The 54,385-nt window shown below is 36.7% G+C and overlaps 1 protein-coding gene and 2 long non-coding RNA genes across 4 annotated transcripts; all 3 read left to right on the top strand.

Moving 5' to 3' along the window:
- Positions 1-31,428: 31,428 nt before the first annotated feature.
- LOC149002807 (uncharacterized) lies at positions 31,429-32,879 on the top strand. The gene is made up of 4 exons (XR_016170099.1): positions 31,429-31,645; positions 32,073-32,116; positions 32,287-32,593; positions 32,721-32,879. It is a non-coding gene; the product is annotated as an uncharacterized LOC149002807 (long non-coding RNA).
- Positions 32,880-32,886: 7 nt separating this feature from the next.
- On the top strand, positions 32,887-35,150 carry LOC149002806 (uncharacterized). 2 transcript variants are annotated; one of them, XR_016170101.1, is made up of 4 exons: positions 32,887-32,950; positions 33,036-33,125; positions 34,106-34,316; positions 34,410-35,150. It is a non-coding gene; the product is annotated as an uncharacterized LOC149002806 (long non-coding RNA). The 2 variants fall into 2 exon arrangements; XR_016170100.1 differs by having other exon boundaries at positions 34,106-35,150.
- A 13,670-nt stretch (positions 35,151-48,820) lies between these two features.
- On the top strand, positions 48,821-53,139 carry LOC149002805 (endoglucanase 11-like). Its single transcript, XM_089137143.1, is given in 6 exon segments — positions 48,821-49,278; positions 49,357-49,569; positions 49,662-49,862; positions 50,001-50,255; positions 52,388-52,510; positions 52,512-53,139. Coding segments are annotated over 6 exon segments (1,584 nt in total). The 5' UTR covers positions 48,821-49,044; the 3' UTR covers positions 53,070-53,139.
- Positions 53,140-54,385: the final 1,246 nt, after the last annotated feature.

Below are 54,385 nucleotides of genomic sequence, written 5' to 3'. Positions count from 1 at the left end.
AAAATGTAAGAAAATGATAGTGACCAAGTGAGAAAAGAGGGAAAAAGTAATGTTTTTATAAAAGAATGTGTATTGACTATTTTACCCTCATCTTAATTATAAAACTTTAAGTAAACTTGCATATAAATGAAGAGAATGAAATTCTCACCATAATCCATAATAGACAAAAAGTCTATTGTGGATTTTGGAGGGTTTTCTATCATTTTAAATAAAATTAAAATTGATAATAGATGCCAAACAATGTAAAATAATGAAAAATTCTCATAATTGAGAATGATAATTGATACCAAAAAGAGCCTTAGATAATGAATCCATTTAGATCAATGACAAACCTTAACCCTTGATCAAACTAGACCATGCAATCTAATATGAAGTCATCTCTTTGTAGAGAACTGTAGTTAAAATTTCAAAGGGTTTGTTCAGTTGGTAAAAACAATGTTTCATAGTATGAGATCAAGAATTCGAATCTCCTTTAAACTAGGGGTGCAAGTTTGGCCCTGGCGGCCCTGACCCGCCCTAAGCCCGCCCTGAGCCCGAATAGGGCTTGGGCTAAAGATTTTGGCCCTAAGGGCGGGTTAGGGCCAAAATATTCTGGCCCTGAACTAGGGCCAAGGGCGGGCCTGGGATTACTCTCTGGCCCGCCCAGCCCATCCCGGCCCGTCCCTGATTTTTAGCCCTAACCCAGGCCCTGATTTTGGCCCTGACCCAGGCCCTAATCCTAGCCCTAATTTTGGCCCTGATCCTGGCCCTGATTCTGGCCCTGATCTTGGCCCTGATTCTGGCCCTGATCTTGGCCCTGATTTTGGCCCTGATCCTGGCCCTGATCTTGGCCCTGATATTAGCCCTGATCCTGACCTTGATCCTGGCCCTGATTTGAGTCTAAAGACTCTGGACCCTCCACCCACATGGAGATGAATTAATTGTAACACATATGGGTGGATACTTGACACGTGTCAAATTTTAGAAACATGATCATGTTTTGTAGAAAATTAATAAAAATAAATTATAATCTCATTACCAATGTAATAAGCATCTATTGATTTTGGCCCTGATCCTGACCCTAATTTTGGCTCTAATCTTAATATTAATTTGACGATGATCATGTACTACAGTACTAGATTTTTACCACGATCTTCATACTAACATTGATATGAGTCTTGATTTTGACATTTAGTCACTTTGATCATATTAGACTATAAATTCACTTTTTATATTATTTTTAAGGTAATTTTTATTTTTCCAACAAAGTCATTTTTAGTTCAATAAAATATTGATTTTGTTTTTTGACTAAGGCGAGATAATATATTATAAATAATAAAAACTACTACATAAAGAATTAATATCTAACAAATCTATACCCCAACTTCTCATCATGAATATCTAACAAATCTACTGTGGTATTACAAAAAAAATTATTAAAAACATATAGCTATGTTTGTAACTAAAACATCATTTTCTTTAACTATGAAAAAAATACTTTTTTTTTTTTGTTGAATACTAAATTATCCTCAATTTACATGTTAACAAGGTTTTGAATATGAATTTTTTTGCATTGAATAAAGATATCAATTTATTGAATAGTTGTGAATGAAAACATACCTACCTATGGCTTAAGTTCTTGACTTTGAAGATAAAATTTTCATTTATCAGATTCCTTTTGAATTCTGAATCTCTGATGTTTCTAAGTTTACAAAAAGAGTTTGTGTGACATTCTCTATAATTGACTTGACTTTCAAATATGCCTAAATTTAATTACAATTCTTCTCTCTACTTATTCTATTTCATGAATAATTTTAACTCTTTCTCTCTGGAGAAAAACCAAAGGAAAAAACAAAATAAAAGAGAGAGAAACTTGGGGGAAAGACAAATTGGAAATTTGGAATGAAGTTTGACCATTGTCTTAGAAGTTAGAAATTAATTGAGAATTGAGATAAATCTTTTTCTTTTTCCCTTCGAGCTTTCATATAATAACCATAATTTTCATCGAATAGCAAATTAAAAAACCCTAGAAATTTGGATTTCTCTATTTCTCTGAAATCTAAATGGGTATAAATAGTTAAATACATATTGAATATAAGTTTTGGATTATTTGACATCTTTACTATTTTATTTCCAGGGCTGAGTTTGGAATTTAAGAATTTAATTACTTTAATATGTATTTTAATTACTACATATCTTACATTTGATATTTACGACCAAAGATATGGCCAATTAAAGCTAGGGACAAGGCCAATTAGGGCCTGGGCCAATCAGGGACAGGGCCAATCAGGGTCAGGGTCAATCAGGGCCAATCAGGGCGAGGGACAAGGCCAATCAGGGTCAGGGCCAATCAGGGCCAGGGACAGGGCCAATTAGGGCTAGGGACAGGGCCAATCAGGGCTAATCAGGGCCAATCAGGGCCAACCCATCCCGACCCGGCCCAATTAGGGCCAATTAGGGCGGGAATGAGCTTGGCTTGGCCCTGTAGGGCTTAGGACCAGGGACAATAATCATTGGCCCTGAACTAGGACCAGGGCGGGAATGGGCTCAAATTATACCATATAGGGCTGGGCTTGGGATTGGGCTTGGGATTGCAAAAGCCCGGCCCAGCCCGGCCCAGTTGCAGCCCTACTTTAAACCAGATATATGAAATGATCAAAATATGGTTATCTTAAATTAAAAGAAATAAAATTTACAGATGTACCTCCATACTATATTTTCTAAAATAGGTGGATGAAGGGATTCCTCTTTCACCCCTCTCCTTCCTTCATCATCGAAAACCAATCACAACCAGAAAAAGTTCTTCAATTTATATATTATTTATTTTGGTCCTATTTCTAGTTTATAGACAAGGGTTGGGATTTCTTATACAACTTTTTTTTGTTTAATTTACAATTAGAGCCTTAGGTTTATCTTAACATAAAAGAAAATTATTTTCAATTAAGTGCAAAGGTTCATTTTCTTTTATCACAGGTATACACATAAGGCCTTTAAAAGTGGTAAGAGATTTTCTCTCTCTAGGGTTATTTTTTGTGGTACTTCTGTTAGGGTTATGTAATATGATATTTTTCATAACATTTCTGGCATTGAGTATTTCTGTTATCTAAGATCTTCAGTTATATTATAATTTTGTAATATGATTTTTCAAATTTCTCACTTGTGATTTGTGTTGCAGTTATGTGACTTGTAGTGGTAAAACAATTCCACCCCATTCAGGTGGAGTATGACACTAAATTGTATTCTCTAATATTTTATAATAAAAATAATCCTGCTGTTTGTTTCAATTTCTTATTAAAGTTTTAAAGTATGACCCGTTCTCTCCCGGCTATTTTCTTTTCACATGGATTATCTCATGGACGTGCTCTTTTATGCGACTTGACCAATGGCGCTTCTTACAAATGAATTAAATGTTATTCAATTTCACACACAACAAAAGCAAAGGGGGCCACAATAGTGGATGCACATCTCAATGTTATTTTAGTTTATGAAAACAGGTTTGGTATCCAGTATAGGATAAGATAATTTAGATAGGACTTAAATGTTATTCAATTCCGCGCGCAACAAAAGAAGAGGGGGCCACAATAGTGGATGCTCATCTCAATGTTATCTTAGTTTATGAAGAAAGGTTTGGTATCCAGAATAAGATACAAAAGCAACTCGTTTCTTTTTCTTTTTACCAAAAAAAAGCATCTGGTGCCGCCAGCAAGGGAACGAGTGGTAAGGATTAAGGAACGGTGAGGGAGAGGTGGTCGTTGGTAGGAAGAGTGGTGGTTGCTGGCAGTGATGAGATTTCTAACGAGGTGTAAGAAGAAGGTGGGTAAGAATTGTATACATTGTGAGTGAGAGGGGTCATTTTGATCATATGAGTGGGATAGTTATGTCTTAAAGCATCAAAATTTAACGGTCAAAGTTAAAAAACTAACGTTGATTTTTTTTTGTAATATTTGAAGTTCATAAAATTAGGCCAACTAATATAAAAACTTAGTGGGGACTCTTGATGGCAAATTGCATACCAAATAGAAGGACAAGAGCAGGAAAGCTTGTAATGTAGAACATCACTCTCCACCTGCAAGCAAACTTGTGCAGTTTATTCATGGTTAAAACATCCATCCAAAAATGTCCAGATTCTATGCTTATACGGTCCATAAGAATAAGGGATGACTGAAACGTAATGGACATCAAATAAGCATCATCTTTGCCACATCACATGCGAGAGTCTTCTAAGCAAGTGCAGCATTAGTACAAAAAGATGAAACCTTGCACACTTACAAAGTGACATACTGATGCTTCTAATGCCCACCAGTCACCAGCAATACAACCTTGAGATGGACAAATGGTTTGCAAATAATCTCAAATGGAAGGACAAAGAGGAAAGAAATACAGCTTAGGATAGAAGAGACCCATTTTATTGCACCAGCAGTTGAAGTCAAAGCCAATTTGTTAATTAAGGCTTAGGTGACCCCTAGGTGCCTGGCCCTTCTTTGGGTCAAGGTGGCCTGGTGTCCCTTTGGTTTTCATTGCCCTCTATCGCCTCACCTTGAAAATAATTGAGTTAATTACCGACATCGATAATGGCATGTTGCGAGAACCCATTTGAAGTCCTACAAAGAAGAAAACACTCTGGGTTGCAAGGTTGCCTTGTGGCAATGAGAAAGCCAGAAATTGTACTGAAATCCAGTAGTACTAATGATCTTTCTAAAAATCCTGTTGCAACAATCAGAAGTTTGATAGCTCTACCTTTGCTTATGGTTAATTGGTTGAGTAACAGTGATAAATGACTATTCACCCTAAAGAATGAGTTCATTTAGGATTTTGAGAAAGGACTCCACTTCAGGAAATGAAATTGAACCCTCCAACTTTCTGGATTCAAAACATTCCCTTTCCATAGGATACCTGCATAGGCTTTACTCATTATTTTTCATAATTTCCAAGTGCATGCTCAAGAAAATACTATCGTTAAACTTAATTTCTTATTCATATCAATACTTTATACAACAACAACAATAAGCCTTGTCCCAACTAAATGGGGTCGGCTACATGGATTCTTGTCCTCCAATCAGTTCTGTTTGAGGCCATGCTAGATACAAGGCCTAAGTTATACATATCCTTTCTCACCACTTCTCCTAAGGTTATCTTAGGTCTACCCCTAGCTTTTTTAATTCCTTCAACATGGATTATATCACTTCTCCGAACAGGAGCATTTATAGGTCTCCGTTGAATGTGGCCGTGCCACCTCAAACGACTTTCTCTAAGCTTATCACTTATGGGAGCAACTCCCAGACCAACTCTAATATGATCGTTTCTTATCTTATCCATCCTAGTTTTGCCACTCATCATATCAATACTTTATAGACAACCTAATTTGAATAGGCTTCATAAATGATCCACCATTTCGAGCCATGTTAACAAGTAATGTAACAGCTCTCATAATGAGCAGAGAGAAGACATGATTTAGATAATCCATTTGTCCAGTTTCAGAACCTAATTTAATCAAATACCTCTCATGCATTGGCGTGTAAGTCCGTGCATGCCTATGGCCATAGATTTCAAAAGCTTTATTCTGGCACTCGGAGAACAACTATATATTGGGCTGAAAATTGGCTTGTCAGCAGCTAACCTTTAAATCTATGAGCAGCATTGAAGACATAATGCTCGAGGAAGACCAAAAAGCCAGCCTAGAGTGAACTAGTTTGTTTATTTCTTCCAATATTTGTTTCAAGTTGTTTTGCTTCGGACTGACTGAGACACAATTGAGTTTAACCTATGGGGTCGGTTTAATTCTGTGTTCTCTTTTATTGTTCTATGTGAGTTGATAACCCTTTTAACATCTTATATAGACTAGTTGGCTTCAAAATGGATAGTCAATATTTTGTCAGAGAAATGTTAGGACGAAAAGGAAAGTTATAATTTCAAAAGCCCAGGGGAGGAGAGGTAAGGTTGTCCGAACAACCCATGGCTGTCAGATGGACTTTCTAGCATAAGCTACAGGGAGACAGTTGCTTCTGTTCCTATTCTTCTTCGTCTTTTTCTTTTATTTTATCTTTTGGGTGAGGGGAGTTTATTTATCTCTTCATTTATTTCTATAGTCCTTTGCTCTTGTACATTTAGAAGAAAGAAATTCTTCTAGTACTTGAAATAATGTAACAGGGGTAGCAGGGGCAGTATGGTCATTTTATATGTAATAGGATAGTATATCTTATTACTTTGTTTTAAGGGCAAGGGGGTAATTGTACTTCTTATTAGAGGGTATGTAATTTGGGGGTTTGAGGTATTCGATTCATTCGCACGATATCACTCTCTCTCCTCTCGATTTTGCTCTCTGGTTTTGCTCTCGGTCTCTGCTGGTTCTTCATCTGCTGTTGAGGGTTTCGGTTGGCTCTGGTGTGTTCTTGGTGATGATTCTTTGCTCTTATACAAGGCTGGAACAGTATCTACTGTTGGTGCGTGGAAAGGCTTCGGTGGCTGATGCTCTTGGATTCATGCAGGAGAGATCTCAAGCTAGGATTTGCATCTTGTATCAGGTGTGGTTAATCCATTATATTTGTTGCTTGATCTCTAGTCTTGTATAGAGTTTATCACTGGTTTAGGGCTGTAATACCTTCTCTGTTATTTGAAGATTGCATATGCTTGGTGAGAGCATATCTCATCCTTGGATGTAGGTCTCGACCGAACCAAGTAAACCCCTGTGTTGTGTGTGTTTGATTGCTTCTATCTCTTCCATTTTATTGTGTATCCGCTGCGTTAGTATAGGTTTGCTTAATAGTACTCACACACGTTGGATAAATAAACCTTCTGCAGTGATTGATCAAAGGATATACAATTACTTCATGACCCTTTTTTCGGTGATTACCAAGAAAGATACAATAGCCGGTGGTGGAGCGCCTATAATCGGGACAACCTGCCTAGTCTGCATCAAAATAAGCACTGATAGTCATAAAAGATTTGCTAGAATAAAAAATTCCCATTGTAGAAGTTCCACAAAGATAACGCAAAATTCTTTTAACCGCACTCTAGTGAATATCAGTGGGTGAATGCATAAATTGTGTAACACAATTAACAAAAAATCCAATATCAGGGCGGGTATTAGAAAGATATTGTAAAGCACTAACAATCTTCCGATATTCTGTCCCATCAGAAGGAGGAGTCCCAAGCTCAAGAGATAATGAAGTACCCGAAGCCATTGGAGTAGAAACTGCCTTAGCCTCAGTCATTTTTGTTTAAGATAATAAATCAGTGATATATTTGTGTTGAGTGAGAAACAATCCATCAGAAGTTCGCTTGGCTTCCATCCAAAGAAATAATGCAAATTACCCATATCTTTAATGGCAAATGCAGTTGATAAGGTCTTCAAGAGGGAACTAATTGCTCCAAAATTGTTCCCAATAACAAGAATATCATCAACGTATATAAGGAAGTATAGCGTAATCGATGATGAATGATACAAAAATAGTGAATTATCTGTTTTGGAACCAACAAATCCTTGAGAGATCAAAAAAGAAGAGAGCTTATGATACCAAGCGTGAGGAGCTTGTTTCAACCCATAGAGAGATTTTTTAAGATGACACACATGCTTAGGTTTTGATGGATCCACAAAACCAGAGGTTGTTCCATATAAACGTCTTCAACCAAATCCCCATGAAGAAAAGCATTAGAGACATCCAACTGTCAAATATGCCAATTATTGGCAAGAGCAATAGACAAGACCACTTTTATAGTGATATGTTTAACAACCGGGCTAAAGGTATCTCCAAAATCAAAATCCGGACATTGATGGAGCCCTTTAACGACAATTGATGAAATGGTTGGCCTGGGGTGAATGAGTCATGTGAAACGTGTTTAATCTGCCCCACAGTGTATGAAGACATTTATGAAGCATAGCATGAAGATCTAATCAAATCGACTGAGAGTACATACTAAAGGCTATGAGGGGTCAAAACAAGATGTCAAGTTTCTGTAGGTTTGTCCCTTGCCAACTCAGAATATCCTCTCGAGATTCATGTCATTCAACGCAATAAAATTAACATGACTAGACCCAACTAACTTAGAGATACGGTTTTAGGTGAAATTAAAAATTTTAATTAGCGATAATCATAAAACTTTACTTTTTAAGGTTATTATTCCTTTGCTTTATTGTTTAAGTAAACGTACAATAAGCAATTGAAACTTGGACATATTTTGGGTTAACATATTTGTTTGGAGATTTAACGAAATGGGCCCCTAAACAATAATAATCCAGGTAATTAAACCGAGGATTTATACATATTTGACTATAGTTAACGCGTGGACACTTTGAAACTTGGGAAAATTACGTGTAGCTACTTTTAGGTTTTTCCTTACAAAAATAGCCACCCAATGTTTTACTTTATAAAACTAGCTAAAATTGAGTTTGCATTTACAAAATTAGTCAAAATAGTAGTTTTTTCACCCCTTTGGACATTTTTACTCCTAAAATTAACCATGCCAGCATCGGGGTGAAAATGTCCAAAGGGTATGAAAAAATAATGACTTTACCCTTTTGGACATAATAGTGATTTTCCCGCTTGATGTGATTAGTTTTAGAGGTAAAAAATGTCCAAAAAGGTGAAAAATCAATATTTTGGTTAGTTTTGTAAATGCAAACTCAGTTTTGGCTAATTTTGTAAAGTAAAACATTGAATGACTATTTTTGTAAGGAGAAACCTAAAAGCAGCTAATCACGTAATTTTCCCTTGAAACTTCTCGATTGGATTTTTTTTTTCTTTTTCAAATTAATGTGTGGGATATCTCTGGTACAGTCGTCAAATCATCACATTTAACATTTTAAACATTGAGCAAATTGCACTAGTACCCAAAAATAGAGGCCTTAAATCATTGACACCTTACTTTATGTTTGAAAAACACAGAGACTCTAAAATTTGATTTTCTTTGGATACATTAATCCAATTTGTCACTGAAAATCCACACGTAAAAAACTCAATTAGATATTAACAGTCCATTATGTCCTTCATCACTCATAAAAGGAGATAAATAGTGATATTAATTCTAATAAGGAGGTCATGAGTTTGAACTTCTACAACTCTCTCAAAAAAAAAATCCAATAATTAGAAAAACTTAAAACCCTAGGTAATTATTATAACGAGTTTGGATATTTTTAATATTTGGTCTAGATAGTGGTTTGGTCCAATTGGTTTGAGCTAGTAGGTTAGGATCGAACTAGTTCGAAATCAATTGGTTCTTTAACCTGTAGCTCATATGTAATAAGCCTCGATTTTATTCGATTTGGACCTTAACAAGCTACTTCGTTTGGATCCCAAAATTAACACCCTAAGTTCTAGACCATCTCCCTCCTGAGATCTGTGATAACCATCTCTATTTCTTTTAATCTTCTCTAGACTTCCTTAAAAAGGAATTGAGAAATTTAAAGAGAAAAATGGACCCTTTTCTATATTTGTAGAATGTGTAAATGCTATTATAAATACGCTGACAATATATTTGGTACTCGTCTTTTTTGTGGATGTTCGGATGGGTTTCTTTAACTGTAATTTAGTTGATGTGAAATATTTTGGATGTGGTTCTGATTATCAGTAGCAAGTTAGATGTAAACCAACGGTTAGCCATGTTGCATGCTTAGTTTATATCCTTTTGGGTTTTCCAAATTTTGGATTATCAGATTGTACAGGAGCAGAAAACGGGTGATCCTAGCTTGTGTCCACATTATGTTGGATTAGTTTATTTCTTTGGGAATGTGTTCTTCGTTTGCGATCCGAAATCCAAATTGGTGATTGGCACCCAGAGATTTTTTTTTTTTTTTTTGCCAAAGCATAAAATGGTTGGCCGGCCGGGTCATAAATGTCTTTTAAACACCATCTGTGGTATTAATGTTGGTTAAAGTATCATAGAATTTAATTTGCCAGTAATTTGTGTCTTTCAATTAAAGGTTTGCAGTAATTAAGAAAAAAGTTTTGTTAAGTCTTAATACTGAACCACAGAATGCTAAAAATACAAGTACAATAGTGGGTAGCTTAATTTCAGGATTGACAAAGTAGATACTGAACACTGGGAAACACAGAGACATTGTTAATTGTTCATACAAATCCATCAGATCCTTGTATTTCTTTAATTGTATCGCCATCATCATCATCTTTTTCTTCTTTCACTTTTTCATTGATTACTTCTGAAACATTGACTTGACCTTCTAAACCTTGCAAAAGAGCAACTACATGCTGACTGAAGTTTGAGTGGGCATCTTTTGCTTGACTCAAATTCTTTGGCCAATACCATTTGATTGTATCCTTCATCGACTGGAGTTGAGAAAAAATTTTCAGGCCCTCTTCAGTCTTGTCTCGTCTATTTCTGTGGCATAATCTGCGGTGATCTCCTTCAGTATGGCCGACGGAAGCATTACAAGCATATAACAGACCATCCTTACAAAACGCCAGAGATCCTTATCCGGTCCAAAATTCTCACTTCCTAATATGAAGTTCCAGAGAAACGAAATTTCAACAGCCATAAGATGCATTTGTGGGCACCTCTAATTTCTAATATTAGAAAATTTTGAGCTGGTGGGCCTTACATGGGTTTCTCAAGTTTCAGCCATTTCATCTGGGGCTTTTAAAATGTCAATTTTAGCATTCAAAAACATAAATTTTTTTTTATTATTAATTTTTTTTTAATTTTAAGGGTAGGATTCAAAAACATAAATCAAAGGGTTACTTTTATTTTTCATTTTCTTTGAGAGTGAACCTAAAGAGTTTGAGATCAAGAAGTGCTGGGAGAGAGCCGAGAGGAAAAGGTTTAGGGTTTGACAACTTGGCTGTCGACAACATGGCACCTGATGGGCGTCCACCGGGAAACCACAGATCCCATGCTGCTGATTCAACCCGTAACAATGATACAAACTCGGCTGAACGACAACCCTGGGCAAACCTCTTTAAAGGAGGAAAGGTCATGAATGGTTCCTCAATGTTACAATACATTGAACCAACTATTGAGAATGATGAAATCATTGCAGATTGCGTTGATGATGAAGTCATAGCAGAGGAAGAATGTTGGGCATCGGCCCTTATCGGATATGTCTTTGGAGCAAAACCTTCTTACACAAGCATGAAGAACTACGTGGAACATCATTGGAAACACGTTGGCGGTGCAGTTGTTCATGGTCTTGACAACGGTATGTTTGTATTCGAATTTCAGGAAAAACAAGCAAGTAATCAAATAATGGTGGAGGGTCCATGGATGTTCGGCACAAAACCATTAGTGTTACGTCCGTGGTCCACTAATGGATCGATGGAGAAGATGGAGGAAACAGAATTACCTATCTGGGTTCGCGTATATGGATTGAATCTCCACCTGTGGGGTCCAAAAACATTAGGTCGAATTGCAAGCACACTTGGCACTCCCCTCTATGCAAATCAGTTCACCATGCGTAAGGATCGTCTTTCGTTCGTACGATTTTGCGTATCAGTGAAGGCGATAAGAGGATTACCGGGAAGTGTTACTATTCATTTACGCGATGGCACCAAATATCGGCAACCCTTAGAATATGAATGGGTGCCACTCCATTGCTCAACTTGCAAGATCTTTGGTCATTCAACAGAAGCATGTATGCAAAACCATCCCCAACAAGAACTTAACCAACCAGAGCAACCAGTTGAAGCGATGCAGCTCGCTGAGGAATGGAAGAGACCCAACCGCCGTAGACGGGGTAAACGCCCTCAGGCGACGACAGAGGGTTCGGAATCTGAACGAACGACAGCAACGGAAAACACTAGGACTCCTAATCGGAGAGACCCAATTGTCAATGAGTCCTCACCGAGTAGGAAACTAGTGCCAGCTAGAAATTCTCATGCAATAGGGACGTTGAATGAGATAGAGTCAGTGGTTCATACAAATTCTATTTGTAAACCAATGGGTGGAGGAAATAGTTGTCTCATTATGGTGGACCACTTTGATCGAAAGGATTTAAATACAATTGCATCACAAAGAGTTCAACCAGATCTAATGCAAATAGAAAACGTAAGAAATACAAATTCCATCATTCGGAAAAGCAATGATTCTGGACACGTACCATAAGTAAAAAGGCCTCGGAAAAATGCAGAGAGCAATCGCTTTGATATTTTGGAGCAACTGAAGTATGAGGATTCAGAACACATTGCGAACAATGATTCTCATAATGAACATAACAGGATCCGTGAACGTAGCCCGGGGCGTGATTTCCCAGTGCAAGGTCCCACACCCTCAACTATCTGTTAATAATGAAATTCGGAACATGGGATCACTGATCCTGGGAAGCGTAGAACTGCAATGGAGTGGGCACAACAACAAAATTTGAACCCTTTTAGTCTAATTGAAACACAGGTTCGCTCCCGCAATTATGATTCGTGTTTCTGTATGTTTGAAGGTCGATGGAAAGGTGTTTCTAATCATGATGACAATACTAATGGAAGGATATGGGTTCTTTGGGATGAAGCATTCATCAACTTAGAAGTCTTGCATTCAAATTCTCAGATTATCCATACAAAGGTAAATATTACGCAATCGCATCAGTCGTTTTTAGCTTCATTTATTTATGGTGAAAATACTGCTGAGGGAAGGGAATCTCTATGGTCTACCCTCCGCCATATTAATAATCCCTCTCTGCCATGGGTATGCGTTGGAGATTATAATGCTTACCTGCAGATTAATGATAAACAAGGAGGGAATGCTTTAGCCTTCAAAGATATTCAACCTTTTTGGAGTTGCGTCAACGACTTCGATCTTCTAGATCTCAATTGGACATGCCACAATCATACTTGGAATAATTGCTCTAATGGATCACAGAGAATAGATTCAAAACTAGATCGTGTCCTAGTGAATCCAGCTTGGAACGACTCTTACCCTTATGCATCAGCTCGATTCCTTCATCGCAGTGTTTCAGACCACTCTCCAATGGTCGTTAGCTTGAGTTCATTACCTATTAATAGAGGTAAGCACTTTTCATTTTATAATCATTGGGTTTCTAATCCCAATTTTCTCCCACTAGTAGCAGAAGCGTGGAGCAAGCCACAATATGGATCCCCTATTTGTGCTTTCCTTTTGAAATGCAAGGAAGTTAAATATATTCTAAAGAGGTGGAGCCATACGATCTATTCTAAAATAGATGAACAGATAGATGATAAGTGGAAAAAAGTTCAAGAAAAGATAGCATTCGGGCAAGTCACTGATGGTGATCTTCAAAGAGATAGAGATGAATTTGAAAAATTAAAATGTCTTATGTATACGCGAGAATCCGAATACAAGCAAAGATCGAGGATATGTTGGCTTTCTGAAGGAGATGAAAATACTGGTTTTTTTCATCGTGCCATTAAAGATCGCCGCCGCCGTAATTATATTTCTTCAATCTCTAATCTTACTGGAAATATTTTGACTGACCCGGATCTAATCCGAATTGAAGCAGGGAGATTCTTTGAAAATTTATACTCAGGTACAGAACCTCTTCAATGTGGGAATTTTGATCTTCCTTTTGATAGAACCTTGAGTCAAGATGAAACAACTTTACTCATTGAGCTTGTTATTGATATGGAAATCAAGCATGTTGTTTTCGCCATGGATGGTGATAGTGCTCCAGGACCAGACGGTTTTGGCGCATATTTTTACAAAAGCTGTTGGGAAATTATTGGTTATGATCTATGTACTGTTATAAAAGGTTTCTTCAAAAAACCTTGGTTACCTAACCAAGTTAAGCTTGCTAGACTGACTCTTATTCCCAAGGGTGATGCTCAACACACTTTTGGAGACTATCGCCCTATTGCAGTTTCTCCTTTTCTCTACAGATTTATTGCTAAAATAATAGCAAACAGATTAAAAAGAGTGATGGATACACTCGTTGGTGCAAGTCAATCGGCATTTATTGAAGGACGACAAATATCAGATAATATTCTTCTGGGTCAAGAGCTTATGTATGGCTACATAGATAACAAGGGGGCCGCCAGATTTGCAGCAAAGCTTGATATCCGAAAAGCCTATGATTCGGTACAATGGGATTTTCTCTTCACTCTATTGAGGAAACTTAATTTTCCCCCTCTTTTTATTAATTGGATACATCAATGCACAGTGAATCATGGATATGTTGCCTTTGTTAATGGAGCCTATTCTCCTAAATTCATTGCAAACAAGGGTCTCCGCCAAGGATGTTCAATGTCCCCCCTCCTATTTAATATTGCTTTGCAAGTTTTTTCGGACAGGATCACCAAAGGGGCAATAGAAGGGAGATTTGATTATCATCCAAATTGCAAATCGCCCCAAATAACTACAGTTGCATTTGCTGAAGATTTGCTTGTCTTTGGTGCTACTACAAGTAAAAATGCCAAGTTTCTCGGGGATATTCTTATGGAATTTGCAGCTCAATCGGGATTACAAATCAACCCAACCAAATCATCTATTTTGTATGGGAATTGCACAACTGACATCATTCAATCCTTTGATCAATATCTGCACATCCCGGAGGGAGAATTCCCTATTAATTATCTGGGCGTTCCAATTGAAGCGAAGTCTCCCAACAGGGCAACCTTCAATATTCATTCATAAGATAAATGGAAGAATAAATAGTTGGAGGAATAAAGCTCTCTCCTTTGTTGGCCATCTCTCTCTAATTCGATCTGTTTTATGAGGAATCATCACTTACTGGGCTAATATATTCTACTTACCTTCCAGTATTACCCAATAACTTGAGAGTATAATAGCCACCTTCTTATGGAAAGGCACTACTAATTTGGGGAGTTATAAAGTTTCTTGGGATGCGATCTGTTGCCCCAAGATGGAAGGTGGACTGGGTCTCAAAAGATTAAGGGAGTGGAACCAGGCCTTTTTAATGAAGCATGTTTGGACACTAGCAACCAACACTAAAAGGTGCTGGCCAAATTTTATTAAACATAGATGGTTCAAGGATGGATCTATATGGAGTATGGAACAACCAAACATTTGTTCTTATACTCTCCGATGCATATTAAAGACACGTGATTTACTCAGGCCGAATACTCAAATTCTATTGAAGGAAGGGAAGGAGACCCTCCTATGGACTGATCCTTGGATCAAGGGAGGACCAATACAACATGAGAAGCTACTAATAATTGAAGCAATGGGGTGGAAAGTTAGCGACAAAGTTTCTTCCATCTGTAAAAGTGAAGGAGGTTGGAGAGATGATATCAATGATGCTGAAATTATAAATAGGTGGGAGGAAATTATAAACACTTGAATTTATCCTAGATTGCCACTAGACACTCCTATTTGGAAGCCTTTAGCAAATGGGCGATTTACTGTGATATCAGCATGGCACTGTATCAGACAGAGACGCACGGAAACTCCTTGGGCAAAGGTAGTATGGCACCCCGCCTCACAACCTCGCTTCTCTTTCATTTCTTGGCTAGCATGTAAACAACGTTTGAACACAAAAGATGTGATAGCATCCTGGGGTTTACAAGTAGAGCTCCTATGCTGCTTGTGCGGTAATGAAAATGAAACTCTAAATCATCTTCTTTTTAGATGTACTTTCACCAAGTTCATCTGGAAAGAAATTCTATTTAGGAATGGATATCAAAGACAAATATGCCCAACTTGGATGGAAGAACTTCAATGGAAACAGACCCACTTCCTTGGATCATCCCTTATGAGCAAGATTCGTTGCTTCAGTTTCACGGCAACAATCTACCGGATCTGGCAGGCTAGAAATCACAAGCTATTCAGAGGCGACAACATTTCTACTCCCTCCCTCCTAGCTCGGATCATCTCCGACACAAGTCATCGATTCATGCACCCCAAAGAAGTTGTGGAAGATACCGCTCATAGTAGGGACTTCTTCCATCGATGGAAAATTCAGGTTAAATTCAAGCATGGTTCAATCTCGATGCATAAGTGGACTAAACCTCCAGATAATTGGATCGCAATAAATTGCAATGGTTCAGTTGTGGGAACCCGTGGTGGATATGGTGTAATTGGAAGAAATCCTGATGGCCAAGTCCTATTTGCTACGGCAAGGAAATGTGAGGATTCTAATATTCTACACATGGAGCTAAATGCAATATTATGTGGGCTACAAAGGGCAGCATATCATGGATACCCACAAATACAGGTCCAATCTGATTCACAGCTTGCAATTCAAATCCTCATTGGGAGCATGCAAAGCCCATGGGCAGCAAGAGGTATTGTAGAAAATATTCTTGATATCAAACTGGGATTTCATCAGTGTGTATTCACACATCATGTATGAGAATCCAACTTTTGTGCTAACTTTTTAGCAAGCTATGCAAACTCCCTTGGGGAAACTCACTTGTGCCCTAGCGATCTTCCCCCGGATCTGGTTCGATTGGTTAACCAGGATGCTAGTGGGAAACGCTACCAATGCTTGTAACTTTTTTCTTTTCTTCCCAGTTTAAAAAAAAAAAAATCTCTCCCCCCCAAAAAAAAAAAAAAAAAACAAAGGGTTGGGCGCGGTTGGGGGGGTTAACTTTTTTCCAGGGAGAGCATGTGCATGTCATTTATGCAGCTTGATCAATAGCCCTTCCTACAAATGACTAAATTGTTTTTCAATTCCACATGCAAGGGAAGCAAAGGGGGCCACAATAAAAAGTGCCATATCTAATTGTCATTTTAATTTTTAAAAGGGTAAATATCATTTACCTCCCCTCTTAGATGGACAAATAGCACTTACACCTCCTCTTAGTTGGATAATATCACTTACCTCCCCTCTTACCTAGCAAATATATCAAACACCTCCCCTCTGTTACCTTTCTCGGTTAAATTTAACTTTTATCATTAAATATTTTTCTAAAACCCCAAACTATCCTTGGCTAAAAATATTTTTTTATTTTAAACCTAAATTATCGTAATCATCCTAACAGTAAACTATTAAATTACACTCAATTAAAATAAATATTAAAAATCAAACCACTATAGTTGAAACCCAACTTATCTTTAATTATTAAAAGCCCAACATACCCTTCTTTTTAAAAAACAAAATTATCAAACAATTGAAAAAACACAAACTACTATCAAGTAAAATTAAAAATGCAATTAAAAAAAAGGGTATGTTGATAAAATTAAACACGTACTACTATTTTGGGGTTTTTTTTAATTATTTGATATAAACTTTTTTAAAAAAAGGACATGTTGGACTTTTAATAATCAAAGATAATTTAGGTTTTAACTATGGTGTTTTGGTTTTTAATAATTATTTTAATTGAAAGTAATTTAGTAGTTTAATTGTTAGGGTGTACGGTAATTTAGGGTTTAAAATAAAAAAATACTTTTAGCCAAGGGTAGTTTGGGGTTTTAGAAAAATATTTAACGGTAAAAGTTAAATTTAACTGAGTAAGTTAACAGAGGGGAGGTGTTTGATATATTTTCTAGGTAAGAGGGGAGGTAAGTGATATTATCCAACTAAGAGGGGGTGTAAGTGCTATTTGTCCATCTAAGAGGGGAGGTAAGCGATATTTACCCTTTTTAAAATTAGGGTTTGGCATATCAGCATAAGATCCAAAAGCATCTCCTCTTATTGCAGTGTAGTACCCTTACTGGTCATTTAAAAATCCAAACCGAATAGTGTTGCTGCAATTGTCGCTCTAAAAAGAGAAATTTAAATCTTTAATTTATTATATTATTGACCTTGGAAGACTCAAATGATTTATTTTTAGGGTAATTTTCATCTGGACCCCTGAGGTTTGGTCCAGGTCACTTTTAGTCCAGTTTAAATTTCCTTTTGCATATGGCTCCCCTGTGGTTTTATGAAATGATTAAATAAGGACAAGTTTAACAGAAACTGTTAATTTAATAATTTTTGTGACAAAAATGCCCTTTTTTCTAATTTATTTGTTTTAATTTTTTTTCTTTCTTTTCTTTCTTTTATTCAAATAAAAAAATGTGAGTCTCTCCGTCTTCTACATCGTTGGCCAAGAACTCAGCTGCTGCTCAGCCCTTATTGCAACTGACTTCGAAAGCTTCGGAGACGAAGCAGAAGAAGAGCCCCTTGAAAAGAAAAGAAAATAGAGATTGGATCCGGTTGGAGGTTGAAGACGATTCGGAGGTCAGATGTATCTCTGGAGGTTTTAAACATGTGGGTTTTTTTAATTTTGCAGAGGAGATAGAGCGTTCTGTAGCTTAGAGTGTCGTCAGCATCAGATCAACCAAGATGAACGCAAGGAGAAGTTAGCATTGACATTAAAGAAAGCTTCATTGGCAACTACCAAATCAGGATCCTTTACCCCTAAAGGATAGACAGTTGCAGCCGCTTAAGACTTAACATAGATAGCTTAATTCTCTGCATATAAATATTATAGTGGATGGGAAAAGCTTATTAGTAATATATATATATATATATATATATATATATATATATATATATATATATATATATATATATATATATATATATATATATATATTAGATTTTGTTTTCTTTCTCATGATTCATTCTCATCATCTTCTTTGGGTTCATCTGAACTTCATACTTACATATAAAGAGAAACCCAGATGCTTGACGGTGTTTTTAGTTTGTAAATGCCTTCTCTCTCAGTATGGAAGAATTGAAGTTGCAGGTTGGCTTTTTATTTTTATTTTTTTAACTGTCTTTTTATTTTCTGCTCTTCATCGTTCTCTTCTGTGAACGAAGAAGTTTCAAAGCTTCCATGAAGCAGAAGGAAGAGCCCCGCCCTTGAAAAGAAATGGTGAAGTAGGCAAGAGTGGGAGAAAACAATTAGATACTTGTAATCAGCCAAATATGAATTCAATCCTCCTTTATCACTAACCAAGGTTGAACTTTCCACTCTAGGAGAGAGAGTATCGTGCGCTGGATGGAGAAGACGGAGAAAACGGAGAGACTTGGCCGACTATGGAGAAGACGGAGAGACTGGCATTTTTTCTTTGAAAAAAAGAAAAAAGATTAAAACAAATAAATTGAAAAAAGGGCATTTTCGTCACCAAAATTATTAAATTAACAGTTTCTGTTAAACTTGTCCTTATTTAATCATTTCATGAAACCACAGGGCAGCCATATTCGAAAGGAAACTTAAATTGGACTAAAAGTGATCTGGACCAAACCTTAGGGAGTCCAGATGAAAATTACCCTTATTTTTATTAATCTTGTAAACTGGAAGACCTTTTTCTAAAAAACAAAAAAACAAAAAAAAAAAAACAACGAATTTTTTTTTAATTGTATCATATCATAATTTAAAGAAAAATCAATCTGTTATTTTAGAATAAATAAGGTGGCGTTGTTATGTAACAGCTTGAATACTGCATTTAAAATACTTAGTACTGACTGATCAGTTGCCGTGAGATATGGCTTCTTAAGACTTTATATGTAAAGTTTATGTTTTAATTTTGAAATTTCCCCTCTTTTGGGTCATATTTTAGATGTTGAGTGGGATGAATCGGCTATGAAGCCCAAGATATCAATCTCAATATTTTACAATTATTTTTTTACAAGTTACTATTTCCCTAAAATTATTATTTTCCCTTATATTTTCTCAAATGACTAACTGTATAGGTTTATTTACTCTTATCCCATCTAACAAACATTCGTTAACTTTTAACATGACATGACACATTTGAAAATTTGAAAATATACCAAAACTAGCCTTGAGTATGGTGTTTCGGCAAGGTATGCAATTTCGCCCATATTCCCGAAATTCAGTGGTTTTGGTTCAGGGCGAACCGAAACCCCGAACCGAAAGTCAAAATTCGTCGAACTGCGATATATTTGCCGATATTTAGAAATTAAAAATCCCAACTCTAAGAATGGTGGTCGATTTGAGAGGAAAATCTGCAAACGGAGGAGATTAGCGGAGAGAGATAGTGATGGCAGAGACAAAGCCAATGAGAGCAAAGCAGCGGCGATGAGGCAGGTGTCGTCGTCGTCGTTCCAGCTTCACTCACCAGGCCTCAACAGCATTCGCTTAGAACTGAATGAATCTAGCCCTAGAAATGCTAGGGCTTAGAAGACTGAAGCCACCAAGATTGAATCCATGGTAGTCTCCTATATAAGGCCTGACGAAGCTGGTCTTGCCTTCTAAGACTTCCAGGCCGTTCACACGTCGCTCAACTAAACCTTCTTTGGGAAAGCCGTCAAGAACGGTGGCGATGGCAATGATGACATGACATGCGGAGGTGATGGTTCCAGTAGCCCTGAGTCTTCGTCATCGCAGGAGGAGGAAGATTTGACAGAGGCTTTCAAGGTGTTTGATGAGGACGATGATGGTTTCATCTCTGCCATGGAATTGCAGGTGGTGCTGAGAAAACTAGGGATGCCTAAAGGCCGATATATGGGTCGAGTTGATCGCATGATCTTTCTCCATTGACGGTAGTGAACTGGCGATACACAGCGAAATTTCGCATCCAGGTGTAACCGTGTTATCACTATTTTTACCCGTCCAACAATTTTTCTTCATTTTCCAAAAAGTGAAAGAACATTCCTATAATATTTTTTAAGTTTCAAACCACAGAATGGTTGCTGTAAGCCTGTAACTTGTAAGCTTTCTTTAATTATTAAAAATACAAGTACAACAATGGGTAGCTTAATTTCACGAATGACAATCTACCCACTCGAAAACACAGACACTATCGTTCATAGACACTCATCAGATCCTTATACTTCTTTTTATTCCTTTTTTACTTTTTCGACAAGATTGTAATTCTTCTTCTTGTTCTTCTTCTTCTTCGGCTTTGGAGGTTCAGGCGTCGGCTCCGTCCTAGGCGGAGGCGGCGGTCCCGCCGGCGACGACGACAACGACAACGGAGGAGTCCCCATCAGCAACTTCCGAACCCTCTGGCAAGCTGGAGCGGTGGCGGCCGCTCAGACCCATAACATTCAATATCGTCCCCTAACAACTCGGTTGAGAAAAGAATTTCCAGGCCTTCTTGACTCTTGTCTCGTCTATTTCTGTCACATAATCTGCGGTGATCTCCTTCACTATGGCCGACGGAAGCATTACAAGCATATAACAGACCATCCGTACAAAACATTCTTCTAGAAAAAGCCAGAGATCATTACTATCCTGCTCAAACTTCTTATTCTTCCTCTAATATGAAGTTACTGAGAATGCAGGAAAATTCAAGAGCCACAAGATCATCTCGTTTACTTGCTAATGATGATCCGGATGATGAGATGAGACTTTGTACCGTACTCTTGATAGATTTCGGACGGTCGGAATGAGCTATCTCCTGATAGATCCTGGGGGACCCAGGAGGGCACATACTCTCTTTCAGACGCTTAAAAGGGGACCTCTCTATTTCCTCAAGCTTACTACTGATCGCCTCACTTTGTTGAAGAAGCTCAATTTGGCGGTGCGCTGCGTCCGGTCCGTTCAGACGGACTTCCCTTTTCAGACGCTCAAGGGGGATACTCATTATGCCTCCGACCAGTTTAATATGCTTAGCCCTTGGCCATAATTGTTTTGCTGCAACCAATTTAGCGTGATCACGCACACTAAAAGCAGAGATGCAATTCTGGTCAACAAAATAAATGATTTCAAATAACTCATCATTTAAAGCCCTGCATCAGAGATTCTTTGGACCGATAATCATCTGGCATCAGCTCTTCAATTATTCCTGAAAGGACCAAAAGTGTCAAGCAGGAAAATCGGTACTCATAATCAATTTCACCCGATCCTAAAGTAGCATTGTTCTTCAAATAATCTCTCGCTGCAGCTTCAAAGTCGTTTACAAAGCGACGACAAGAAATTTCAAAAGCTGATGCAGATGCAGCAGCATTAGAAGTAGAAGGAGAGTCAGCACAACTAGGCCGCCGTTCATCTATTAATTTGATGACATAGTTTTCGAGCTGGAAGGTCCCTCTTACATGCAATATTTCCCCATCTCGTCCTTTCTTTCTCCGCCATTGTAGATAACCGTCCTGCCAAAGGCTCATCTGATTCTGATGATCTTCGAAAAATTGTACCAACCAGGAATTTCGTTACAAAGTAGAGCGGCTTCCCAAAGAAGCAACAAGTGAAAGTATACAAGATCATTTGGGTGCCAATGATTGCATCCAGGATTTTGTCTTTGGTAGCCATCAAGAGGTCAGAGAGGTTTTTGTTGACAAACGTAAGAACAATTGAATCCTCCTCCTTCAGCTCTTCTAATTCTTTTGCTGGGTCTTTAGGCATAGCATCATAGAGTTTATTCAGAGGACTATGCAACATAAAAGAAAACCACCTGTAGATAATGGAGAAAGTCCCCACTGCAATGGTCAGAAATTGGATCACAATAACAATAGGAATCGACCATTTGTAATCCGAAGCACCACTGCAGTTCTGCAACTTCATATTTTTTGGGGCAATAAATAGCCACCTTGGGATGGCTACCAGAACAGGTATAGAAGAAACGGCACAAAGTATACCAAAGGCATGATGATGCGTTGTTGAACATAATAACGTCTGTGGATTGCTTTCATAGTTGATACGGTGGATCTCACTTAATGTAGATCTCAAGCCCTCTAGATCCTCTCCTACAGGTACTCTTGTTTTATTTATAACCTCGTCGTTTTGGCTTCTAAACGCTATGGCAGATGACCACATCAACACAAGCAATACTAAGATGCAAACCATGATGAATGATGTGTTCAACCATGAATTCAAAGATCACGCCTGTATGCAATTGTATACACACGTTAACGACCATAGTAATCACCATGATGCTCAGTGCTGCCAAGTTCCCGTAACGCTTGGATGCCCTCATATTTCCGAGCGAGGGCATATAGAACCCAATAGATGTGCACATCAACGCAGTAGCAGTCAGCTTGGATAGTTGATCCGTAGCTCTAGGCATGGGAGATGTAAGATCTAATGGGATCTTGGTAGCTACTGCAAGAACTGTCATGGTGAAGGAATTCATAGGAAACAATTTGCATGGAAGAAATGGCTTTCTTCGAGTTAATCCAGACACCATGTCATAAAGTCATACAGAAAAAACATACCAGTGTTCCAGCTGCAATATAGACACCAATGAAAGGAACTGGTGAACCATAAAACGTTGTAGTCAGTTGTCCATCCACACACCCTCCTTTGCCCATCTTCCTCCTCCTCCTCCTCGCTGAAACAAAACGATTAACTCTTGACTTGGGGAGAATAATAATCAAGGAAACAGATTCAATTTAGACTCTAACAACATATTTTGTCAGGGTTTGTTGGATTTCAAACTTATTAATTATTACTTTACTAGTTCATTTAAAATGGTGAAAAATTATTGATGGGGTGACAAGACAAATGTGAGACAGTAAATTATTGAAGAAGACAAGGCCATGTGAGATAATAAAGACAAGAGAAGTTGAAAAATAACTTGTAAAAAAGATGAAAGTGAGAGAGTAAGGACAATAAAGTAACGTGTGGAAGATAAGGTTGAGCAAAAGTCTTGAAGAATTACGTTGAACCACGTTTTTTTCAAATTTTGGAGCAGCGAACCCGTGATGGCTCAATCATGTCTTTTCACTTCAATTGTATTGTCTTTTCACTAGCTCTATTCACTTGTCTTATCAACAAGCATTTAAATTTTTATATATTTTATAATTTTTTGAGTTTTTTTATTTTTATTATTTAAATATTTAAATTGCTGTTTTGAAATTAAATGGAGTAAAAAAGGAGTTGTTTGTAAATTTTGAAAAAATTAAATAAAATTCTATAAAATATTTCCTTTTATCTATGGGTAAAGTAGTAATTTTAAATTTAAAGTTGACTAACTGAACAATCTTTCTCTTAAATTCGGCGAAAATTCGCCGAATTTCGATTTGCTCCCTAATTCAAGTTTCTTATTTTATTAATGTTTCACTCAAGGAGAACTCACCGTGAAGCACGAAATGTCGGAGATAAGTCAGGTTTCCATGGTTGCAATGCCACCCAAACCCGATATACCACCGAAATTTTGTTATATTTGCCTTAGATTTTGTTGGATTTCAAACTTATTAGTTCATTTAAAATACGTGTCGGTAAAATATATTAACAGAGCAAGTACAATAAAGTAAAGTGAAATACAAGGTTGAGCAATGAACCACGTCTTGAAATTCAAGACCACACATTCCCTCCTCTGTTTTTTTTCAAATTCTAGGGCAGCGGACCCGTGATGGCTCAACCATGTCTTTCACTTTTATTGTATCGTCTTTAGACTCTTTACTCTAGCAGTCTAGCTCTATTCACTTGTCTTATTAAGCATTTAAATTTTTTATAACTTTTTGAGTTTTTTTATTATTTAAATAGCTAAATCGCTGCCTTGCAATTAGATGGAGTGAACAGGGAGTTGTTTGTAAATTTAAAAAAAAAAATATATATTTTTAAAAATTTTTTTTTTTATCAAGGGGAAAAAAATTATTTTAAAATTTAAAATTGACTAAGGGGTTGTATGGTAACCATTATGTGCCAAAATTCTCACTTCAACACATAATCCACTTTTTATGCTTCTGTGCTGAAGTGGGCAAATTTGGCACAGAATCGTTGCCGTAATCTTGTATGGTTGGACACAGATGGGCACGTTTCTCTGGCCCAATTTGGCACAGAATATTGTATGGTATATACGACTTCTGTGCCAAAATGGACACATTTTTTAATAAAATATTTAAAAAAATAAATATAAAATAATTAAAAATACGTAAATATGCTGGTTCAATTCATACACAATTGCTCACATAAAATCAGTGTGGTTAGATCCTAATTTATCACTTTTTTTTTTTAAACCCTAGTTCATCATTGAATCAAAAGAACCTTGGTGGATTTGAACCACCATCTCTTGAAACATGCTCATGTTCCAAGTGTTCTACCAATTGAGCTAAAGATCCACAAAAGAACATAGAAAAATTAAGTTAATTCTAGCAACATCAACTTAATTAAGTTAATCAAAGAACATGGAGATGGGCACAACTCGCAGCTTGTACCTTATAGTAGCAGTTAAGAAGAACCCAGTCAATGTCTATAAACCCTGAGAACGATTGGCGTACTCCTGAACCAATGCACCAAATAGAGAGGGCCTTTCTAGCAGCTGAGATGGCTTGGTCAAACTCTTTTGCAAGTCCTGTCCAAGCAAACAATTGTCAGCAAGTTTTTAAGCCCCTGGTTGATGAATAATGATGCAGTTTCATGACCATGGCATCAATAAGCAGAATTTATTAAACCAGAAATGCATTCTGAGGTACTCAACAGTCAACATAGTGGTTACATCATCCAAGGGTTGCAAGTAATACTGAAGAAAAGCAGGAAAATTAACAAAGAAAAACACAGTAATGATGACAATGTAGCAACTAGCATCACCCTTAAGAGTAACTATGAAATGTATACTGCCAATATTCTAGACAAGTGTAATATGTAATCAAGTATAATGCCTGCAAATAGGAAAACAGAATTATCTCTCTAGTCCAACAAAAACACCTGCAAATGTAAACCAAATAAATAGAGACAACAAAATCAAACTACAGTTCGGATCCATATGAAGGGAATCAAAATCCTTTATCAGACTACCGTATGGAACTTAATATTTTTGGTAGTTTCCTGCAACTTTCTGAATTTTAAAAATACAAAGGAATAGATTCTAACAGGGAGGTTAATATAATACAGAAGAAATTGCTGATATTCAGGTGAATAGGATGACACGAGGAATAAAGAAACAACCATATGCAAAACAAACTGGTGTTACCAGGGCCTATAAAATATCCCCAAGAACCTTGGTCCTGCTGTAAGATTGGTATAAAAGAATCCATAAGACTGTTTTCCATCATGTCCCACTCAGGTCTAAAAAGATTTCAAAAGCACAGGAAGCAATCAGACTGACCACATTGCAAATCAGAAAAATAAAAGAGTTACTCACAGGATCCTAACCAAATATATGACACACAAGGAGAAATCCTCTAATCAATCACTTATCAGGAAACCAATTAACTGCATTGTGTTGGCTGTCACAAATAAGGCAACATACAATGAGAAGAAACAACATACTATGTGAATGTAAAACAACAGCCAAAGAAAAGGGCAATGGGTGGGGGTGTTTGAAAATTAGGGAAAAAGAAAAAAGAGTCAAATTATAAAATCAGAGCTTTTCTAGTTCACCTAATCAATTCATATAGACCCAAAAAATTCTTATCTAAGCTAATCCAACACATAACACCAAAGATAAAATAAAACAATGATGACACAAGATACAACATGATTCACATACCAATACAATAACTCATGGATCAGCTCGAAAGAGATAACATCAAGGGACTATTTTCAAGTATCCTATATGATCAGAACTTCAGGAACCATATGCTTCAAAAGGGGAAAAAAATGACTTATGACTTATGAGTGAAACTTCAAACACTAAAGCTGCTTTGAGGACTACAGATCACATAGGGTTCCAATCCATTAATCTAAAACCAAAAAGAGATGATTAATCAAGTATTGCAACCCGGTTTTCAGATTCTATTTAAGGTTTTATTGTTAGATTTATGTTCTGAATAAATCAGCAGATGAAATTATCATGGAGATCAAAAAAAACATAATCATTGTATCTAATACTTTCAACCAGGTCTGAAGCTGTACAAAATTTCAATCATCTATCTATTTACCTTTTCAAAATTTTCTATTGCAGAAAAACAGAGAGGAAGAGAATAGAAAGAAAAGGAGAAAATGCTGCTGCCAGGTATTTGAAATCGTGTTTTTTTCTCATAATTTTCCATTGCTAAACACGAGGAGGGGGGGGGGGGGGGAGAGAGAGGGACTGCTGCTGCTGCCGCTTAAGGAGAAGAAGAATCTGCTGCTGCTACCTACGTTTTATGGAGAAGAAAAATATGACGGTTCTGCATGCATTTAAAAAATAAAAAAGTGCAACAATAGCTTGCATTCAAGAAAGGAAAAGGAGAAATCCTTGTTAAAAAGTTGAAAGGGGGGCAACAACGTTAGCAAACAGAAAAATAAGAAAGAATCTGGTTTTGTTATTCAGAACAACTATGTGCAAAAAAAAAAACTATGAACAGTTGCAGAGATAGGGCAAACACCGATAACCTCCACTCACATTGAACGAAGATGAAGAAGTGGGTTGCAGACGGCTTCGGTTGAAGAGAGGTCAGTTACAGAGACAGGGATCCGAGTGACACAAGAGGGCTTCAGCTTGCAGAGATGAGAGAGTTGCAGAGACAGGGATCCAAACACTTGTGTTTAATCGGTTGCAGAGACACTTCCCCACGATCGGTTGCACAGACGCTTCCAAACAGAGAGAGGGGCTGCAGAGATGCTTCCAAACACGATCGGTTGGAGAGACTCGTTTCGGAGTCGAGAGATTGAGAGAGTTGGGAGAGATGAGAGAGACGAGAGAGAGTTGTGAGACTTGGGAGAGTTGTGAGAGATGAGGGAGACGAGAGAGATACGAGAGGTAGAGCTAAGGCGAGAGATGACCGTTGCAGACGTCGATTGCAGAGAGACGAGAGTGCAGAGAGACGAGAGAGTGATTGCAGATAAGCTTTAGGGTTATCGATGAAATTACATCGATAACCCTAAGTACCGTCAACGAACCCCTTGTGCCCCGCATTTTTATAAAGAATTGCTTCTGTGCAATTGGAGCTTCTCTGGCACAAGGAAAAAGTGTGCCCATTGCCTGGTTCGGCACACATTTGCTGAACCAGCACAGAAAATCTGAACCGGTTTACCATACAAGATTCTGGTCACTTCTCCCCACACCCCAAACAAACCAAACACAAATTTTCCCCCAACCTCCTTCCCCCCCCCCCCCCCCAAACCAACCTCCCCCCCCCCCCCCCCCCTTTTTTAGGGGGCCCCCCCCCCCCCCCCCCACAAACCCCCAAAAAAAAAAAAAAGGGTGAACCTCCCACGACAAAACCCCGATTTTCTGGCCAACGACGAACTGTTGTCAAAATTCAGTAGATTTTCCGGTGACAGGGCGAAATACAAGCAAATAAGGGCAAAAATTGCTCTCATGTTAGCCGGAGATGTTTACACGGCATCCATCCACCGTTGAGGCTGTTGTGCCATCAGCCCATCACTTTGTTCGCCGGAGATGTCAAAGATGCTTCGCAGACGGAGATGGAGGTAGGATTAGGAACAAAAGGAACCTCTTTTGACGGCTCCGGCTAGCTTCGTAAAAGAGATGAAAACTGAAAAATAAAATAAAATGGAGAATATAGTAGGAAGCAACTGTTCTGCAACTATTTAAAACTTTGCAGCTTTAGAGAAGAAGAAGAAAAGTGTAGAAAGTGAGCACTAACGTTTCAATCGGAAATTGCTTCAGTCCTGTGCATTTAATGCGTAGGACTGTCAAGCCGAATTTCAGATCTTCAGATCCAAAAATTCAGTCGAGATCGAAGAATATCAATGGACGGGATCGAAATCTCGGTCCAACAGCTGAAAATATTTTGCTTGACAGTCTTGCACATTAAATGCCCATGATTGAAGCAAGGTCCCATTTCAATGTCAAAATAAAAAGCCTAATGAATTGTTCAGAGTGGGGCCAGCATTTATTACAAATTGGATTGACTTGATTTCACGTACCCACCATTTCATTTTCATTAAATAAATTAATAATAAAAGGCAGATGTTATTGACATTTGAGGGTGACAACTGATGAATTGTTTAGAGTGGGGCCCAAGCATTTATTATCAATTGAAACCTCACATGTTTACCATTCCATCAATTAAATTAACAATAAAAGGCAATTTTATTGATCGAATTGACAATGTTATCGGCAAAAAAACCGGCGAAATTTGCCAGTAAGTAGGTTTCGCCCTTCAGCAAACCGGAGAATTCCGCCAAATTTTCGTACCTTGTGACTAACATTTTATTTTTTATACTATTCCAAACTCACCAGATCGGGCAAAATAAAACATTAGCCACTTTAAGTGGGCAAACTTAAAGAGCATAATCAAAAAAAACTCCTGAATTATCATATCATAACCAAGGTCCGACATGTTGGACCATGTTGCCGTGTCGGTGGCTAGCGACACCACCGACACGTTGACATTTTGTCGACATTTCGGCGACTTTTTGTAGGGTATCGACGAAATTCAACCCCTGGTTTTGGAGGGTGTTTAGGGTCATTTTGATTTAAATTTTGTTGTGTAACTTAATTTGATGCTAATAAACACACTGAAAACATTATTTTGGCCTAAAACATCACTTAATCTAAAGTTTTTGATTAGCACATGTCCGGCTATATGCGGGCAAAACTGAAAGTTTGGAAAATTCATATTAACTAATATAAACATGCAAAGAGAACATAAATACACAACTAGTGAATAGATGTACTAAAATTTCCAATTCATTATACAATTATATTGAGTAGGGCTCATGCTTCACATTTTGTTGCAGACGCACACGGGGATCGTGTCGTTGGGGGGAGTAGTGTCGCCCCCGAGCGATAGGGCGATAATTCACCCTGTGTCGGCGATAATTATCGCCGACACTTTGTACACTGATCATGATCTATATATATATGAAAATATATGCATGTAAATTGACGAATTGAGACATTAATCAATTTCCTACTTTACAAGCCAGCGGAGACTCTCGATAGCAAATTGCATCCCAAATGTAAGGACAAAAGCAGGAAAGCTTGCAATGTGGAAAATCACTCTCCACCTGCAAGAAAAGATTCAATAAGACTCCTGCAGGAAAAGATTCAACAAGACTCCTGCAGGTTGTTCATGATTAAAACACCCATCCAAAATGTCCAGATTCTACATATCTATGGTCCACAAGAATAACGGATGACTAAAATGTAATGGACATCAAATAAGCATCATCTTTGCCACATCACACGCAAGAGTCTTCTAAGCAAGTGCAGGGTTAGTCAGATGGATGAAATAACGCACACTTACAAGGTGGAGTTTGCTTTCAATGCTGCACAATTACAAACGATGGATATCAAGATCTCGATCGAAATTTCAATTTTCGACCGTCCATTTCCCATAAGTGTGTTTACTTTTCGGTCTCATAAAACAAGTTAAAAAAAAAAAAAAAAAAACAATTTTCGGAAATGAATGGTGACAGTGATAAATGAGTGTTCACCCTAAAGAATGAGATCATTATTTTAGGATTTTGAGAAAGGACTCCACTTCAGGAAATGAAATTGAACCCTCCAACTTTCTGGATTCAAAACAATCCCATTCCATAGGATAACTGCACAGGCTTTACTTATTATTTTTCATAATTTCAAAGTGCATGCTCAGAAAATACTCTCGTTAAACTTTCTTATTCATATCAATACCTTACACAGCTTCACTTGAAAAGGCTTACTTCATAAATGATCCACCATTTTGAGCCATGTTAAACAGGTAATGTAACAGTTTTCACAATGAGCAGAGAGAAGACATGATTCAGATTATCCATTTGTCCAGTTTCAGAACCTAATTTAATCAAATACCTCTCATGTATTGGCATGTGTTGTCTGTGCCCCCCCCCCCCCCCCATAAAACAAAAAAAAAAAAAACTTTACCCCCCCACCCAAAATTTCAAATCTTTTTTTCCCGCCCCCGAAAAACAAAAACACAGCAGAAAATAGAGTCTCCCCCACCCCTTTCTTTTTCCTTTTTTTCTTCTTCCCCCCCCCCCCACCCCCCCCCAAAAATTTTTTCTCCCCCCCCCCCCAACCACCTCGGCGTTTTGATTTTTCTTACGCAAAACCTTTTTCTACAGCCTTAGATTGATAAAGATCAACTAAAAGGCCAATGCAGCTCACTACAAGAAAAAGTGGCAATTGCCACGGAGCTTTTGCCACGGAAAAAAAACCCGTGGCAAAAAGCCATCTATTGCCACGGTAACAAGACGACTGTAATATTTAAGGGATTATATGCCACGGAAACAAATTTCCGTGGCAAAAGCTCATTATACATCACAATTGTTCATAACAATTATACTATTTGCCACGTAATTTATTACCGTGGCAACAACGTGAAATATACGACGGTCAAACCCTACCGTAATAATAGATCAAGGTATTAACCGTAGCAAATAGACAATTTCAAAATCCTGCTAGGTCGGTAGAATACCTAAACCATTTGCCACGGTAATTTAATGCCGAGGTAAATAGATTCAGTAAATCGTCATTTTCTTCATAAAAGTAAGGTAAAAGTAAACTGACATTTCTAAGGTGCTTTGATAATGCACAGACCATTTGCCACGGTAGTTTACCGTGGCAATAGTCAGTTTTAATTTCACAAATAAGCATTTAGCATTTATATTAATGGAAGCCACGGTAGGTACTTACCGTAGCAATAGTTTGAAGCATGTCCGCTAGCCTAACTCTTCTGTTCTCTAATATGCCACGGTAAGTAATAACCGTGGCAAAATAAGAAATATATATTCCGGGAACAGAAGCCCATAGCAATAAATACGGTAAATGCTACGGTAATTTCCGTAGCAAATAGATTGGGTAAATGGTAATCTCATAGACTATACGCTACGGTATATTTTTACCGTGACAAATAGATATACTGTAAGTATTTTTCGCGCCTTCCACTTAGTCTTGCGCGAAAGCTGATAAGACCTTCAATCTCTGAGAAGCGCGCGAAGCTGAGTATAACTGATTGCAGATCTGAGAAGCTTGTCGTCTTCCATCGGTGATTGCATCGTCGGTGATCTGAGAAGAAAACCAAGCTAGGTTTGCGTTTTTAATCCGAGGATTCACATCTTTTTTCTCTCCTTCAGTTCGTCTGCTGCAATTTTGCAAAACCCCAAAGAGAAGAAATCACTAGGTAAGAAAGCCTCTCTCTCTCATTCGTCATTTCTCTTATCTGATCAATTTTCTGCTCCATATTTTCAGTTGTTCTCATCTGTAACTATTTTTTGAGATCATCAAGGTATGCGTCAAGTGCAGAAATCTTCTAGAAATGCTTTTTGTTTTCGGTTTGCTTGCAACTGAAATTATGCGTCTAAGTGCAGAAATATTTCTAATTATTTATGATCGATCTGAAACTCAACTCAATCTGAACTTAGTGCTCGATCTATTCATGAAGTCACACTGGCTTATGGGTGTTGGGATTCTGGTTGACGTTTTTGGAGGCTAATTTAGATTGTTGTCTTTTATTTGTTGAACTAGGTTATTGATTAGAAATTCATGTGATACTTGCACCTGTAACTTAACTTGAACCTCAAATGTGATATATTTCTTTGGCCGTGCAGGAGTATATCTACTCTGTTACAGAGATCGACTAAGCTAGCTGTAGGTACTTCAAGAGGAAAACCCTTTCTGTTAATGTTGGTCAATATGCTCCTCTGTCTTTAATATATCTGACTAGCTTGTTGCTTTATTCTTTTGTCAACAGAAACTAATCTAAAGAACTTGGAGTCTCATTTTCCCTCCCAGAGAATTTGATTTTGTTTTTCTAATTTGCAGTTTGTGGCTTCTCTGCTGCTGTGTTTTTCTAATATTGCTTCAGTGCTCTTGAATCTGTAATTGGGAGGTCTTCTCTTGTGTGAGGCATGAAACTGTTTCTCCTACTGCTTGGTGCCATTTAGAGCTGAGAATGCAACTAGTAAATTGAATTATCAAGCTGAGGTTTCTGGAAGATGTGGTTTCAACCCCATTAGTGTCAAAATCCCCTGCTGCATTCTATTTCCTTATCCTTGAAGGTCTTGGTGTTGGAGACAAGAAATTGAGATATAAGAAGTCATCAAAAGCAACCGCTAAGAAGAACGAAGAGGTCAGTTTGTCTCTATCATCCAGCCTTCAAAGCCTTCCCTTGTCGTTTGTTTGTTTGTTTGTTTTTATTGCTTAAATGAGTAGCATGAGAGGCTGGGACTGTATTAGTTTGATGATTTGAATCATAGGTTACATCAAGGAAAGATCAACAAAAGTACTGGATATCTAAAGATGAACTTTACAGATTAATTGCTGTCAATGACCTCGTGAAGGCATTCCAGTCAGTCCATGTTGGTCATAGACTAGGAGATGAACTTCCTACCGTGTTTGATAAGAGCAAGAGTCACCTTATGCAGGTTGTTGCCAAACATGAGTGACAGTGAGTTCTCTCCTCCATCTTCGAGTTCAGGGTCTACAGGTAAGAGATTAAACATCTTTAGCAAATTTATGTTTGTTTAACTAATAGTTAATATGTGTATCTCACTAGAATTGAATATTTTCAGGTGGCAAGAAATCTGGAAGAGGGCCGGCTTGAGGGAAGGCGATTGAAGAACTCGTATATTGATTATTGCAAGGCTTTGTTAGATTCAAAGGTATGCTTCTCTGTTATATTGATTTCAATTCTGGGTTTGAATAGTGTTATAGCATGTTCTGTCTTTATTTCCAATTTTCATCAATCAGTTAGAGATTCTGACTATTGGTTGTAGTGTTGCCCTATTGACATGGTCCAGTAACTATCCAAATTGGAGACCTCTTTCTTGTACTCTCTGTTCAGTACACCTGAGAGATCTATGGAATCGAATATGTTTCTCATTCTGTTGCCATTCAGAGGGTTGTACTTTGTTTAACTGCCTGCCTTCCTACCAACTTGTTTAAGGTGACAAGTTATTCAACATGAAAATGTTAGGTTAGAAATTTCCAAATTTCATTATAGAAATTTTAGCCAGATTAGCTGGAACCCTTTGGATTCAGGAAGCAAATCTTTCTTTTGTACTGAAGTAACTATCATCTTGTCTGAAGGAGGGGGGATTCCTCAGTAAAATTTATTTAGTTGCTGCTAAGGTTGGTATTGGTACCATTCATTTGAGGCTGTACTGTAATTGCAAATTTCTTGGCAAAGAAATCTGGGACTGGAGTGTACTTGCAATGTTACTGTAATGGTTAAGTACTTGTAAAATACTTTATTTATTTTAACAGAGGCCATGGAGCAGGCAACTTTAATTGCATTGCATTGGGGTGGTAGTTTTTGATAAAGCAGAACCTCAGAAAGGAGTGGGTTCTATGATACATCAACTAAGAATGATACCTGAGCATTCTTGAACAGGGGCGTGTATTAAAAAAAAAAGTCTTTTTTGTTGGTAGGAGTGGTTGGTTTGGTTCAGTATGTGGTTTCATGTCATCACCTGCATTAGATGTTTGGCCTTGATCCTGTGAATTTTCGAAGCCAATTAGCTGTCTTGAATTAAGCAGAGTTATCATTTCCTTTCTTGATTGTGGTCACAAGTGGGCTGACTCATGTGTTCACTGGGTTATGGAATCCATCCTTACTTCTCATTCAATAATGAATCTTCAGCATCCGGAATTTCAAGAGCAACCACGTGATTTTTGAAGGAGGCAGCAGCATTTTCTCTTTCATCTAATTGTCCAAGTTTGTCGAAGACGATGGCCATCAAGTAGAAGGCTTCGGCCGCCAATTCATGATACTGTGGTTCCATCAGCATAGTCAGCTCAACAATGACCATAATCAGAATACAAAGAGGTTTAACATATAGACAGCAACACAGGTAATGAACGAGGGAAGTTCTTCTTCACTCTAATATACTTGTAAGTAACCAATTCAGGTTCTTCTTACCTTTGTATATATCTCTTCTCAACAGCAGATCTAGAGAGAGATCCCAAAGTTATTTTTCACCTCAGCCTTGTAAATGCTGAGCAGAGGAGGGTCAATACTGCTGTTCTCTATGCAATGCAGTTTTGGGATTTGGAAGCTAATTCTAACATCAAAGGATGGATCTTATTGGCTCGACTATTCTCTGTTCAAAAGAGATACACGGATGCTGAAGCGGCCATAGATACTGGTTTGAATGAAACTGGAGAGTTGGATAAGGGAGATTTACTACGGACCAAAGCTAAACTGCAGATTGCACAGGGTCAGTTACAGAATGATGTTAACACATATGTACATCTGCTTGCTGTTCTTGAAGTTCGTGAGGATTACAGAATTGGGTAGGCTGTGTAGCTCAACTGCTCAAGTATAACGCTGATTCTCTCAGGGTGCTTTAAGATGTTTTGTAGCTCTAAATTTTTCTTGTTTCATGTTATCACAATGTGCTTTTTAGAGTTTAAACCTTGCTCTCGGGAAGTTACTGTTAGTCTTGGATTCACTATATTGCCACAGATCCTTTTAGTTTTTTATGGTGCCACTGGTTTGAATATTCTGCACAGTCCAGAGGATTCAATGATGTAATATTCTTTATACAAAATAACATTAATTCTCATCATTCCTTTTACATCCTGATATTTGGTTACTATAAGTTTGTTCAAATCAAAATGCTAATTTATTCATCTTACTAGGTATAGAGTAGGGAGAGAGGGGATGTGAAAATGAGAATACTATATTAATAAAAAGAAAAAAAAAAAAAAAAAAATTTAAAAAAAAAAAGAGAGAGAGAGGTATTTGCGACGGTAGTAAATTTCCGTAGCAAAAAAGACAACCCACTATTTGAGATTTGAGATTCGGAAACGTATATTGAACTAATTGCCACGGTAAGTTCACATATACCTGAGTATTTGCCACGGTAACTAATTACCGTGGCAAATACTAACAGAACCGACCCCCACCAATTTCCGTCGTAAATGCTTACGACGGCTTTCCAACCGACGGAAACCCGACGGAAAGTTGCCGTCGGGTATATGTATTTGCCACGGTAATTTTCCGTGGCAAAAGCCCTTTTTTGTTGTAGATGCTTTAGAACCTCAAAAAAGGAACTAACTGGAATTTTGGAAATCAGGATAAGGGGTCCCGTGGATTTCAAATTTTGGGCCACTAGGGTTTACTGATGCAATATACACAGGGCTGGGTTAGGATTGAACTCTACTAGGGGAAGGGTTTCCTGAAGTAATTTCAGGTCTTACATTCCAACCATCATTGTTTTTGTTCAACTAAACCAAAAAAGAATGATATTTGCACTTCAAGATTTGAAATTTGGGCCTTGCCAATGAAAAACTGCTACAAACCACATCTATGGATCGAATGGTATGCTATGGCTTTAACTAGAATCCAGTGTAGGCTTTAATAAGGATAAGGGGATGAGATCCTCAAAATATTGAAGAATTCGGATGGTAAGAATGGCTAGAAATTCTGTTTAGGGCACAGAGAGAAGAATGTTTACAAACATGATACAGACAACAACCAGCAATCGTGGATTTTAAACACCAATTGTAGGCAAATGTTAAATTCACCGAGAAGTCTGCTGGATGTGACAATTCGAGGTTTTCAATCATTTAACCCGCTGATTCTATTTACTATTCGGTTCCACTATGGTGAGTTTTAAATAAGGATTTTGCCTTAGTTAATTTGACTCAGCACTAAGCCATTTCCATTTGATCCTTATAGATCTTGTCTGGTTAAGCCTTCACCATTTCAAAGTGTGACATTTTCTATCATCTTAACTTATGATGTTTTTCTATTGGTCTAATTCTGAATATAAGTGAAACAGGAATAGAATCGGAATCATATCAAGTCTTTTAAATACGGAATTGAACAACCCAATGGCTTTCTAGCATAGGCTACAGGGACACAGTTGCACAGTTCCTACTAATCTTCTTCTTTTTCTTTTCTTTTATTTATCGTTTGGGTGAGGGGAGTTTAGTTATCCCTTTATTTATTTCTGTAGTCCTTAGCTTTTGTACATTCAGAAGAAAGAAATTCTTCTAAGACGCACATGGATCTTATTATACCCTCTGGAGTAATTGCTCAAAGGTTACACAATTATTTGGGTCTCAAGATGATTCCCCTTTGTATCTTGTCCATGCCCCAACGCTTTTGTCTTCTGATGAATGATCCAACTTAATCTTTCATACATTTACTCATGGGGAAGAAGGGGAAGAAAGAAAGAAACTCCGTGACTCCAAAAAAACCCATGCAACAGATAACATACCGGAATTAGACAAGAGCCTCACCAATGTGAATCACTTTCAGAAGAAATTCCTAAGAACAGGGATGTTTTATCCCTATGCACCTGCGTTTCACAAATATTTCAAATGATCTTTGTATGAAGGATTTTGTTTGGGGGGGGGGGGGGTGAGCCGGCGGCGGCCCCGCCCGGCGGGGGGGGGGGGGAATCTGGGGGGGGGGGGGGGGGGGGGGCTTATTGTGCAATACTGAAACATGACCTGTTGTTAAAACCTACAATTAAATTAGTAAGGGGAATAATGAATGAAGAAGTTGAGATAATTGTATGTCTCCAAATAACGTGTGATCTCCTATTACCAAAGTTAATGGACTTATCTAAAACAACAAAACATGTAATTTATGTTGACTTCCCTAACCCAGTGCTCCAATTGTGTTTTGAAAACTTTGCTTATGTTGCAGCCACACTTTCTTGTAGTTTGTAGTAGTACATCACGCACAATATGTAAAATTGCGTAAGGACTAAATTTCCTATAATAAAAGTTAATAATTGACTGAAACCAAAAACCATCTCCTATTATCCCTTAAGATGAAGATAATAATATGGAACCAACAATGTCAAACACATTAAAATTTGGTTCCACCATGAACAAAACTTAGTTAAGATGAATTGTACGTCAAAAACTCAAGGGCAACTCGCACTGACCTCACCAAAATCATACATATCTAAACCCACATCGTTTTGTAGGGCATTGAAAAATGAAGAAACAAAAATGAGCTTTAAAAGCCATTAAAAAGAAGCAAGCAGGGTGGGTTAATTATCACTTCTGATTTGCATTGTGAAGACATTAATCAACTTAAAAAGAGTACATATATAATCACGCGCATCAATTCTACATGGAAGAATCCTTTACTCATCACAGAGTCACAGACATCACCCATTAATTCCAGGTTTAAGTTAAAATCTTTCAAGTCAACTGCAGGTAAACGACAGAAAGACACTAAGCAAATAGGTAATTTTTGTGCTGAACATGGAATCCTAGTAGAAGACTAAAAGGGTCATTTTGGTATCTATTCTCATTCTCAATTTTTGGTATTTTTCATTATTTTAAAATATTTGATATTTATTTTCAATCTTACTCTTATCTAAAATAATAGAAAAATCTTCAAAATCCATAGAAGACATTTTGTCTACTATGGATTTTGGATGAAAACTTCATTCTCCTCATTTATGCACAAGTTCATTTAAATTTTGAGGTTAAAGGTGATGTTAAAATGATCAATGCATGTTCTTTTTCTGAAAACTATATATTTTTTTTCTTCCCATTTGCTCTTGATTGCTTACAAAAGGAGAAATCCTTTGATCTCTCATTTGATTTCAATCACTTTCTTTCTTCATGATTAGGCTTTGTTGCTCCAAATTAAATCTGATAGACCAATTGGTCCATTACGAGACCGAACCTGGTTCCTGGAAAATAAAGAAAGTGAGTGTGGGCCATCTCTAAGGATGGGAAATCAGCTCAAATGATTGAGTCAGATTCGAATGAACACAAATCTTGGTAGAGAGGAGTAAATGCATTCCTAGAAGACGAAGAGAGAATGTCTTTTAGGAGTAGTTACTAGTGAGTAAATAACTAGAGTTAATGTTCGTAGGAAAATCTAACCCTTTTGTGTAGAGTGTTTATGTATATATATCACACTCATACCTCTAAGATGGTGAAGACATATCGTAACCCTTGGATTCCAGGATTCCAAGATTCCAGGATTCCAGAAGGAGGGTGCCAATGGCCTAAAAAGCATAGCTTGACCAGTAAGCCAAACTCCAATCTTCCCCAGGAAGCTTCAATACAACTGTGCATAACCCACAGAATAAGGTGATTAGGTTAACACTGACATAGATGTGACAGCAAGTCCAATCTTTGGTAAACAAAATAGTAAGGTGCAATACTCGAGTAATCTATAGACAAATGAGAAGCTTCCTAACTGTCAATGAACATTTAATGAATTTCATTGGTCATTGCATTCAATGCGTTGATTGACGTCTGAGAGACACACGCAGAGTCCTCTAGCAACGTTATTTTATCTGAGAAGTATCTTGTCGGGTGCTCGCTAAGAGGTCAGTCGAGAAGCCTCTTGTGACATCTGGCTGTTACTAGGAGACACTCTTCTCAACAAGCTTTTCTGCTGCCTCACCGAAAAGTGCTTTATGAATTTATAAACCAAGACCAAACTAAAGTATTGGTTTGATTGGTTCAACTTGGACCCAAAGGTTCAAGCCAAACATTCATAATAGGCTTCAATTACTATAGATGATCTTTCACAGTTGAAAGTCATTCTTCAATGCAGCAAACCAATCGAATGGTGTGTGGGCATTGAGATGGCAGCACTTTGGAGATAAATCTTTGAATTTTGATGTTGATTAATCTTATAGTGGACTAAATTGTTTTATCTTAATAAGTTATCTCTCACTTGGTTGCGGTTCGGTTTTGGGTTATAACGGGTTGCGGTTCTGTTTCGGGTTGGTGCGGGCTCCACAACCCTCAGCCCAAATACAGCCCATTAAAGTTCGGTTCGGGCTATAACGGGCCGGTGCGGTTCGGTTTTAACGGTTTGGGCTATAAATTGACACCCCTACGTCTAGGTTTTTACGAAATCATTAGTTAATAAAGGTTATGCAAGGGTATTAGAAAAGTTGAGAGAGAGGTAGAAATTGTGAATTTGATATAATTTCTTAAACAAATAATGTAAATTTACGTGAATAACCCCTTTTCATAACCATTAGGTTTAACAAACAGATGTCAATATTGAAGCAAAGCACAAAGTCCTAGACATTTTTTTCACTATTCATATTGTATGGGATTCACGTCTAAATATTCACGTCTAAATATTGATAAAAAATTAAATACTTCTCCTAATGAGGGGTGAATTGGAAATGTCCACGCCACGCCTACCAATGACAACATCTCCTTTTGTGTGGTACAAAAACAAACTCTTCACTAAAAGGTGTTCATCACTACGAATCATGTGTTGGTCATTGACTCATGATTAATATTGTATTACTATGTATATCATGCATGTATATAAACGAAATGGGTAGAGTTGTAAAGGTCTACCCAAAAAGAAAAGGTAGGATAGTAAAGTAATAACCCCTAGTTGTTCGGTGTTAAATATCATTATTAAGTACTTGCTTGGCTGGGATCTGGAGGTTAAATCTGTGTCCTTATCAAGCCTTTGGAGTTGAATTTTGTGACCCTTTTATACTTTTTTGTATGAAACTACCAAATGAGATAGCAAGTTATGGTAGATACAAAGAAGCTCATATTTGATAATCTTCCATCCAAAACTTGTTATGGAATACAAAAAAGACATACAGTCCTGGAGGGATAAAAATTGTATTTTAACCCTCTAACTTTGGGGCCCTACTATCAAGATATGTTTACATAAGAAAAATAGGATACTCAATTAATTTAAATAAATCCATTTGGAAAGAGTAACTTTGGTTGGAATTCTTGTGTTAAAAATCCACTAAAAAGAACTACGAATTTAGGGATAAAAATCTCAATTAATCCATAAAGGAGATTATATATTAAAAAGAGAGGCCCCAAGAAGATTTCAACCTTAATATTATTATCTTGCCCTTTTATTTATGAGTCAAACCATTGGGTCGATTACATTATAATATTGATTAATGGAGAAATATGAGGATACACATAAAACAAGGACAAGTATCACTAGCATATGAGGATACACACAAAATCAAATTTGGAATTTTATCATGGGCTTTGTTTGGTTGCAAAGCAATCTAAATCAAAGGAAAGTGAAATTTCAGGAGGGAGGAAGGTAGTAATTTTCAGTGATAGTAGACGATTTTCAGCAAGATATAGGAAGAAGATCTCCTCCCTTCACCCACATATTTTTATTTGAGAGTTGGATAAATGTAGGGGTTTGATTTTGTAAATTAGTAAATTATTAAACTCTTAAAATGTAAAAATAAAAATTAATATTTATAACTAAATTCCGCCACTTGTAAATATGAAACTTTATTTATGTAATCCTTTTCCCTTGGCATTTGCCTTTTAATGAAATTGCTATTTACCACCCAAAAAAAAAATTAATAAATACCCATTACGAATTTTCAGTGGCAGGCACCTCCCTCCCCTCTGGACCCCCAATTTCCCACTAGGCTTAAGGTCAACTAAAATCAATCAGGCCTGACTCAAAGTGGGCCTAGCTTGGATTTAGATTTTGGGACAAGTTTTGGGCTAAACTTAGAGAATGCCAAGGTGGGCCTAGCTTGGTTTGAGATTTTGGGATTAGTTTGGGCTAAACTTAGAGAATGCCAAGGTGCAGCTAGGGCTTGAAAAAAGAAAATCTTATCCAACTCAGCCTATTCCAACCCTAATTTCTAATATCTGAATAATTTGGGCCTTGTTGGGCCTCACATGGGTTTCTCAAATTCCTCGATTTCACTTTGGGCTTTTAAAATTCCTTTTTTAGCATTAAAAATATAAATCAAAAGGTTATCTGTATTTTTTTGTTTTTTTGTTTTTTTTTAGAGAGAGAAATGTCCCGGTGGGGCAATGAACAAAAAATCCCCATGAGAGGGCTTTCAACGCTCTCTACCCACTTGACGGTAATGCTATAGTTTGTTTTGGTTGGAAAGGAGGCAATGCTATTACATGGAAGAGCAAGGGCTGTTAAACTAACTCTTTATTTTGAAATTTTGCTTTTATATGTGCTTAATCATTTACTTGTCTTGTTAGTTGTTCTAGTCGCTTAGAAAATTTATGAACTAGTAGATTATTTCAAAGGGTTGGTTCAATTGATAAAGACGATCAATACTTCATAGTCTGAGGTCAAGAGTTCCAATATTTTTAGGACCAGAAAAAATCCCCTTTATATTAAAATTTTATCTTTCCTTATAAACTACTTTGCCAAGAAATAATCGAGATGCACATAAATTGACCTAGACGATTTCAAATTTAATACATAAATAAATAGGTGATGGGCTACTTTAAATGAAATATTAATTAATACTTGGGGTTTCCATTAAGCTACCATTGCGACCTTGTCGATCTGCTTAACTATATCATAGACAAAATCAAATTGATGAAATGGTTGGCCTTGGGGTGACTGAGTCATGTGTAACATGTTTAATCTGCCCCACAATGTATGAAGACATTTATGAAGCATAGCATGAAGATCTAATCAAATCGACTGAGAGTACTCTCTATGCATCAATGAAGATGTCCACCTTCCAATAATTGATTTGCTAATACATGGAGGGCATATCACCATAAGAGGAAGATTAAAAAAAAGCATACTACTATCAATTATTGCCAAGGAATGGATCCCCTGACTAAGCTTACTTATGTTATTTCACTATTCGAACATCCATGAAAGAGGCCAGTACACACCAGACATTCTAGGGGAAACATCTCTTTCGGTAGATGTGCTTTCATGTATTAATAAGAAGAAAGGATACATGAGAGGGCATATATGTAATCACAGGGATGGAGCCATTGTATGTTTGATTTTTATGAATTTGTCCAATAACCTAAAAGCTAATTACTAAATGAGTTTTCTATCTATTATTTTTTATCATTAAAAAAATTTCTCCAATCAGAGGGCAAAGTGCTGGCATATCATTACATGGAAATTGGGGTTGGACATGGTCCCCTTGCCCAGAGGAAGCTCTGCCTTTGTATTATTATTATTTTTTTTGGGACTGAAATATTATTAACCAAATTTTAGCATCTAAGGAACAAGTTGAAGCATTCATAAAGGAGGAATTTCCAAGAAAATATGGTGAAGTAACCCTACCACACTCTAGACAATTTGTAATAGTCATGTGAAAGAAGAAAGTTACCATGAATATTAGCGGTTCCATGGATCCATTGAAGGGAATGTCAATAAAGAAAGGGAACATTGATTAAATGTCACTAACGACAATATATGTAGCCCAATCACTCGAAGCTAAGGCTTTCTTTAGTATCAAAATTAGCAATAAACAATCTGAGAAATAAGTTGGGCAGAGATATATACTGTTGTTCCATTGGCTGAGATTGCATATGTTGTCATTGTTGGCAACTAAAATACAGTGTGTTCTAAGAGTACATGACTTGTACTGAAGTGAAGTTCCCATAGAAGACTTTAGGCATTTGTTATATATTTTAGAAGGTGATTAACACTATTACAACAGTTTTGAGTGCTTGTGAAAAGATTCAACTGTTTTAGTTGATCTTTTTATTTCGCCCACTGGCAAAATGGGTGAATTTTGCCAAAATTTGGGCGATGTTTGCCGATATATTGTTCCGTGCTTGAGCTGACATCTTAGACTTTAAAAGAATCAGTACCAATGCTTGCACATGCATTACATTGACTAGTGCTTGCATGCATGCAGCCTTTAGAAATTTACATACAAAGGTTTTAATTAAATTTAAATGTCTTAGATAAGGATTTACCAAAAGGAAAATGTTTTAGATAAGGAAAACCTAATTCTAGGTTTTTCAATTATAAAGCTTCATTTTGATTGGATTTTTTTTTTGGAGGGTGTGTTTTCTTTGATAAGTAAAAAAATCATTGTGGAAAAGGGACGCAACAATACAGGCTTTTTAAGAGATCATCCTTTCTTATTCAAACGAGTTTGCAAGCACGACTATGTGGTTCATTTTCAATCCCTAGTATGTGAAAATATGTATTTTCACCGCCTTGGCTTTGTATCCTTCTACAATTCTTATTCCTTGCAATTTCCTGTAATTTCTATCTAAGATTGTGGTATATGGCAGTTAATTATTGAACAGTCACAATTAATATCCAACTAAGAGTTGAATCTAATAAATTCCTAAAATTTCTCTCAATTACGTCTTTCGTCTTTTCTCGAGACTTAATTTTAGGGCCTGTTTGGTTACATGAATCCAAAGATTTCAAATCTCTGTATTCATGAATTTGAGAATTATACCCGTTTGGTTGTAAAAATCTCTAGATTCATGAAATCTAAAGATTCACCTTTTTACATTAAAAACGTGAATCTGTAGATTTATGGGTAAGGGGTGAAATCCAGAGATTTCAAAAAAGCTATACATTTGCACAATTGCACATTCACAAAAATCACGTCGATCAAATAGTTATTTAAGATGAATCCACAAATTTCATTCCACAACCAAACATTTAATTTTATAAATTATGATTCCATAGATTTGAAATCTCTAGATATTTGAAATCTAATTACGTTCTAATTCTGACCCTGGATAATTAACTACTACGTGTCGCAATCCTCAATTGGAATTACAAAGAATTGGAGGTGGAAATTGTAGAGGATGCAAATTTGTGTCAGTGTAATTGACTTTTGAGAGAGATTAAAAAAAATCATATTTTAATACAAATAAAATTTTAATAAATACGAAATTACAATTTCCTACAAGTAAGAGTCGAACCAGATTAGCATCCGAGGGAATAAAAAAATTTAAATTCAACTATGAATGAGCCCTTTTGAGTCATTTCACTGGAATGAGGCTCCATCCTCCAAGCGTCCATAACTCCATTAAGAAGCCAGATTTTGCCATGTTGCTCCCAATTTTTTTAATTTTTTATTTGAAAAAATGGGAGCTTATATTGATAGAGATAAATAAGAATTACATAATTTTACATTCTAAAATATGACCGGCCATTTGCATCACTATGAACATTGTCCTTCAAGGGAGCAGGAAGGCCTCCAGGATCAAAGTGTATTTCATCAATAATGTTTAGTAAACCAGTCAAGAAGTCAGTTGCATGGTTACTCTCCCGATAGCGATGTGAAAAAACAAAGCTCCTTTTTTTGTAATTTATCTCTGTCACAAGGTCTTTAGAATACCGATGACATCTATGAGCACCTAAGATCATTTGGATTGCTTCTATAGAGTCGGAAAAGAGGCGTACTCTTCTAATCCCGCGATGCCTAGCCATCTCAAGGCCTTTAGAAATAGCCATGAGCTCCATCATAAGAATTTGTTTTGTTCCTTCGGATGCACTAGCAGGGGCGGAATCAGGATTCAATAGTGGGGGGCCGAATAATAAAAGTTCTTGCCTTTTTTTAGTCACCAATTGTGTGTGCCCTTATAAGACCCATTAGGGTCCCATTCTATGAAATTTTTTTTATATTAAGAAATACGCCTACATATATTTTGTGGGGCCCATATATATTTGACAAAAATAGGTAAACTATTAATAATGGTATTTTTTTTAACAAGATATAGGTAAATTAAAGCATCAGTTAAAAAAAAATACACGTGACTTTAACCTAAAAAATTTGCAAACAAAAAAAAAAAATTTAGGTAAGAGATGCAAACCAATGGTAATTAGTTACCTTACAATTATAGACATTTTATTTACAATATAAAATTAAATAATAAAAATTGCAAAAGAAATACAAAAACAAAAAATATAAAATCAAATAAAGAATAACATAAAAAATAAATAAATTAAAAAAAGAGAAAGAACCTAATTGTGCAGGAGATTTTTTCCAAATTTTCCTTAATTCACACTTATAGAATAAATAAAAAGAAAAAAATCGAAGAGAATAAATAGGAAGAAAAGAGGAGATATGAGAGAATAAATATGAATTGAAGAGTTAAATTCCATTAGAAATGACATTTTGAATATTTAATAATATATTTTTTTCAAAAATTTCCCTTAAATCACGTTTATAGAAGGAGAATATATCAGAAGAGAAGAGAGAGGAGAATTAATTGGAATTGAGGAGTTAGTTTCCATTAGAAATGACATTTTGAATATTTAATAATAATCTTTTTTCAAAAATTTCCCTTAACCCACGTTTATAGAAGGAGAATATATAGGAAGAAAAGATGTGAGAGAGAAGAGAGAGGAGAATTAATAGGAATTGAGGAGTTAGTTTCCATTAGAAATGACATTTTGAATATTTAATAATAACATTTTTTAAAAAATTTCTCTTAACCCACGTTTATAGAAGGAGAATAAATAGAAAGAAAATACGTGAGAGAGAGGAGAGGAGAGAATAAATAGGGATTGATGATTTATTTTTTTAAATAGGGATGACATTTATACCCATTATTTTACCTTTAAAATTTGTTTTAAAATTAGCTGAAAAATAAAGGAAATTAATGTAAAAAATGAAAAAGCTAATGAAATAGTAAAAAAATTTAAAAATTCGGGGACCATGGCCCCTGGCCCATTAGTAGGTCCGCCCCTGTGTACTAGCCACTGCAAAGAGGACCTCACCTTTATAATTCCGACCCAAAGAACCATAGCCACCTAAAATTTGTCTGAGGGATCCATCACAATCGACACATAACCGCCCAATATCCGGCGGTTCCCACTTAAATGTTGCTCCCAATTTCCATGAAACGCGCCCACAAAACCATCTCATTTCCAGAGCGGCAGCGGAGGACAGCCAGCCGTACGATGCGACTTTTAAAATGGTATAGAGTGGAGCCACTGGAGAGAAGGACAAATGAAAGAAGGGTTGAGATTGACATCGTGGCACTGTGTTTACCAAAAAAAAAAAAAAAAAGACATCGTGGCACTGTGTTGCCGACACAAATAAAGCAACAGTTACCTTGACCAACTAGGGTTTGTTCTTCCGTACTAATCTAGTTTCCAAACATTTCTCCTTGTAATTCTGGCCCTTTTGAGTCTTTGACCCGGTTCGACCCAATCCGAACCGTACCTGTTCTTCAAAAGATAAACCAGTTATTATACCACATCATGTACGTATAAAGAGGTAAGGCTAATAAAGTAATAATCCCTTAATCATTATTAAGTTATTTAAAGTACTTGATTTTTTAATTAAAGTGTGACTGGGGCCTGGGGGTTAAATCGGCATTCTTATCATGCTTCTAGCGTTGACTTTTGTAATTTTCTTTTTTTATGAACCAGCTCTGTTTACACGGAAAAGAAAAAAACAGTAATAATTGTTTAACCGGCAGTGAAAATTAAATATACGTACGTAAATAAGGAAAGGGTTTGACCCATCCTTTTGATTCTTTATTGTGAAATTAGAGACGGCAAATTATGGTAAATGCTAAATACAGAGAAATACCATCTTGAGAACTTTCTTTCCAAAACTTATTACAAATAGGAAAAGAATATATAATTTAGTAATGAGGGATAAAAGAGTCTTTTTACCCTCAAACCCAAGGGCCCTAGTGCCTTACTTGGTAGATATGGTTAGGCTAATCACATGAAGATAAGAGATATCAAATTAATATGAAGGAATTCATTTAAAAAGGAAAACTTTAATTGGAATTATTGGTTTAAGATTCCACTCAAAAAGACTACTAAATTTAAAAAAGAATCTCAATTAATACGAAAAGAGATTATATGTTACAAACGATAGGTCCACAAAGATTCAAATTCTAATGTTTATTGACCTTTTATTTATACATGTCAATCTGTTGGATCGGTTACATTATACTAATGAAAAGGGCAAATACGAAGATGAACATAAAACTAGAATGCAAAATCATGTGTTTTATATTTACCTTTGAAAAAAATAAAAAAAAAACCATAGATTTTCCATGACTATACTTCACTTTCTTGTTATAATTATGGAGCAATGTGAACCTATGGATTTCAAAATGGAGAATGCTTCCTATCAAAACTTAAACGGTGTTGCACGTATTACTGTGACCAAATTTTTACCTAAACAAATTTAAACTTTTATCGTTAGGGTTGTTCAGTTGCACAGGAAAATATAAAAAAGAGAAGTAAAATTCTTTTAAACAAAAAAAGTAAATTTATAGTCGATCCCATGTGCTATTCAAATTTCATACTACATTTAGTAATATTATATTATATATTATATATTTTTACAAGTAAAATGAAATTTGGTTATCAAATATGAAACAATTTCAAGTGAGTCTTGTAAATTACATGTTTGTTACCAAACAAGTATCTATCATGATGCATTCATGCCCCCACAAATCACATGATGCTATCATGATGCATTCATGCCCCCCACAAATCACATGATGCTTTTAAGGTATAATAACTTTAATTTTTTTGTTCCACATCACCTAGAAAATCGGCTTACCAAGTGGGGGTTTGCCAAGGTATATCAGCCCACATCAGTGCTTGTAAGGCACCGATGTGGGACAGCTCCGCTCCGGAGGTGGGGTTTTTCCCCACTCCGGGCAGCCCTTCTCCTAGGTCGCCCCTCCCGAGTAAGCCATTGGGCTAGATTAATGGGAAAAAAATAGGATTACTAATTTTCTAAAATGTAATGTATGCCAATTTGAAGGTCATGTGGAGAATATTTGTGCGGTAGTAAACAAAAGTTAATGTATAAAATAATAAATACAAATAATTATGGAAATTTCTATGTTGAGTATAAAAATTCCACCCTTATCCTTAAAATACCCCTTGCCGAATGGAACTCTCGTATTAAATAAGCTTCATTTTTTGTTCCAAAAACGAAAATCGTAAATAAGCTTCAGAATTTACTACCAAAAGAAAAAAATAGCTTGAGAATTTGATTATGTGGACGACCCAATATACTTTCTACTCTAGACCCAGGAAAACCGTCCGATCATCATCACCATATGCTAGTGGCCCACCAAAGAAATTCAGCAAGCACCGTTAATTCCCTCCGATGGCTGCGTGGCATGTGTGGCTGCGTGGCTTGTAGAACTACTCGCAACGGATTCACATCCTCTGTAATTTCTTTCTCTACAATTCCCTGTAATTCCCTCATAGGATTGTGCCATGTGGCATTTCAGTAATCCAATGGTTGTTCAATTTAAACTAAATTTGAATTTTATTTAAACCTACCCACAAATTTGAATTTTATTTAAACTTTGTTGGGTAACCTTTGGATTACTGAAATACCACATGGCACAATCTTATGGATACACATCCTCTGTAATTCCCTTTCCTACAATTCCCCCTTAATTCCTCATAAGATTGTGCCATGTGGCATTCAAGTAATCCAACGGTTATATAATTTAAAATAAATATGAATTTTATTTAAACCCACCCATAAATTTGAATTTTATTTAAACTCTAGTTTGTTGGGTAACCTTTGGATTACTTAAATACAGACAATCCTATGAGAGAATTACGAAGGGTGTGAATCCACCTGGAACCGCATCAAAACCTGAAAACCCCGTCAGTTTCGTTTCGTGGTAGGAAAAGCATTCAAATCATTCAAATTTGTAAATGAAGGAGAGAGAACCTGTCACTGTCAACAGAATTCCTCTTCTCCTTAACATGCAACTGAGAGTCTGAGACAGACAATCTCTGAAGTTACATAGTAATAGGGTCCAAAGCAAGAACACAAAGAACAAGAGAGAGAGAGAGAGTAGTGGATGCTGCTTCGATTCTGAGTTTATTGTAAAGCCTCTTTAAAGAAAGAAAGATTAATGGAGGAGCAAAAGCAACTGCGAGTAATTCTGAAAATCTCGAGATATGTAAAGCAACGGTATCCTCTAATCCTTCTGCTGCTGATCTGTTCCACTGCTCAAGCATTCGATTACAGAGATGCTCTGACGAAGAGCCTTCTCTACTTCGAATCGCAACGTTCTGGTCGGTTACCGTACAACCAAAGAGTCACCTGGCGACACCATTCTGGTCTCACCGACGGCTTAGAACAAGGAGTCAGTAGTAGTAGCTGTTATTCTCTTCTTCTGCTTCTTCTTTTTTTCAACTTCTCTTCATTCATTCATGATTTACAGGTTGATTTGGTCGGAGGATACTACGATGCCGGCGATCACGTCAAATTTGGACTTCCAATGGCTTTCACTGTAACAATGCTTTCATGGAGTGCCATTGAATACGGCAAACAGATCGCCGCATTAGGGGAGTATGAGCACGCACTCGAAGCAATTAAGTGGGGGACTGATTACTTTATCAAAGCTCACACTCATCCAAATGTCCTGTGGGCCGAGGTAACGCTAGCTGATCACCATTATTCACCAAAGCAGAGCTATTCCAAATTCTTGGAAATCAGAATTTAACCACCAGAAGGATCTGATTTCAGGTCGGCGATGGAGACACAGATCACTATTGCTGGCAGAGGCCGGAGGATATGACTACCTCAAGACGAGCTTACAAGATCGACGAGAAGAATCCTGGTTCGGATCTGGCAGGCGAGACAGCAGCTGCCATGGCCGCGGCATCCATTGTTTTCAGGAAATCCAATCCACATTACTCTCACCTGCTTCTACATCATGCTCAACAGGTGAGTTTTAAGTGTTAATGCAAGTTCAATTCCGACATTTAATTAACCATTAATTAATTTGAGGAGAAACAAGATCGAATTCTCCGTGAAAATTCTGTTAACTGATCTGAATTGAAATTGGAGGAGATCTGTTTGTAGTTATTCGAATTTGCTGATAAGTATAGAGGAAAGTACGACAGCAGCGTGGGAGTGGCAAAGAACTACTATCCATCAGTGAGCAGTTACAAAGACGAGCTGTTATGGGCAGCTGTGTGGCTTTACAAGGCCACCGACAAGGAGGAATATTTGAAGTATTTTATTAACAAGGCTCACTGTTTTGGTGGAATCGGCTGGGCAATGACCGAGTTCAGCTGGGATGTTAAGTATGCTGGTGTTCAGATACTTGCTTCTAAGGTAAATTTATTCTCCATTCCTCCATGTTTTTCCAATTGGTTTATTTTTATTATTTATTTATTTATTTATTTTTCTTATTTGGTTTCAATTCTGACTAAGAAGCCCCACTTTGAAATCAACTTAATGTTAAAATAAGTAAAAATTATGTAACCAACCTTCCACAGAAAGGTTCTGGGTTCACACCTATATATATATATTCAGCAACACAATATTATTCCCTCTCAATATAGAAAGCTCTTTGTCCAAAAAAAAAAAAAATTTATGTGACCATTATTTCTCATGATAATGTAATAATGTCAAAACTAGTAAAATACACTAAATTTGGTTATTGATAGTTCATTTAATTCAAAATTCAAAATTTTTTAAAATATAGATTTTAGGGATAGGGTGTCATGTAAACTCATTATGTTGGTAACGTTTAGGTTATCCTCTCCAATGCATTGATATATATTTAAGAGGCATTTAGCTACCGGCTGAACCATGCAAACTAGAAGTACCAACAAGTCATTGAAGATGTGTTTTGAAAAGCACTTAGAGTATAAAATTTTTAATAAATGTTGATTTATAGAATAATAGGACCACTTCATTAATGAGGACATGCAAAAGAGAGAATCTAAAACTCCGATCATAGTTTGATATTTTATCTTGATCATATGATTAATAGTAAATTTTCTTTTAGGGGACAAGACATTGTTCATAAAATGACTTTTTTTTTTTTTGGGGGGGGGGGGGAGGGCATGACTTAAATGACTTTTTTAAGTTATTGAAGATTGGAGAATGATTTTCCATGATTTTATGTCTAGACATAGGAAATTGAATTTTTTTGAAAATAATTTTTAGTAAATTTGACAAATAAATAAACCTTTCATTCTCATTTCTTGTAGTCAAACTGAGCTCCATATATATGACAGACTGTTGCAAACTTTATCACTTTGCCTTGTTCTTTCTTCTTCTCAATTATTTGGCGAGTCTTTTAAACTTGAAGTTCAAATTGCACTTTTATTAGTCTCCTACTTTAGCGAAGGTTGATGGATGCCAGATCTTAATAATCTTTGTATATGGCATCTGTAAAAGCAAGGGAAGTGTTAAAATTAAAACTAACTGTAAGTAAGGTGTAAAGTTAGTCACTAGACTCAAGTCATTGCTACTCTGATTTGTCTTGTCTCTTCAAGTGGTCCCTTGGTTAGATGTAATTTCAATGATGGCATGGTAATTCTCTGTGGGACATCTAATCACTTTTTGTCTATTCTTGATTCTCAACGTGATTCAGTTTTATGGGGAAAATATAAAGCTACATATTTTTTGTTCCCTGGACTCCTTTGTAACTATGCAGTGATTCTCATCTATACCTTGAGCGTGGAGAATTCCAACTCTTTTTTCCTTTCCATTGTTCATCAATTGAGCTTCCATACATCACCGTGTTGGGATTTAGAAGATATAGGATAAAACTATCTTCACATGCTTCTACTTCATATTTAGGTCGGAGATTCATTCACTTTTAAACATTAATAAAATAGATTCTCCACTTAAATGTGTGAAGGAAAAATGTTGGTTCGAAAGTAAAGAGATAAAACTAGACATGACTAAACATAGTAGTCCCAATATAACATTAGGGGTCATTGCATCATAGAACCAACCAGAACAGAATAAAATTGGATCAGCTAGATTGGTTCCTTGTCTTTGAATTACCAACACTGCTACTCCAAGCTTATCTCTAGACTCCATTCTTCTCTTTTGGTGAAATTGAGATTTATTTAAACTTGAAACTTCTAGGAAAAACACATCCTAAATTGTCTACTAATTAAGTCTGCTAATAATAAAGGCCAACAAAGAAAAGGAGCATTACTGTGTTGAAGCTGCTTGAGGGTAAGATGATCAGCCACATTATTGTTTGGAATATGATAGAACTTAATTTGATCGAAGCCATTAGCTAAGAACTTGATTTCTTGGATATAGATCTTTATCTTCTGAGGGATTTCGAAAGCAGAATTTACCAGCTCCATGATGCAACTGTGTCCCCTCCTATGATGACTTTTGAGAGGCCAAGTTGCCAAGTCCATATCAAAGCCTTCTTAACAGCCAATAATTTTGTTACTCTAAACTCCATCTAAACCATATATTTGTTGTTGCAGTTACTGATGGAAGGAAATCACAAGGAATACACTCACATACTTGAGCAATACCGGTCGAAAGCCGAACACTATCTATGCGGGTGCCTTAACAAAAGCAACGACGACAATGTCGAAAGGACACCGGCCGGCCGGTCTCTTGTACATTCGGCAATGGAACAACATGCAGTATGTATCAACAGCTGCTTTCCTTCTCACCGTTTACTCAGACTACTTGCATAACTCAAATCAGAAGCTAAACTGTCAGAAAGGAGAAGTGGAGGCCCAAAAACTCATGGGCCTTGCTAAAGCCCAGATAGATTACATATTGGGCTCCAACCCATCAGGAATAAGCTACCTGGTGGGTTATGGATCTAAGTATCCAGAGAGAGTCCACCACAGGGGTTCGTCTATTGTTTCATATAGAGAGTACAAAGGGTTCATAGGGTGCACCCAAGGTTATGATAATTGGTATAGTCGCTTAGAACCTAACCCTAATGTCCTAGTAGGTGCTTTAGTTGGTGGGCCCGACTGCCAAGATAATTTTAAGGACCAAAGAGGCAATTACATGCAAACTGAGGCTTGCACTTATAATACAGCTCCAATGGTTGGAGTCTTAGCGAAGCTGCATCAATTAGACAACCAAGGGATTTTCTGTTTTTATACTCCATGTTCAGTTACATCTTCCAAGAATACAATGAAATGAACTATATAAGTCTTCTTGTTCAAAGTCGAACTACTTTTTCTTATAAATTGTCATCATGAGATTGATCTAATTCGTCGCTAAAAATGTTGGTAATTCCATTTGTATGTGATCTCAGGTGAATCCAACTTTGTAGGAAAAAAAAAATAACAACATAAAATTGTGTTCATAAAATTAATAGTATAAAAGGACTTTTCATAAATATATACTATGTAGGTTTCTTTTCAGCTAATACAGAGGTTTTTTTTTTTTTTTTGGTAACATTATACAGAGTTACTCTAGTAGTAATACCCATATTTTTTAGTGAAGAGGTTACATGTTCGACTCTCGCCGAAGAACTTTACTCACTCTTGACAATTGCAGAATTCCACTTGAATGGCTGAAGGGATTGGGTATAAAGGTTAATGACAAAGGGGAATGAGTCAATATTAGGAAGGATAGAGAATTGATTCCACTTGAAGGGCTGAAGGAATTGGGTATAAACGTTAATGACGAAGGGTAATGAATCAATATTAGGAAGGATAGAGAATTGATAGAAATTCAACCAGACTGATCCAATAACTTTTGTTTGTTTTAAGACTGAAATCAGATCTTTCCTGTTCAAAACAACATTATTTATATTCAGCTTTTGTTTTTTTTTTTTGGTAATCCAGCTTTGACTGCTACATTTATGTTATATATATTTTTTTTTTTTTTTTTTTTTTTTTTTTTTTTTTTTTTTTTTCTGAATTGCTGCTTATAGTGGTATTAAGATCTTTGGCATAAAAATGCAAATAGGCTGAGGGGTGTTTTGGTATCTCTAGGTTTGAAATTTGAAAAAACTTAACAGGAAACGATGTTAATTGCTTTGAGACTATGACATAATTTATTACACTAAAGAGACCCAACATTAGCTTATGTTTTTCTAAAAAATCCTATGAAAAAACTCTCAAGGAAATGAGCTCCTGAAAGACCCACAAGGTGAGTAAATAACTACTCCAAAACTTTAACTCGAAGTGTTATTATCGAACATAGAGCACCCCAAGGCTAGGTGATGATAATTAAATTGTTGTTACTAATAAATTGATGAGGAAAACATTGATACTTATTATTATAAAAATATAGTTTCTCAATCATTCATTTGAAAGCCTTTAGGAAGGCTAATGAAACACAAGCAATATATCAGTAATATAGCAACAAACTGCCTGATAAAATCTTTTCCAATCCCACTGTCCTTCTTTCTCAATGCTCAAGCATGATCCAAACACATAATTTTCCATACGAACAACATAAACGAACACCAACTGAATCTCCATGAATAAAATAAAACTAACAGCAAT

Source organism: Hakea prostrata, chromosome 10, assembly GCF_041222555.1.
Source record: "Hakea prostrata isolate BN-2017 chromosome 10, UWA_Hpros_2, whole genome shotgun sequence".
Lineage (NCBI taxonomy): Eukaryota > Viridiplantae > Streptophyta > Magnoliopsida > Proteales > Proteaceae > Hakea > Hakea prostrata.
Note: the sequence above shows the minus strand (reverse complement) of the source record. Positions and strands in the feature narration are given on the sequence as shown.